Raw genomic sequence first — 59,523 nt, forward strand, 5'->3', positions numbered from 1 at the left:
CAAGTGCCGCAAGAAACAAACAGAATTTACTGAAACAGCTTTCCGAATCACTAATGTGGAGTTCCTTTGGAATCCTGCCCTACCCGTAAAAGGGACTTCAAGGCTTATAAAGCTCTTGAATTTGGTCCTTGAGAAACTCAAGATGTTGGCCTGTGCTGAAACACACAGGACACTATTACATAACTGAGCAACCGGGGGAGGGATCAGGATTAAAAATAAAATAGAAAACACAGTGAAGCCAGGCAGGGCTGTTTAATGAGGAGAAGGTGACTCAAAGGCAAACAGTGTTTGTGCAGGAGAAAAAAAAAGTCAGCTCACAGGCTCATCAAATAATGAGGGCTTTCTTTCTAGCTCTGAATCAAAAGGCATTGTTTATCCAAGGAACGTTTACATTAGAAACACTGTAAACAACAATCATGAGTACACATACAAAACACATATCTTAAAAGCCAAACCCCTGACTGACTGGTCATCCTCTGACTGACTGGTCATCCTTCCTCTCAGCCTGCTTTCTGATCCTAGCCAACAATCTAGATTCCTGAATACTGTATGCCTCACCCAGCTGCCACATTGCTGTGTGTGGTACATGTGTGCACATATGTGCATGGGACTGTGTGGAGCTGCATGTGTGTGAGCTCACAGGACAACTGGTAGGAGTCATCCTGTCCTTCCATCGGGCTTCTAAGACTGAGCCCTAGTGGCTCTGCCTGAACTGTGAGTGCACTTACACAATGAGCATCCTGTGACCCTGAATAAAACGTGGCCCGTGAGACATCATGTTCAGTCAGTCACTCGCACAGCAGTCACCTGCCTCCCATCATCCTCCTGCTTGAAGGGACCTCCATGAAATTCTTTACGTGCATGATTGCTTTGCCTGCATGTGCGCCACGGTGCCTGGGTCCCTCAGAGGTCAGAAGAGGCCATCGGATCACCTGTTACTAGGTAGGCATGGTTGTGGGAACAGAACACAGGTCCTCTATAAGGCAGCCCCAGGATCCTAATGTTTAAGAAATAATGTTTACTACACAGTGACGTTCACTATAAGAAGAAGCAGGTAAGTGGTCGTCTGCCCTCCTCCTGACCCCATCAGTCAATCCCCGGCCCCTGTGTGGCTCAAGGTCAGTCTTGTTATGGAAACTGGCAGTAGGCTAATGCTTTGTTCTACTTCAAGGAACTGTCTGCATAGTGTTTACAAGTCTGGGGATCTTCCTGGTCAAGTCATCAACTGGGGTAGTGTTTTTAAAGAAATTAAATTTGTACCAACTAAAACAGCTCGCATCCAAGGGCACCCAGAGGTTTGCTGGAATGGACAAGACAAATACCAGCTCTCTGATCTTAATTCCAAATATCTCATCAGGCCCGAGGGCGAGGACATTTGTATTCCCAAGGTTCCCTTTAGAAGTCGGCATACCTCTATTTACTTTTATTTTTTGACTTTTGAGACACGGTCTCACCTAGGCCAACTGGCTTTAAACTCACTAGAGGATGACCCTGAACCTCCTCCTCCTCCTCCTCCTTCTCCTCCACCACCGCCCAAGTGCCAGGATTACAGGTGTTCTTTGTCCTTCCTTCCTTCCTTCCTTCCTTCCTTCCTTCCTTCCTTCCTTCCTTCCTTCCTTCCTTCCTTCCTTCCTTCCTTCCTTCCTTCCTCTCTCCCTCCCTCCCTCCTTCCCTCCCTCCTTCCCTCCCTCCCTCCCTTCCTTCCTTCCTTCCTTCCTTCCTTCCTTCCTTCCTTCCTTCCTTCCTTCCTTCCTTCCTTCCTTCCTTCCTTTGGACTAAGGGAGTTCTTCATGCCAGGAAATTAACAAACTAAATGAGACCCCCATTTTAGCCTTGAGGTATCTTTAGCTCATCAAATCTGTAACATCAAATCAAAAGCATCTTAGAAAGTGTTCAAGTGTTTGCTGAGTCACTAAGGACCCAGTAACCCAACTGAGTGTCTCAGCTCTTTTTAAGACCCTTTGCCAGGAACTGAGATTTTTAGCAGTTGATTGTTGCCAAATTTATCTCCCAACACTGGCCACAGTACTAACAGAGACTCAGGAACTCTTCAACCCTGGCTCCTTCAGAATCTCAAGAAGAAGTGAGTCCCATTCCATGGACTTGCCTCTGAGGACCAGCTAGAAGACTCCCTGGATGCCTTCTAAGGACAGCTAAGATTCTGGTCCTTGCAGCACCAGAATCAACCGAAGACTTGCTGACACAGCACAATGGACACTCACTCACTCACTCACTCACTCACTCACTCACTCACTCACTCACCCATGCAATGACTCCCAGTTGCTGTCAATCAGAAGGCTTCCTAGGCGCTGGGAAGGCTAGGATGAGGCAAGCTGTATAGCCTTGTCCTCACAATGTTCTCATTTGGATTTTATTTGCAAAACGGTATCATTTTAAACTATTACTAATGCACAATTAAAGTAGACACCAATTCATAGCTAAAACAAAGACCTGCCAAGAACCACAGAAATGGGAGGGGGCAGTAAGAACCTGGGAAGAGCAGGAAGAAGGACGAGCCACAAACCTGTCACAGGACGGTCTCACTCACCGTCCTAATCTGCTAGAGAGCAGCTATGCAAATGCTTTTAATCTGTGCAACTAGTAAGTATTTTATAACCTAAACTTTAGTCACTCGACTCCTGGAACTTTGGAGGCAGAAGTAAGTGGACCTTTGAGTTCGAGGCCAGCCTGGTCTACAGAGCAAATTCTAAGACAGCTAAGGCTACACAGAGAAATGCCGTCTGGGTAATTTATAATTCTGTATTAGTAATTTATACTAATACAGAATTTTGCTAACACAGTTTTATTCATGACCATGTGAATGCTGACCAATGGAGGCTGTGGGCTCAGGTAGCTGGGGTTAGTAAGAAAGTGAAAGCTTCCAGACCACCCAGAACTGAAGTTAACTAAGGCTCCAACTGTGATGGGCAGCTGCTTAATCTCAGGATTTTTTTCATCACTATGGATAAATTTTTGGTTAGAAAGACTAGCATTAGGGTTAGACAGCCCTTAACAACTGCTTAGACCTAAAGTTCATTTTCATGCCCTAAAACTACATTTTGCAGCTCCACAGAGCATCTCAGCCTTGGCGGCCAGCGTGGCACACTGGGATCCTAAACCCTTTCCCTTGATCCCCAGGGATGAGACATGGGAAGGTGACTGTCTTTCCCTCACACCTGGCTCCCCCTGGGATCTCACTGGCACCCTGGTCCACAGAGGCTCTGCGGCCGCTCCGTGAGCTGCCAACCCCAGCATTAGTGTCTTCTCCTTAATTAAATGCCAGTTTCCAGGGCTGGGAAGCTGGCTTGGCGGCTAAGAGCTCTTATGGAGGCTCCCATATCCACACCCATCGCAGCCACCTGTGACCCCAGTTCCGTGGGATCTGACACCCTCTGGCCTCTGTGGACTACTGCACATAAATTAACAAAGGCACACACACACACACACACACACACACACACACACACACACAACGTTAGTTCTTAATGTTTCTAAAAAGAAACCCAGACCACACATTTTCTAAACCAATAAACTAAAAGTAAATCAGTATGAGCAACATAAAATCATTTTAGTATCTTTTTCTCCATGATTGAATATACAAAGATAATGGAAGTAATGTATTCTTCTGCTGTAAAGATGGATGGAATATATCAAAGTCTACTCGCTGGATTTTCTTTAAATAGTCTTCTAGAGAAACCTGGAGGAAGAGAACAGCGGTCACTAGATCATAAAGTGATGACATTTCCTAAGAAGAGAAGAGCATAACCTGGTACGATGGTCACGTCTGCAACCCCAACTCTCAGAAAACTGGAGCAGGTGAATTGCCATGAGTTTGAGCTGAGGCCAGCCTGTGCTAAATGGTGAAATGGAGGCAACCTGGGCTACAGAGTAAGAAAGACCTTGTTTCAAAGAAAAAGTCCAAGTATTAGAGCTAGGAACACTGGGCCTCCGCCGACTGTACGCTTAGTGTTTGCCCAGCCTAAGCGCTGGAGAAACTGCTTCTGCTTCTGCGCATTAGAGAAGACGGTGTCCAGCCAGGACGTCGGCTGGGAATGGAATGGCCTGCCTCTGTGAGAGCCTGAGCTTGATGCCAAAAAGTAATTGTTTTTGTTTTTGTAATAGTCTACTTAACTATCAGCAGGCATCCCAGACTGGCCTCAAATACCCTGTCACCTTCCCATAGTGTCTGGAGTACTGGAATGACAGTGTGTGCCATCACAAACTGAAAAACTAACCAAGGAACCTGAAACATCTCCGGATGCGGTGTGCTGGGAAGCTCAGGCAGACTATCTGTTGTAAAGATGTATTTATTTACGGGGACATCCACACAGCATCTGGCAGGAAGGGCATCAGGTCAGAGCTAGATCTGTGGCTGGCATTGAACCCAGGTCCTCTGCATGAGCAGCAAGTGCTCTGAACCACTGAGCATCTCTAGCCCCTCACCTTGACCTTTTAAAAAATTATTTTTTGAAGTTCAATTATCTCTTTGTTCTTGCTAGAAAACAAGATTTTCGGGCAAAAAGAATAATCACAGATCCCTATAAAAGTCTCCCTACCTATCACCTATCACACAAGGATTAAGGAAAGATGGGAACTCTTTAATTGTTTGTTGGTTGTTTTGGCTAATTTTGTAATTTCCTCCTCTCCCCGCCCAGGCACCGGCGCCCCTCCCGGGTGTGCAGGATCACACCAAACTGAGCTGCTCGCCTGCCCTGAAGAGCAGGGCAGAGAACCATTCAGTCAGCACTCCATGACTGAGGCCCCAGCCTTCTCAGACCACACCCACAGCGCCCCCTAGAGTCCCTTGGCATAGACCAGGGCGGTGTCAAACAAGAATAAGTGAGGCCTCCATCTTTCTCTTCTTCTAGATGGTTTTCATTGTGTATTATGCAGTGTGGAGATCAGAGCAGCCAGTTCTCTTCTTACACCATGAGCTCGGGATCAACACAGCAAAACACCTTCACTCCCCAGCTCCTCCCTGACCTCACAGCTAACAATTTTGTGGGGTCCCTTCCTTCCTACTTATGTGTGCCTTCTGGGGGTTGACCTCAGACTGACAGGCTTATATAAGAAACACCGTTCCCTGTTCCCTGCTGAGCCATCTCACAGGAAGGGAATTTGAGCCCAGGAAGCTACCTTTTAAACAATGTCTCCAAGTTATTTCAATACAGCCAGCTCAGCAATGACCTGTGAGCTGACTGCATGGTCAGGTTACCATGGAGACACTCCAACCAGGTGGCTTCTTTTGTAATTCTCATTTTATTGAGTATAATTAAGGAACACGGATGTTAAAGAAATTAAGGCCCCATGGCTAGAAAGAGACAGCGTGAAGACAAGGCGGCCTGGTGCAGAGCCTGTGCTGATGCCAGCACAGAAAGCACACGTGCCATCTAGACTAATCAAGCCACCATAAGGTAGGGAAAGAGAACCCACAGTAGCACTCTGGAGAGCTCACAGACATGAGAAATAGCCTCAGTCTCCCCTGAAGCACTCACCGTCTGAAGAAAAGCAGGAAACGCTTCCGCAGGAACGCTTTGGTGAAAGGACCTCGCCTTAAAGGAAGAAGGAAAGAAATTGGTTGGAATGCTTCAGAAACAGCCTCCCTGGAGACCACAAAGCAGCGTGGCTTGACAAAGGCCTCTCACAAAAGCGAGGAAACAGCTCACCCCTGCTGCGCAAGTCCAGCTTCAAAGCCTCACTGATTTAGCAAAACCCAGCTCTGTCCTATCGCAGCCCCTTCAGCTTGGCTTAGCTGTGGCATTGCCCCCTTACCACACCGCACACTGACTGTGGTAAGTGACGACTCAACACTTCCCAGCTCAGACAGTCTCCTGTTCAGATGCACGGACGACCCTCTCTAGTGGTCTGCCTCTGGCTGGCTCCTTCAAGTCTTTATTTCATTATTTCACTTTCATCTGATTAGATCCCTAGTGATCCGGCATTAGCTAGTCCTCCTGCAATGCAAATGTCCTTGTATTTAACTCCCAATCTCAAGTCAGCCTGACTCCTGCGCTGAACCCCTGGTCCACTCGGGCTGACGCCATCATCCTGTGTTGCCAGACCTAGCCTTTCCAGGTCTTTGTCTATAATAGAGACTCCACTTTGTCTGTTACACTAGGAAGCGCACATCCTGCCTCCACGTCCTGACTGCACTCTGGTTTTGCTCCCGACAGCATACTCAGATCCACTCCGCGGCCATCTGTGGTTCTCTATGCCACGGTCACCTTTCTGTCAGCCTCTCCTCGGCACAGGAACGCTGGCAATCGGTTCCTCTCTGCGCTCAGGATGGGGCCTCCCAGTTTTCCTGTTCTTCCTTTCAGCTTCTTCCTAATAAATGGCCCTGTCTCCTAGCTGAATGGGCGTGGCCTCACACCTCTGTCCCCCATCCTCATCTAGAAGCACTCTCCTTGAGCAACATCTAGACTTACAGCTTTGACCTCTTACTGGGTGACTCCAACTCTGACCTGCCAAAGTCACAATCCTGCACTCTCCAGTAGCCCATGTCCCTAAATGTTACCCACCCCAAAGGAATTATAACCAACGACAAGCACCATGCAAGCCACCCACTGTCCTGCACTGACTGGGACTACTGTGGTCTACTGTGAACACTGTGCAGCCTTTGACCTGCTCTCCTCACCATCTTGTCCCAGTCAGTCAACTATCACGTGCCATTGTGGCTGTTGGCATATACACACACATGCATTTCTTTCCAAACACTTTTACAGTTTTGGAAGTAAATCTTACTTGTAGGAAGCCCTGGGTGTCACTAACCTGAGCACAGCCATGCCAAGGCCTCCCACCAGCATCTCAGACCCACAGGAATGACTGTGGGAGTCACGCTCAGAGAAATGACAAAAACCTTTCCCTGGTCTGTGTCCGAATGTTGACACATGTGCAGATGTTTACGGGCCAAGCCTGCTCACCTACAGAAACCTACAGAGACCAGCTGACGCTTCCCCTGGGGCTGTGCAGAGCAAACACTGAGTTTCTAGGTAAGTAGGAATTGCTGTCTACCTGAGGGAGCACAGCCACCTGATTCTCATTCTCGCTCTTCTGTGTGTGTCTACTGTTTCCTCACTGTCTGTCCTTTCTTAGGTCCTGAGAAGCCCCGGTCAGGTGTCCAGGACCAAGCTGTGTGTGGCAGATGTGATGAGATTCCCCAAATGTTTACTGTCTCACACACGTCCAGGGCCAGACATGGCAGCACATACTTACTCATCGTCTCAGCACGAGGCCAGTGTAGACTCCAGTGACTCCAGGTTCCTAACGACTCTGAATAGCAAATCCCTGTCTCACAAACCCAAAAGCAACAGAAACAAAACCCCAGCTCTGCGAGCTTTCTACTGCACTACTAATGTCACAGCTCTACTTGCTGGTGACAAAAGCTAACTTGCTGGTGACAAAAGCTAATTTACATGCACTTACTGCGTTGATGGCAGGCACCATCATTAACTCTTTGTATGCTAGTGAGCCAGGAGGTAAGATGATCTATGTGGAGGCTGGGGCCTGGCAGCGGAGTTCCCATCACAATTAAAGCGGCAGGACTGGATTAAGTCAGGTTTTGCTTCTGGGCATACACCAGCACTCTCCATGTCCCTGTGCCTCTCAGAAGCCTCCAAAGCACCAAGTGGGGCTTCAAGCCACTGCCCTAAACCTGTTTGCTAGGAGAGCATTTTATGCGACCAATAAACCAGTAGCTTTCAGTCTGGCTACTTAAAATGACCTGGAGACTCTGAACGCTAGCTCAGTGGTAGCTTTCCTAGCATGTGCAAGACCCTGAGCTCAACCCCCAGCACTCAACAACAAATACATTTTTTAAATTATTATTTTCTTTTAAATTTTTTTTAGTTTTTTGAGGCAGGGTTTTTTTGGACTTCCTGCCTTCAGGATTAAAGGCATGTACCATTATGCCCAACCACAAGTAAATTAATAAAACACTTGGAAATTGCAATTCTCAGTTTATGTTACTCTATTAATCCAGGGGAAGGCAGACAAATGTCTTTGAATCTGAGGCTAGCTTGGTCTACACAGTAAGTTCCAGACTATTCAGGGCTATTCCATGGAACCCTGCTTCAAAAAAGATTTGTTCTTTCACAATTTCATACACAGGTGTGTGTGCATGACAGACACACATACACACAATGCACTTAGGTCATAGTCTTCCTCCCCCCCCCCCATTATCTTCTCTTACCCCCTTCTCCCACCAAAGCCATCCTGAGGAGTAAACTCTTTTTTTGTTTTTTTTTTTGTTTTTTGGATTTTGGTTTTTTCGAGACAAGGTTTCTCTGTATAGCCCTGGCTGTCCTGCAACTCACTCTGTAGACCAGCTGGCCTCGAACTCACAAATCCGCCTGCCGCTGCCTCCCAGAGTGCTGGGATTACAGGCCACCCAGCACCTGGCTAGGAGTAAACTCTTAAAGAACAAAAACAGATTTAGGAGAACACCAGTTCAGGAGTCATCAGAGAATCAAATGGAAAACTAAATTTCACAGTGGAAAGGTCAAAAAGAGTAAGAGAGTAAAATGACTTCAGTGTGGGTCAGCTGGGACCACCCCAGGAAGAACAAGGCCAGGTGACACGCCTTCCCTCTGAGGCAACAAAGAGCAGAGCATGCAGTCAGCAGGATAGAACTAGATAGACGTCTGGGGCAGCCATAAGCTGAGTGGACGGGCTGGTGTGTCAACTTGACACAGGCTGGAGTTATCACAGGAAAGGAGCTTCAGTTGGGGAAGTGCCTCCATGAGATCCAACTGTGGGGCATTTTCTCAATTAGTGATCAAGTGGGGAGGGCCCCTTGTGGGTGGGGCCATCCCTGGGCTGGTGGTCTTGGGTTCTATAAGAGAGCAAGCTGAGCAAGCCAGTGAGAAACATCCCTCCATGGGCTCTGCATCAGCTCCTGCTTCCTAACCTGAGTTCCAGTCCTGACTTCCTTTGGTGATAAACAGCAATGTAGAACTGTAAGCTGAATAAACCCTTTCCTCCCCAACCTGCTTCTTGGTCATGATCTTTGTGCAGGAATAGAAACCCTGACTAAGACACCCAGCCTGCAGCAGCAGCAGTCAGCAACAAACCAGGATAGGGTTCCGGCAACCGAGAATGCTGGCTGCAAATACGGCCCCAGGAGAGACAGGCAGGCGGTGTGGAAGGCAGACACTCTGTGGATGCACGGAGAGCCCACATGAGAAAGCTCACACTCACAAAAGACTGTGTGTCCATCAGCTGAGGGTAAAGGGGGTTTTCTAGAGTAGGAAAAGGTTTCCATAGTCCCTGATATAAATCCTGGGAATCCAACGAACAGTGGAATACAGACCATCAAGGTAAGAATCCACAGTATGCTACAGAAGTGCTACAGTATATGTAAGTCCACAGGAGGCCGTAGAAACAGCCCTGTCTGGAGGTGGTGACTTCCTGAGTGACTGGGCAGAGCCTACTTACATGCTTTAGGTGTAGGTGTGCCTGACTGGCAATGTCATATACTACATCTCTCATGTTTTTATCTTGGTTCCTCCGTAGAAAGTCCTCTTGTGAAACACCATGCTGTGAAGAAAATGTTAGGAATCTATAAGCACATTCAAAAATCAATATTACTCTAAAAGACAGACAGAAAGACAGCATATATAGGATAAAGGCTAAATTTTTTTAAAAACATATCTAAGTACACTGTAGCTGTCTCCAGACATACCAGAAAAGGACATCAGATCTCCTTACAGATGGTTGTGAGCCACCATGTGATTGCTGGGATTTGAACTCAGGACCTTCAGAAGAACAGTCAGTGCTCTTAACCACTGAGCCATCTCTCCAGCCCCTAAAGGCTAAATTTTAAATTGTGTATGTATACCTGTGAGGGGCAATCTTCCTTGTCGACTTGGTTGGCTCTATAACCAACTAAGAGACATGCTCGTAGATGGGTCTCTGAAGGTATTTCCTAGAAGGATTAACTAAGGGGCAAAGATGTCTCCCATATGTTTGAAATATACTGCTGTTTTTGCCTGTCACCTTTGCTCCTTGCTGGCATATGCATCTGCCACTGCTGCTAGTAGTCTACCATGCTGCCACCACTGCTGCCATGCTTCCCCGACATTGGAGCCAGCTTCTATGGACTTTAAATGTACAATAAAGACCTGCTGCTCTCCAGGAATGCCCCAGGCCTTTAATGCCAGGCTGGAACAGCAGCGGCAAGTAGCCACGGGGACTGACCAGGTCCTCAGTTTCTCCAGTGTGCGGGCAGCCACTATTGGGCATGAAGTGAGCCAATGTCATAACCTCCCCCCCCTTTTTTTTGTTTTTTTTTTTTTGTTTTTTTTGTTTTTGGATTTGGTTTTTTGGAGACAGGGTTTCTCTGTGTAACCCTGGCTGTCCTGGAACTAACTCTGTAGACCAGGCTGTCCTCGAACTCAGAAATCCGCTTGCCTCTGCCTCCCAAGCTGGGATTAAAGGTGTGCGCCACCACTGCCCAGCTCATAACCCCCTTTATGATACATGTTCGCTCTACTAGTTCTGTTTCCCTAGAAAACCCCAACTAGAAAGTACAGTGTGTGTAATGGAAGAGATACATGGAACAAAAGCATAACAAAATGCAAACGATTAAAAGGAGGGCAGGACCCAGCACTTAGGAGGACTTGCTGCTCTTGCAGAGAACTGTTCTCAGCAGAGGACGGACCAGGTTCCATTCCCAGCACCCACATCGGTGTCTCAGAAACTCCTGCACCAGAGGACCTGAGACTCTCTTTTGGCCTTCACAGGCACCCATATGCATATATACATTCACACATACATATACACACACACATCAATAAAATAAATCTTTTTAAAAGTTTAAAATGCCAGACAACGAGGAAGCCCACTCACACACACCCTGACCCCCACGACCACCACCTTTACGGTTTTTCAAGACAGGATCTCTGTGTAGACCTGGCTGTCCCAGAACTTGCTCTATAGACCATGTTGGCCTCAAATCCTGCCTGCCTCTGCCTCCTAAGTGCTGGAACTAAAGGCCCGTACCACCACTGCCTGGCTCTGATAAACATTTTTAAAATACACATTCCAATGACTGTAATGCCAACACTTAAGAGGTGGAGGCAGGGGGATCAGAAGTTCAAGGCCATCCTAAGCTACATAGTGATTCAGAGTTCAAGTTCAGCCTGAGCTACCAGAGACCTTGTCCTCCCTAAAACAAAATCAACAAAAAATTATCACCACCAATAAAATAGAATAATATAAAATATCAAACAGGCCCAGGTGAGGTTACAATAACTACCTGAACAGATGGTGCACACTATTCAGGCCTCTTACTACAGTACCACTCCAGACACCTACATGCTTGATATATGCGGTTCTCGCTCACTATCAGGGCAAAGCATGACAAACCAAACCAAAGCGCATCCCTCCTCCTGGTGCCCCAGGGGAATCAGCTGGCCAGCCTCACCTGAGCACAGACGTCCATGGGCAGGAACACTTGTCTCCGGCTACGGTGATAGGGTGTTGCTCTCAAGCACGTGACAATGCCTTGTGCCTTTCCAATGTGGCTCGCAGCATGATCTGCATGAAGATCCTTCACGCCTAGAATCACAGAAAGCAGACCGGGCTGCTCGATTGTCCTTGAAGCATAACAATTCAAGACACACGACACAAGACATCATCTAAACCCAGTAAAGGTATTCATCCTTTTTGACATCTGGAAAACAGGATTTATGACGGAAACTGGGTGACAGGGATCTTCCCGCTGGCAGGCATCCAGAAAACTCAGTTAACTCTGACTTTAGCACACCAAGAACACACTGAGAATTTACCCAACCTCTGTGGGAAACGCCAGTGCTTCTTTCTTCCCTCTAAGCAATTTCCCACATCCTTCCTGCTAGGGTGTACCAGGCCAGGCCTGGGACATTCACCAGGGACTGTACTGAGGGGTGACATCAAGACAGGTCACCCTCTTCAAATGAGAAACTACTGTCCTGGCCCCAGCAATCTCCTCCTTACAGTAAGACACCCTGGAGCAAGAGAACAGGAAAAAGCCCATTCAATACTCTTAAAGGAGAGGAGAAAAAAACTTGTAAAAATTTGTAAGTGTGCTTTTATTCTATTTTCCCCCATGGGGAAGAATTCCTGACAGGGAGGAACTGAAGGAGGTGCTGTAGGAAGGGCGAAGCCGTGGGCACCACCATTGGCCCAGAGTGCTCCCGGGGGCGCCTGCTGCTTCTGAGCGCCTGAGCGCCTGGACGCGTCTGCACTCTGGAAGAACTATAAATGCACAGAATACAGAGAGCTCTCTCACCGTTAAAGCTATGAGCTGGCTGGTAGAGCACACCTTTAAGCCCAGCACTCAAGAAGGAAGAGGTAGGTGGATTCCAATGAATTCAAGAAAACCTTGGTCTGCATACTGAGTTCCAGGCTGGCCAAGGCCATAGTGTGAGACCCTGTCTCAAAAATAACTAAGTAAAAGTTGTAGCATGATAGTGCATGCTTGTAATCACAGCACTTAGGGAGGCTGAGGCAGAAGGATTGCCTCTAGTTTGAGTCCAGCCTATGCCACATAGTGAAATCCTGTCTCAAAGGGGGAAACGTTACTGCAGGGACAACAGAGAGAGAAATTAAAAGTGTAATCTGAGATCGGAAGCGGGGAGGCTCACCCAGCACCTCCAGGGTCAGGTAGAGCAGGGAGCTCTGCGTGTTCTCAGCATAATCTTCAAGTTCCTGGATACTGCGGTACCCTCTGTCATCCAGATTTTTTTCCTGAAGTCAAAGAAAATGCAAATGAAGTTCAGTAAATTATTTTATAATACAAAGTGCTATTTTTATATTTTCATTTTATATTCATTGGGGTTTTGCCTACATGGATGTCAAAGTGCTTTTCATTGTTTTGCCTAAGATAAATAAAAATATCACTTAACAGATTTGTTTAGAGAACAATAAAGATTAAAATATAGCTAGGTGGGTTGGAAAGCTAGCCCATGGTTAAGAGCACATGCTGTTCTTCCAGAGGACCTGACTTCAGTCCCCAGAACCCACATCAGGCTGTCCAGGACACCTGTAACTCCAGATCCAAGGGATCTAACACCCTCTTCTGGCTTCCAAGAAGCACCTGTATGCATGTGGCACACACACACACACACACACACACACACACACACACACACACACGCTCAGTGCCTCAGTGCTGGCCTTCTGTCTGGGTGCTAGTATCTACCTGACTCCAGGGAGAGAGGCGGAGGAAGAGCAGGTAAGCAGGTGGGACATACTGTGGAGAATACCATTGTTCTCTAAGTTTCCTTCTTCCAGATGATTACTACACATACAAAACTTTTCCTCCATGAATAATTAAGCTAAGACTAGGAAGGGAGAAGAATGTAAGACTTGGATAACTCCCACTTACTCTTTCATCAATGATCCTCATGAGCCATCTTTTAGTTAGGTTATGTTTCTTGACAGCCTAAAACACAAGAGTGTTAGACATATTTAGAAGGTACTAGAAATGCCTCCTCTAGATATGAGCAAAGTACACTGAAAAGGTAGGTAAGGAACACTTGTTACAATTCATCAGATAGGCACTGATGCTGAAAGACATCAGGAGACAAGCAATCATTCCAGACAGACACGTCAGGTCACCTCCCGTAAAGTGACATGTAAGGCTTCCCACACCCTCTCCTCCTGCTGTGCTGGCACAGCACACACTTAATAGTCTACTTTCTTCCTTTTTCTTTTCTTTCTTTGAATGTTAGACTTTTTTTTACCTTTTTTATATTAAAATATAATTACAGCTGGGTGGTGATGGCACACGCCTTTGATCCCAGCACTTGGGAGGCAAAGGCAGGCAGATTTCTGAGTTCAAAGCCAGCCTGGTTCCAGAATAGCCAGGGCCACCCATAGAAACCTTCTCTCAAAAAACCAATATATAAATAAAATACATTTCTCTCATAGACAGATAGATAGATAGATAGATAGATAGATAGATAGATAGATAGATAGATGATGGATGATAGACACACAGACAGATAGACAGAAAAGTGTCCTTCTAGAAGTGACACATTGAGGACACATTTCCTATTAAACACTCCAGCCAAGAATCCATCACCAGGCTGGAGAGATGGCTCAGTGGTTAAGAGCACTGACTGCTTTCCTGAGTTCAATTCCCAGCAACCATATGGTGGCTCACAACCACCTCTAATGGGATCCGATGCCCTTTTCTAGTGTGTCTGAAGACAGCTACGGTGCACTTACATATAATAAATAAATCTTTTTAAAAAATCCATAACCTATATCTAATGAGAAATCAGACAAAATGAATGTCCAAAGAAGAAAAAACAAGTTAGGACCGATTTTACTCCTTAATAAAATGTCGCCAGGCGGTGCATGCGCACGCCTGTAATCCCAGCACTTGGGAGGCAGAGGCAGATGGATTTCTGAGTTCGAGGCTAGCCTGGTCTACAAAGTGAGTTCCAGGACAGCCAGGGCTACACAAAGAAACCCTGTCTCGAAAAAGCCAAAAAAAAAAAAAAAAAAAAAAAAAAAAAAAAAAAAAAAGAAAATGTCAGTGGGTGCTGGGCTGTACGTCCACTCCCAGGGTGCTTGCCTGGTGTGTGCAAAGCCCTAGCTTCAGTCCTCGGTGTCACAGAAAACAAAAAAGTCTATGCCACTGGGGACTTGAAGAGGCACATCTGTAGTTTCAGCATTTGAGATGCTGAGGCCACAAGTTCTAGGCCAGCCTGAGGATCCATGGTGAACGCCAAACCACCTTGCTATAGTGAGATGCGGAGTGGGGTTTTGGAGTAAATTTACTGAGTTTACAGTCTGTTCTAGCTATATGAGAGGCTTGTCTCTATTTTTGTGGGGGAGGGGTGCATATTTTCTTCTAAAAGGGGGTCTTGTCACACAGTCTGAGCTGTAACTTCTATCCTCCTGCCTCCACCTCCCAAACACTGGGATTAGAGTAAGTATTGAACAAATGAGTTAGAAAAAATTATTTGTGTGAATATACATATTACACACACACACACATATAAACACACGTGTGTACATATGAACACATTAAGAGGGAGGGAAAAGGAGAGACAAAGTGCAGAATACAAGAGAAGAGAGACACTTGTAAATGATTAATCAGGACTGGGGCTATAGCTCAATCGTTCTAGTTTGCTTTCTGTTGCTGTGATAATAAAATACTCTGACCAAAAGAAACTTAGGGAGGAAAGGTTTAGTTGGCTTACACCTCAGATCACAGTCCACCAGTAACACGTCAAGGCGGTAACAGAAGCTGGAACTTGAAGAGGAAACCGAATAGGTGTAATGGGTGTGGGTTTGCTCCCTGGCTTCTGCTCAGCTGGATTTCTTGGATTTCTTATACAGCTCAGGACCACCTGCCTAGCGATGGGACAGCCCTCAGGGAGCTGCCCTCTTAAATCAATTACCAATCAAGACAATGCTGCACAGATACACCCACAGCCCAACCTGCAGGAGGCAATTCAGCTGAGTTTGCAAGGACTACACTCAAGGTCAGGGCTTGACTGGGAAGCTTTTACCAGCTACTCTTTTTTTTTTTCCTTCTTTCTAAGACAGGGTTTCTCTGTGTTTACCAGCTACTCTTTTTTTTTTTCCTTCTTTCTAAGACAGGGTTTCTCTGTGTAGCCCTGGCTGTCCTGGAACTCCATCTGTAGACCAGGCTGGCCTTGAACGCAGAAATCTGCCTGCCTCTGCCTCCCAAATGCTGGGATTAAAGGTATGCACCACCCAGCTTAACCAGTTGCTCTTAAAGAGCACAGACACATTCTCTAGATATGCTGAGAGAAAATCTCCTTGCACAGAAGATTAATGAGGACTGGCAAAAAGAACTGCTCAGCAGAGAGAATGGAAATGTCCCTACCATGCCAGCAAACCTGCAGCTCCCACTCTCCAAACAGTTGTGCAGAAAACGCATGAGAAGTTATGATATATAGGCAGATTCCTCTTTCATTTAACACACCACAAGACAGCAAGATGTCTCAGAGGGGACCACTCCTGTCGAGCAAGCCTCCCTGAGTTCAACGCACAGAAGGGGACAGCTGATTGTCCTGAGTGACATGGGTGACATATCCTGTGCCATCCCCAAACCTGGCCTCCCCCTTCCCTCGCCCCCATACGAGAATACGAAATAAAATGTAAGTTACATCTAATTCCATTTAAAGAAGCACCACAGGGCATGGTGAGGTGGCTCAACCAGTAAAGCACTTACCATCTGAGCAGGACCTGAGTACCCCAGAGCCTACAAGAAAAGCTACAGCGGGCGGGACATGCTTATGACCCCAGCATTAGGAAGACGAGGACTAGCTGACCCTGGGACGCACTGGCCAGTCAGGTTACTTAGTGAGCGTAAGAGGTCCTGTCTCAAAAGACAAGCACACAACAACAAAAGGGGCTGGTGCCTGCAGAGTGATACTGAGGACATGAATACCCCCCCCACAGAAATGCGGAGCTCGGGAGGTAGGTGAGTGGGTAAAATACTTGCTTTGATAGTGTGAGGGTCTGAGTTTGAATCTCCAGCACCAATGCAGAGCCAGGTATGGTGGCCACATCTATAACCCCACGCTGGGTAGTTGAGGTAGGGTAAGATGCACATACAGGGAAATCCTGCGGCCTCACTGGCTAAATGGTTAATTCTAGACTCAGTGAGAAATCTGAACTCGAAAAAAGAAGATGGAGAACAGAGAAAAATACCCACACTCAATCTCTAGTCTCTGCACACACCCTAATGGCATGCGCACACGTATCCCCCACCCCCAAACACACACTAAGTGAGCAATTGCCTAAACTAAGTTAACTGAGGTAGAAAGGCCCACAGTAAATGTGAGCGGTGCCCTCCCACAGGCTACGGTGGCCGACTGAGTCAGAGAAGGAAGTGAGGGCCAACGAGACGGCTCAGCAGGTAAAGGTGCAGAGACAGCTGATTCCACAGCCTGTACTATGACTCCCACATGAACTTCGTGGCTCCTTCTTGTGCTTGTGCGTACACACACACACACACAATGTTTAAAATGGGGAGCCAGCCGAATACCAGCATGTATTGCTCCCTGCTTCCTGACTATGTCTGCAATGTGACCAACGGTCTCCTGCTCCTAAAGCTGCACTTGCCCTGCCAACATGGACTGTACCCCTGGACCGTAAGCCAAAATGAACCCCTCCTTCCTTAAGCTGCTTTCGCTGCAGCAAGGCATGCCACTAATACACCTGACAAAACAGCTCAGAACACTAAAGGAGCCCAAGGATATTCAGGGCAGATCCCCACTACCATCCGCACTTCTGAATCACATCCAACAAGCAGGCTCAATGGTATATAAGTAGTATACACACATGTGTACATAAGCATATATGCATATATATCTGTATATGTACATATATATTGTTTTTCCTTTTACCTTCCAGAGTTCAAAGGCCACAGGCTGGTGTGGTGGGTTGTCACAGTACATATCTTCCACAGCTTTTTTCCAGAACTGCATGCGCATCAGTCCAATTGTTTTCTCAGAGACTGAGTCCTTAACCTGTAAACAGAGTTTAAAACCTCTAGGTTGGAGACATAGCTCAGTAGCAGTATGCCTGTCCGTCCATGTATGGAAACCCCAGCAGAGAAACAAACAAAGACAGCTTATTGTTGAAAACCAAGTTATTATGAGGGGACCTCTCAGTTAATCCACTGTCCTAGACCACTACTATGGTGGTCAATACATGACTTCATTTTCTTTTAAAGATTTATTTATTATATGTAAGAACTCTGTAGCTGTTTTCAGACAACAAAAGAGGGCATGTGATCCCATTACAGATAGTTGTGAGCCACTGTGTGGTCACTGGGAATTGAACTCAGGACCTCTGGAAGAGCAGTCAGTGCTCTAACCACTGAGCCATCTCTCTCTCTAGCCTCACCTGGCTTCATTTTTCAGAGCCAACACAAAGTATAAACTGACTGCACATTTCCCTTGATGCTGCTAATTAATATCTTTTATTAGCATAATATATAGGCCAGGTGCCATGGCCCATGCGTATGATCCCAGTATTCAGGGGATAAACAACTGTTGTGAGCTCGAAGCCAACCAGGGCTATGTAGTGCGTTCCAGGCCAGCCTGGGCTACAGAATGAGGTCATGTCTAAGTTAATTGAGGAGGTCACAGGAGAGCTCTGGAGTCAGCTCGCTCCTCCCAGCCATACGTTGGTTTCAGGGATTGGCCTCAGGGTGCCAAGCCTATGAAGTGAGCACTACTCACTGAGATGCCTCACTGCTTTAAAGGCTGATTCTTGAGGCTGGAGATGCTTCGGCAGCTGAGAGCACTGCTGCTTTTCCTGAGCATCCCCCACCACAGCTCCCACTGCCCAGTTCAATTCCCAGCCCACATGGTGGCTCACAGCCACCTGTAACTGCAGTTCCAGGATCCAATAACCTCCTCTTGTGGCCTGCACAGGCACCAGCTGCACACATGATATACAGGTACACACACAGGCAAACACTTAGACACGTAAAATAATAGAATTAATGATAACAAAAAGGTCGTTTCTCCTTGAGCTGGGTAGTAGCACTACTTGTAACCTTGGCATGTGACAGGTGGACCTGAGAGGACCAAGGCACCCTCAGCTGCACAACAAGTTTAAAGCCCACCTGGGTTACAAGAAAGCCTATCTCAAAAAAATCCAAGCAAGCCACGCTCTTCAGCACTCAGGTCTCTCTGTCTCCAAATCTGCTTTATTTCCTGTGAGAACCACTACAGTATTTGGATTGCTGCGATACTTGTTTATGTGAAGTGTGAGTTCCCAAATCTGCAACCTGATTTTTGTGTGTGTGCGACCAACTTAAATTATTCAACGTCAGTTGTACGAGGGCAATCAGCCATACTCTTCCCCATCAGAACTGGCGAATCAACAGGCTGGAAGGGTGACTCAGAGGTTAAAAGTACTTGGTGGCCAGCAGAGGTGCCTCGGTCTAAGCACCCATGTGGCAGCTCACAACCATTTGTAACTCTAGTTCCAGTAGCTCCAACACCCTCTCCTGACCTCCATGGGCGCCAGGCACAAATGCAGGCAAAACACTCGTACACACAATTTTTTTGAATAAATCTTTTTTAAAAATTATATATCAAGGAAGATTTTCCTACTGTTATAGTGATAACTGCATGGAGGTTGGCATGGTGCACACCATTTATTCCCAGCACTTGGGAGGCAATGGCAGGAGGATCTCTGTGAGCTGTAGGGTAGCCTGGTCTACATAGTGAGTTCTGAGAAAGCCAGGGATACATAGTGAAACGCTGTATCAAAACAAGCAAACAAACAAACAAACATCAAACAAGAATGTAGGGGCAGTTCTGATGCTACGGTCCTGTTCCCAAATTGGTTCTTGATCTGTCAGTAAAGAAATCACAGACCAATTGCTGGGTAGAAGGGACAGGTGGGACTTCCAGGTCCTTGGGTGCAAGCAGACAGACACAAGGGAGGACAGGAGAATTTGCGATGCTTCTGATGGAGAAAAGTTGACCAGCCATGTGAGATCTCAAAACAGAGAGCCACACAGGCCACTCCTCCAGGGGTGGTCAGGGGTGTTAGCAGGTGCCAGACGCAACCCAGCAGCTGAAGTTTAGGGCAGGTGGGAGGTGCAGAGCTGAGCATGTTGACAAGGGCACACAGGCCAAGGGAGCATAACAATGCCCAGCAACTGTGCCAAGAAGGCAAGGTGAAACTGAGCCTGTGTGTCTGTGCCTCTATCCATGGGCTTAAGGGAAGTGGTGGGAGCTGGTCTTGTGGCCTGTTCCGGAGCTCTGGCAGGGTAGCAAAGCCATACACCACACGAGAATGATCGCATGGTGCGGGTGCCTCAGTGTCCCTGGGGAACTGCTGTGGCTTTGAGACTTTCCAGGCTGGAGGAAAGGTTTAGCTAAGGAAGAGAACAGAATCACTGGGACAGAGGGTGGTAGCCAAGGCTCCCGTGGAAATGTGAGCTATGAGGAGGTGCAGACTGCTAGGCACTAGCAGAGGCAGTAGCCAATTCTACACAAATTCAGCTAACTCTTGTGTGAGAGCTATGTTCTCCTACATGTGCCACTCGATCCAAGCCTCCAGCTTCCCCGTGCCTCACATCCAGTATCTGACCTATCTGCTGCTGTCCTGAGAAGACCAACCATATGACTAAAGTTCCTCCATTTCCACCCCCATTTCCAACTTGTCCTGTGTCTTCCTGCGCTCTATCCACTCAGGGAAAAAGAGGCTCTGCTCTTCCTCTATATTCCTGAGACAAAAGCAGTCAGGGTCTGCCAGAATCTCTTGCGCTCTACCTCTATCCAACTGCACAGTAAGTCTTCACACACAAAGTATGAAACTGTTAGAGAAAGCAGTAAGATTCTCATTACTTTATCCAATTGACAGGCAATGCCAAATGCAAATCCGAAACACTCAGAAAAACTTAAAAATCCAGAATATCATTTCCAGAGCCATTAAATTCACCAACTAGTTTTATTTCTTGATACTGATTAAGCCTGAGTAGCTAGCATGGGGGAGAAACCACTAGCAATGACGTTAAGTAAGGTACATGCACTGCTCTATTTCTTTACTGTTCAGTATCAAGCACACCCTTCAACCGCCTTGTCATATGTTAAGGTATTTTAATACCAGCCTGAGCCAGTTCCACATTGAAGGCCCGCAGTGCAGAAGCAGACCTTTGACACTCTGCAGGGAGCAGTAAGGAACACAAGTAACTTTCATAATCCCGTTTCCTACAACAAACAGAAACAAGGAAAAGAAGGTAGTTAGTCTTTACTTTCCAAGCTGCACACAAAATTCTGACAAAAACCAACCAAAAACAATGAAGCTTTGGATCACAGTAGGCCTCAGTTATTAAATTATATAACTATTTCTCTATAAAAAAAAAAAAGGTATCTGCTTCTCACTCCAAACACATTAAAAAAGAAAACTTTATTATTTTATTTTATTTTTATGTTTTGTTTGTTTGTTTCTTCAAGACAGGGTTTCTCTGTGTAGCCCTGGCTGTCCTGGAACTCACTCTGTAGACCAGGTTGGCCTCGAACTCAGAAATCCGCCTGCCTCTGCCTCCCAAGTGTTAGGATTAAAGGTGTGCGCCACCACTGCCCTGCTGATTATTTTATTTTTATTTACAAAGTACTTGTCTTGCTTCGGAACATTTTGCTCTTAGTAAGAACTGAAATGAGCTACAGAAGAGAAAAGCAGAGCTGGCATGTCGATGCAATAATCCAAGCATTTCAGAAGTGAGGGCAGGCGTGTCAGGAGTGGGGCTAGCCTGTGCTACATGAAACTGTCTCAAAATAACAACGAAGAAAGGCGGTGGGGGCAGGTAAAAAGAAAATAGTTTTAAGTACGTTTTTATTACATATACATAGAAAGACGCAGAAATAAGATATATAAACCACCAGGGTGGTGGAGCATGCCTGTAATCCCAGCACTCAGGAGGTAGGGGCAGACTACAAAGTGAGTTCTAGGACAGCTAGCACTGTTACACACACACACACACACACACACACACACACACAAAACTATCTCAAACAATCATCAAACAAAAATGATGTGTTTATGTATTTCAGCCTTTGCTTAAAGAGCCTAGAAGCACACATAATCCCCACATCCCCAGCATCAACAAATAATACCTATTACCTAACTACGGACATTGGTTCCTAAGACCTCCAGGTGTTCTTGAAAGAGTGATGTCCCAGAAAAATATAAAACAAGCTAAGGACATCTTGAACACAAAGCAAAGATTCGAAGAATGGAAAGACTGATTGGTTGTCAAAGGAATGTCAGAAACAAGTCTGGCAGAAGTCTACAGAAATCTGAGCATCCGGAGACCGGGTGTGGGGTACACTCGGGAGGCTACAGCCGGAGCCCGTGAGTCCACAAGGGCAGCTTTCGAAAACACGTGAGAAGCTGTCTAGGACTATAATGGCTAACATACAGCTCAGTGGGGCAGAGCTTGTGCAGCATCACCAGACTCTGAGTTCAGCCTCCAGCACCATAAAGAAACAGCAGCCAAACAACACGGCGGCGGCGACAGCCAAAGTTTGTAAACCCAGTATTTGCCGGAGTGGGGGGGGGAGGCCCTCAAAATTCTTGGCAAACACGGAAGCAATTGCATTTCTTAGATTTACTTCCCTAATCAAATCCAAGGTGATTTAGTTGTTTTAGTAACACTTTGAAGCCCTTGAAAGCAGGCATTTTAAAACCAGATACTGAGGCTGGAGAGATGGCTGAGTACTTGAGAGCGATTCTTCAGAGGGCCCCGGTTTAGCCGGGCAGTGGTGGCGCACGCCTGTAATCCCAGCACTCTCGGAGGCAGAGGCAGGTGAATTTCTGAGTTCGAGGCCAGCCTGGTCTACAAGAGTGAGTTCCAGGACAGCCGGGGCTATACAGAGAAACCCTGTCTCGGGGGGGGGGGGGGAACCAAATCCAGAGGGCCCCGGTTTGATTCCCATCATCACATTGGCTCACAGCTGTTCCAGGGAATCTGATCCGTGGCACCGGGCATGCATACAGTACATACATACAAGCAAAACAGCCATACGCGCAAAATAAAAACAACAAAACAAAAAAGATATGACACTTGGGTTCTTGAATTCTAGGCCACTGTGGTCTACAGGGCCAACCAGAGCTACATAAAACCCCTGTCTCAAAACAAACAAAAACCATACTGGATAACTGCTGTTAGCAAGGAAAGGCAAAATGCAGGGGTGGTGTGGGTGGATGTAATTAAGCCATGATTATTCATAGGGCTCAATTCCAAGGCAGGCCCAACCCATCCCTACACCACCACATATACCCATGGAGAAACTCCCTGATGTCTTTCCCGATACCAGGCAAATTGAACACAAGTCATGAAGATGTTCTCGTAAATCTCGGGCAAATTCCTTGTTCTCTTGAAATTGTTAAACTTCATTTTTAAAATTGCATTTATTTTTATGGGTATGGGTGTTTGCCTACACATATGTCTATGTACGGCATGCCTACCTAGTGCTCAAGAAGGCCAGCAGAGAGCATTAGATCTCTGAGTGTCAGGGCTGGGACTCAAACCCTGGTCCTCCAGAGCTGCCAGTGCTCTTACCGCTAAGCCATCTCTCCAGCCCCTAAATGCTCTAATTCTTACAATCCCTTGATGGGAATCACAACTTGTAAGGAGCGTTAAATAAGTTGCTTGGGAATTTATTTTTGTAAACAAAATTTTAGTTTTGAGGTTGATTTGTAGTCAAACCTGAACCTCCGGCCTAAGATGGGTCAAAGGAGAGTGTGCCAGGTTTTGCGCGATGTGTTTATCCAAAGCACGCTATTCAAGCACCCTACCAATGGACCTAAAAATCCACAGGCCATGAATTACTTTTAATAGTGCAGCACACAGAGCCCAAAGTCAGTTAACAAAGTCACTAGCTGTCCATGAATAAAAAGGGCTATGCATGCAAAGGTTGTAGAGTCCATTAAAATTAGGGTTCAGGCAGAGTGAGCCAGGATTTCGCGGCCACGTGAACAGGCCTGCGGCCTCCTTCTCCAAGCATCGGCACGGAGCCGAGCAGAACGCAGGACCCGGAGGCCGCAGCGCGGGGCTCGGGGTTCAGCAATCCTCGCTCCGCAGGCTCCGGGCTCTCGGGGATGTCCCCGGCGCGCGGCCGCTCACCTCAGCAGCTCCAGGCAGTAGAGGTGGGAACCGGGGATGCCCGGTCCGCTGGCCGCCGCCACGCTGCGCCGGACGGCCGAGGGCCCCGGCAGGCGCCGCACACGTTCCCACGCATCCCGAGGCGGCCGGCGCCGGAGCAAGCTAGCCAAACCGAATGGCCTTGGGCCGCGGACCGAACCCAGCATGGAGGTCGCCATGACACCAGCTTTGGGTGCCCTCCGACCCTGAGGCCACGCCCCCGGCAAGCGGCCACGCCCCGGCAAGCGGCCACGCCCCCGGCAGGTCGCTGCAACTCAGCAGAGGAAGGACCAGAGGCAGGTGTCGCTGTGGTCCCGCACATTGGTGACTTGGCTGTCCTCTCCAGCGTCCACCCTCACGAGACTCCAGAAGGCCAACGGGGATGGGTGCCTGCTTTTCAAAGAAGCAGCTGCCGTTACATCCTGCCACCCCAGAAATCCCCGTCCTCCTTTGGTCCTCTACAAGGGCGCTGTTGACACTTGTAACCGCACTGCCGGAAGCTGGCTGTACCTGAATGCCCACTGTTCACCCACACGCATTCCCAGAGACTTCCCAGCGTGGCCTTGAATGGGTACTACTGATAAGCTACTCTACCTCCAGAGAAAAACACAAAAGATGCTTGAGAGATGCAACAGGTTATGCCTCCATTATTAACCACTAAGGATAGGGGGAGTAGAGAGAGGAGGAAGGGAGAGACAGAGAGACAAAATTTAATTTCTTTCCTTTTTTTTTTTTTTTTTTTTTTTTTTTTTTGGTTTTTTTCGAGACAGGATTTCTCTGTGTGGCCCTGGCTGTCCTGGAACTCACTCTGTAGACCAGGCTGGCCTCAAACTCAGAAATCTGCCTGCCTCTGCCTCCCAAGTGCTGGGATTAAAGGTGCGCACCACCACCACCTGGCTTGGTACCAGTTCTCATTACAGATGGTTGAGTCATCATGTGGGTGCTGGGAATTGAACTCAGGACCTCTGGAAGAGCAGCCAGTGCTCTTAATCACTGAGCCATCTCTACAGTCCTGTTTTAGTTGGGTTTTGTTTTGTTTTTGTTTTTTAAATGTCAGCAGGAATTAACTTTCTCATAGTTTTCAGATCAGTATACTAGCATTTTTTTTTTAAGTTCTGATATTGGGTTCCTCATCAGAGAACCCTCTTTCCAGAAAAAAAAAAAAACAAAACTGTGTGTGTGTGTGTGTCCGTCCATGTCTGTGTGTCCGTGTCTGTTTCCACCATGTGGATAGAGTTCAAATTTTTAACCTTGGTAACCAGAGCCTTTACACACTGAGCCATCTTGACAACGCCTACCCCCTTTAAATATCGATTTCTTTTTCATGATTATATGATTATATGTCATGTGTGTGGAGGGTTTCCCACAGAGGCCAGAAGAGAGCATCAAATCACGAGGAGCTGAAGGTACCACCCAACGTGGGTACAGCAAACCAAACACGTCCAATAGACAGGCAGCAAGTGCTCTTAACCACTGAGCCATCCCTCCAGCCTCCTTGTTTTACACGTTGTTGTTGTTGTTGTTGTTGCTATATAAAGCCCAACAGAATGGATTTCCTCACTAAGGAAGCTGGGGTGGTTCTCACGTCTAATCACAGCATTTGTGCTGTAGAAGTGGGGATCAGGGTTCAAGGTCATTCTCGGCTGTCTGCTGAATCAGAGGCCTGCATCGGCTATGTAAGACCCTGGCTCAACTCTCTCCCTACCCTACACACCCCCTTCCCCCCAAAAAAGAAAAGAAAAACACAGGTAACTGCGTAAAAAAATGTCATACTACAACCTGTAATTCAAACAATTACTGTTTATAATTTGATATTTTCCTTCGTTGTGCATAGACTTGGTTTTATATATTGCCTGTTCAGTGTTACTTGACTACTCTAATGTCATCACATACATTCTTACACTATCATTTTGTTCCTGTCATGATATTTATCAAGCATCTACTATGTGCTTACACTAGCTCAACAGCTAGGATGCCAGGATATACACATGCTCTGTGTCCTTCTCCTCCTAGTTCACCGAGACAGAGTCTTACCACGTAGCCTGGACCTCAGTATGTAGACCAGGCTGACCTCAAACTCACAGATACCCGTGAGCTGCCTCTGCCTCCCGGGTATCCCTTTTTAATTAGCTTCAGTTGTTGCTGTGCCTGGACACAGAGGACATTTGCCATCTGTTAAAAACCAATATAAATACTAACACTAATAAAACAAAACTCAAAGCAAGTGGAAATTATCACACATATATAATTATAAAGCATGATAGCTGTTATTGTATTAATAATATATGGAATCTACTCAAACAGGATAGACTATGGAAGTGGCTCAAACAAGATTAACTCTCAAGCAGCAGGAGTTTGGGTGTGAGAAATTTAGGGTGGCTCACAAGGATTGTACCCCAAAGTCATCAAAGTTCTGCATCCTGGGAGCTACATCACACCTTTGGTTTGAACAGGAAATGTCTCCCATAGGTTCCTGTAGTGTATGTTGTTCTTGCACTATTGGCTAAGTTCTGGGAAAGTCCAGCATCCTTAAATAGTAGGGGATTTGGCTGGACAAGTAGCTCACTGTGGGCTAGACTTTGAAGGTTATACCTACTTCTGGTTGGGGGTGCACTCTCTGCTCTTTGGTCCATGCCGTGTGAGACGCCACGTGAGATGCCGTGTGAGACGCCATCACTGCATGCTCCTGCTGTCATGCCTTCTCACCACCGTGATGAACTCTTTTGTCTGAAACCATGAACCAGAATAACCTCGACATCTCTTAGGTTGTCTACGGTGGATATTTTGCCACAACGACGAGACAGGTGATCAGCACAGCCCCAGCCAGCCCTTCTGTGTGTCATGGCTAGCACGCTGCTGACACAACTCATCTTACATTTTTATTTATTTGTTTGCTTCTTAAGGCACAGTCTTACTACATAACCCCTTTGGGTTTGATACTGCCTGTGTGGCCTAGGCAACCCTCAAACACTACAGTGCACTGACTGGCTTTTAGATTGCTTTATTTTAATTTATTGTGATAGTGAACACTGAACTCAAAGCTTTCAGTTAGACAAGGGAATAACCAATAACTTCATCTCCGGTCATTTATTTGCTTATTTTATTTTGAGATAAGCGTAACTAAGTTGTGCAGGCTGGCCTTGGACTCCAGACAGGCTTCAGACTCGGGATATTCCTGTCTCAGCCTCCCAGACCCTTCTCACCCATGCTCCAGAAAAGGCAAGCAAGCCGTAGATTCTCTTGCTATCTTGCTTTCTCTTGCTCGTCCCTTTCCCTCTCTCCCCATTGCCTTCCCCTTCTCTCTCCACTTGCTCATGGCTGATCTCTCCTCCCCCTCCTCCCCTTCCTCCTCCTCCTCCCCTTCCTCCTCCTCCTCTCTCTCTCTCTCTCTGCCTTTCTCTGCCTCTATTTACCTCTTTACCCCTCCATGCCCTGAATAAACTCTATTCTATACTAAAAAAACAAAAACAACCAAGTTGTAGACAGGTTAAGTGATGCACTCAATATTATATGAGTGGCACAAATTGGTGGAGATAAACTTGATCCTGTACCACATCTCAACAATCTCCTGCATCTTTCTGTTTTGCCGCCAAAGACTGAGTGGAAAGGGTGTTCCATTAGAAGGAGCGGCACGTCCGAAGGACCTTGGTACCGGATTCAGTTCCTGTCAAGAACAGAGTGGTAGCCATGCCATCCGCACTCACAGAGCAAGGGAGGATGCAGCTGAGAAGAGGTTGCCAGGGAGCGAATGTTGGTGGCTTTCTAGGGAAAGCTGGGATTTAGGGATCTCTATTGAAATGTGTTAGGGACCCACCAGAGAAGTCAGATCACGTGCGTGATGTAATTTGTCTTAGACTTGAAAACGACAACTCTGAGCCGGAAGGTGGTGGCACATGCCTTTAATCCCAGCACTTGGGAGGCAGAGGCAGGCGGATTTCTGAGTTTGAGGCCAGCCTGGTCTACAGAGTGAGTTCTACAACAGCCAGAGCTACACAGAGAAACCCTGTCTCGAAAAAAACAAAAAACAAAACAAACAAACAAGAAGACAACTCTGGTTTACGTTAGAAGTAGGGAGACTCTATGGAAGCTTGCTGATAAAAGTCAAGCCAGAGGCACGAGTGACTTGGATGGGCGGTAACTACGGAGATAGGGAAAACGTGGGATTTCACGGAAAGGAGGCATCCCGAGCTCTCTGCCGCACAGCAGGGTTAGTTCAACACCACCTTTTCCAAGCCGGAGGGCTTTGTTCAGTCTCCAGAACACACATGGTAAAAGGAGACAGGACTCCCTCAAAGCTATCCCTGCCACACACAAAATAAATAAATAAACTTTAAAAAACGAATTAAAGGGCTAAGGGTACACCTCAATAGTAGTGTCTGATCAGTATAATAGCTCTGAGGAGGAAACATTCCCCCACTGTAAGTATTACAGCTCAGAGGAGAAAGGTGCCCCGGCGGTTAGGAGCCAAAGAATATCAGAGTCACAACAGAGTCACAACACACCTCACACAAGAGATTTACTGGAAGAGACACTAGGGGCAGCTGCCTCTGCTCCGGCCTGAAGCAGCAAAGAACTGAGAGAAGGCAGGTCCTTGGGGTCAGCTTTCCAGGGTGACCTGGGATTTTGTGGCCTTGGGCTTTTTTTTTTTTTCTTTTCTGTAGGGTGGGACCTGGCTACTTTCCTACTTCAAGGGGCTAGTGTGTGTGTGTGTGTGTGTGTGTGTGTGTGTGTGTGTGGTACTGAGGCTTGAACCCAAGGCTGAGCTCCTTCCCTAGCCTTCTCTCTATTCAGAGGGCTTTGTTTTTTTTTTGGTTTCATTTTTTCCCCTAGTGTCTGTATGAGGATATCAAATCACACGGGGTTGGATTACAGACAGTTGTGAGCCGCCATGTGGATGCTGGGAACTGAACTGTGGACCTCTGGGAGAGCAGCCAGGGCTCTTAACCACTGAGCTACCTGCCCCCAGCCTTTGATTTTCTTTTTCTTTTCTTTTCTTTTCTTTTTTTCTTTTCTTTTTTTTATAGACAGGGTTTCTCTGTGTAGCCTGAGCTTGGCTGTCCTGGAACTCACTCTGTAGACTAGGCTGGCCTTGAACTCAGAAATCTGCCTGCCTCTGTCTCCCAAGTGCTGGGATTAATGGCATGTGCCACCACTGCCTGGCTTTTTAGTTTTTTGGGGTTTTTTTGGGGGGGGGTTGGTTTTTTTGGTCAGCCTTTGATTTTTTAAGACAGGCTTTCACTCCATAGCTCAGGCTGACCTTAAATTTGAGACCTCCTTACCACTCAAATGCTGGGATTATATGCATGTACCACCATGACAGAATCCTAAAACTAATTTTAAAATTTACAAGAAAAATAAAAACAAGAGAAAAATAAACGACAAAAAAAATTTGAAAAAGAAAAAACAAAGTTGAGATTCACCCTCCCAAAGAAAACATGCAGCAGTGCTCCTGAGGTTAGGACTATAAAGAATCGTTCCCTCCCATTTTGAGATCATGACCCCGCTGCCTCCAGGTCCCCAGAATCTAGTCTGTAATCTGTGGGGAGTTAGATGTCCTCACTTGGGAGGACTAAAGGATATGAATCACTCTTCCTCATTTGTTTTTGTTTTTGTCTTTGCTTATGGGATTTTTTTTCCCATCGAGGAGTTTGTTATTCACGCTTTTATAATTAAACATACCAATATTTTCTTATTCTTCCCGCCTCACCCCAGGCAAGGTCTCACTGTGTAGTTTTGGCTTGGAACTCACAGGGATCCACGTGCCTCTGACTAAGTGCTGGGATTAAAGGCTAGCACCACACTATCCTGGCCCGTATATTTACTTGTATAACTTTTAGAGTTTGAAAGTTTGTGATTTGTGTTGTCTTTAGAAAGTTATTCAGTTCTGTTTCTTTGCTTTTTGGTTTATTGTTATTGTTGTTTTTTTTTAAAGATTTATTTATTTTATGTATATGAGTACACCATTTCTCTCTTCAGACACACCAGAAGGCATCAGATCCATTACAGATGGTTGTGAGCCACCATGTGGTTGGTGGGAATTGAACTCAGGACCTCTGGAAGAGCAGTCAGTGCTCTTAACCACTGAGCCATCTCTCCAGCCCCATTGTTGGTCTTTTGACACAGGATTCATTCTGTATTCAAAGCTAACTTGGAACTCTATGTAGCTCAGGCTGGCTTCAAACTCATGACAGTCACCTTTTCCCAGCCTGAGGTTGGGATCAGAGATGAAAATCACCATGCTGGGCTGGGTTATTTTTTAAAATATTTTTTAAAAATATAATTATATCATTTCACCCCCTTCCCTTTTCTCCCTTTAAACTGGCCCATGGACTCCCTTCCCTTTTTTCTCTTTCAAATTCATTGGTGGCCTTTTTTCTCTAAACATCATTGCATACATGCATTCGTGTATTCGGTGGTTGTTGAATGAGTAACTGATCTTTCTTCCTTGTCTTACCTGGCCTTACTCAGTAGCCTTCTTCTTCCTGGTTTGATCACAAGGTAGGTGAACTGCGTGTGCACCTTGTGTCCGTGTTATTGTGTCTGTCCGCTAAAGCTCCTCCGCCCACGCTCCTTTTAGTGAGAAGCTTGTTCAACGGCACTCCAGACCCTGTCTGTACAGACAGACACCTCTGGGGAATGACAGCAAAGTAGTTCCTGTTGCGACAGCACGGCCACACTGCCAGCGGCCATGGGTTATTAGATGTGGTTTCTGAGCTCTGAGCCGCGGCAGAACTGCCAAGGAAGCAGTGTTAAGTGGAATGGTTTAAACGACAATTTGTGAGCACAGAAAATATTCTTAAAGGGACCACCGCCAAAACCTGCTCGCACTCCCTCGACTGCTGAGCCCTGCAGTATTTCCTCATGTAGAGCTGGCCGAGGCCCAGTGAGTTGTTCTCTGGTTCTGAAGTTTTCCAGTCTGTTTTTCTTTATTTTTCCATTTGATTGGCCTTGTTTTGTTTTGTATTTGGCAGTGCCAGCTATTGGACCCAGTGCCTCTCACCCACTAGGCAAGAACTCTACCTCTAAGAAGGTCCCTATCTGACTTTAGGATCAGTTTTTTATTCAATTTTAGAGGCATTTGTATTAGAATTAAATTCTTAGGTCATACAACTTTTTAAAACGCTGAGACTTGTACTGACATGGTGCACATCTTTAATCCTAATACTTGGGAGGCAGAGGCATGTGGATCTCTATGAGTTCAAAGCCAGCCTGGTCTACATAGTGAGTACCAGGCTAACCAGAGCTATAAATTAGACCATGTCTCAAAATAAATAAAATATTTAACTTTATAAACATTCAATAACATCATAATTAATTTCATTGGCATGAGTCATTCTTCAATTATTCTCTAATTCAATCCTCATTATTAAAAAGGAAAACATTTATATTTTTCTATATTCACACAATATGTGTAACAGCAGATATGTGAATCTTTCATGTAAAATTATTATAACACTTAATACTGGGGGTTGGTTCAGATCCCACAGATTAAGAGGGATTAGTCTCTCAAGATTGACTTCATTCTGACACCAGTATCAAGAAGTGGATCCCTACACTACTATGTGTTTGTTTAACTTGGCTATAAAGCAAAGATTCCCTGACTTTCTTCCTTGAGTACAGTAATGGATGTAAGAGCTCACCTAACTCTGAGGTATGCACATCTACTGGTTTGTCATACTGGAAATAGGAAAGGACATGGATGAACACCTGGGTGAAGAGTTCCATTAGGTAAGACCTGTGGAGAGGGTGGAGTGTCATGGACCTCTAGGCAGCCTGCTCTCTCAGCGCCTGAGTGTGTTCACTGAGCTAGAGGATCTCTAGAACTCCCTAGCAGAGGATTCTAAGGAGGCTGAGTCATGAAGGTTGGACGGGTTATTACCTCATGGCTAGCTGCTGGGCTGTGAGAGTAAAACTGGAAGTTCCAAACTTCTAAGTGGCCGGTCTCTAATGAGAAGCTCTCCAGGAACCCATCAAGAAGTCGTGTTATCAGAACAAAAGATGCTCCTATGGCCTTGTAGGGTTCCATAGCTGCCTGCAGCTATTACGAAGTGGGTTTCTGGAACAGAAGCTGAGGGATAAATAGGGAAGGGGCGAAAAGAAGTATGGCTAAGACAATATTCACTGATCAAAGCCCAAAACTTTAATGGCGCCAGACCTTTTAACAGTTTGGGCAAACCCTTCCCCCCAGACTCTGGGCTGAATTCCGGTGGAAGTTGTCTAGCTTCCCTTGGAGGTCCTCGTCTTGACTGCTCTGGCAGCTGGGTGGGTCACCTGCTTAATTCAGAAATTCCTAGACTTGGAGGAACAATGAACTTAACCTTTACTTCGAGCACTCCACCCTAGGTTGAGCAGGATCCTGGCTTTCTGGGAGAAGTTAACCTTGACCTTAGTCAAGTAGACTCTTAGCACTCCACCCAAGGATAAAAATTCCTGCTTTAACCTACTTCCCTATTATGTCCTAAGGGCAGATTCCTGCCCGAAGCCAGGGATTGTCCTTAACCAAAGTCAAATTCTGACCATGTGCATGACTGCCCCAATATGGCTCTGTACATGGCCTGTGAAATTAAGAGAGTTAAAAAAAAAATTAAGAGGGTTGAGGATCTCTGTGTCAGGAACAAGAGTCTAACACAAATACAAAAAATGTCTGACAGATGCTCTCAAGGATGCTGAAAGTCAAATCTGTCCTTTTATTGAAACAAATTTTATTTACTTATTTTTTTAATGTATAACTGTTCTGTCTGCATGTATGTCTACATGTATGCCTGAATACCAGAAGAGGGCATCAGACCCCATTATAGATGGCTGTGAGCCACCAGTGAGTACTGGGATTCGAACTCAGGACCTCTGAAAGAGCTGCTGGTGTTCTTAACTGCTGAGCCATTTCTCCAGCCCCCAAATTCCTTATTTCTTTGTCACAGCTTATAGTTGAAGCCTTGCCTATGTCTGTGATTATTACCTTATAATTTCTGGCCAATCAAAACTGAGAATCTTTACTATACCTGACCTTGCCAAATTTCATACAAAGTAAATTATGTGTTCTCACAGACTGCGGGTATTAGATCTATTACACCGCAAGGAGGGTGTTGGGCGGCCGTTAGAGAGCTGCTCAGAGGCCAGCAGCCACAGGTCAGCTAACAGCCATCCTTAACTCTAGGGAATGTAACTCTCCCTTCCAACTCTGAGGGAGTCCACTCACGACACATACACACACATGCACACACACATATACCACACACCCACATACATACAGTTAAAAAATGAATAAAAAAAATCCTCTAAGTAAGAAAGCAGAGGCAGAGAGGATCCCTTCTGAATATGAACAAGGCAGTAGCTGGGAACAAGGTTGTCCAAGTGAGAGCAAGATCGCTGTGGCCTGGACTGAGAGGGCAGCAATGGAGATTTTAAAATGAACTGAGGGGCAGGGGAAGGCACAGATGGAATAGAGACGCCTGCCCCTAAGGCCTGGAATTTGATCTCCAGGACCCACAAAGGAGGAGAGAAACTTTTCTGAAAGTTGAATCACATATATATATATATATATATATATATGAATCATATATATGCCACAATAAATAAATAAATAAATAAATAAATAAATGGATAGATCAATACATAATTTGGAGGTTGACTTACTGATTTCCTTAATTGAAAATAGTAGATAAAAGAAATGATGGCTCTTAAGGGTTTGTTTGATTTGGGAGGGATGTGTTTGTTTTATTGGTTGATTGTTTTTTTTGAGACAAGGTTTCTCTGTGTAGCACTGGCTGTCCTAGAACTCGATTGGTAGACCAGGCTGGCCTCGAACTCACAGAGATCCACTGCCTGCCTCTGCCTCCTGAGTGCGTGTGTCATCACATCCCTTGCTTTGTTTTGCTTTTTAAATATTTACTTGTGTTTACTGGTGAACTATGTGTGGAGTGTACTACAGCGAGTCTCTCAAAGGACAACTTAACTTGTGGGAATCTGTTCATCACTTCCGTCATAGACTTGGTAGCCAGTTCCAGTTAGAGCTTGGTTTTGCTTTGGTTTGGATACAAGGTGCCCACTATGCAGTCCTGGCTGGCCCAGAACTTGTGACAATCCTCTTGCCTGCACTTCCTGAGTACTGGGATGATAGGAGCGAGCTAGCACACACTGGGGTTCTCAGGGGTTTTATCACATTTTTGAGATAGGGTCTCTCTCACTGGATGCCCCAAACTAACTTTTGGAACCCTTGATCCTCCTACCTCTGCTTCCTGAGTTCTGGAATCGCAGGTATACACCACTCCACCCAGCCTTGTTCATATGCCTCTATGTCTACCACCTCTACCTCTACCACCTCTACCTCTATTTCTACCTGTACTCTACCTGTACCTCTACCTGTACCTCTACCTGTACCTCTACCTGTACCTCTACCTCTATATATTAACGTAAGGAGCTGGGAGATGGAGTGTCTTTTCTTGATCTGAGGAGTGTGGAATTTCAAGGAATGCTTGAGGATATTTTTGGCACATGCTTCCTGGACAATGTTCATTGTCACATGATCATCCTTAGCAGAATCATGAACTACCTCCGGGCATACCCCTGGCTTCTCAGCTACAGCCCTGGCTTTTATTCTTTAACCTGCCCTGTTCTAGCACACTTCTTACTTTGTAGGAATGTTCTTTCAGTGTGTACACGGTGTTCCTGACTTTGTCTCTTCTTCGGTGATCGCTTCCTGGGTATGAATGTGGGCGGGGCTTGTGTCCCTAGTCAGTCTGGTGCTTCAGAATGACATCTGTGACACTGGAGGACCAGAGGCATTGGCAGGGACCCACTGCAGTCTGATAAGTGAGGACCCACTGCGAGCTCACGACCACCTTTTGTTCACGGAGTCACCAAAGGAGCAGCACCTGGCTCTGGAGCATGACACCTGCGTCGGCCAACTGGGGACTAATTAGGAACAACATAGCCAGTGAGGTTTCTGCTGATGCTGAGGTGGTGACTTGGCACAAACAGTGCCCACTGAAGCTTTTAGACTGCCTTAAACGGCACGAACAGGTTCAGAGGGCACAGTGATTTCAGAACAGCAAGCCAATATCAGAATGCCTACTAAAGAGGAAGATGTGAAAGATTATTGTTTTAAGCTGGTGAGATGGGCCAGCAGATACAAGGTGCTCATTGCCAAGACTAACCAGCTGAGTTCTGTGCCTGGCATCCGCATGGCGAAGATGACCTCTGATAGCTGTACTCTGAGCTCCACTTGGGCACTGTGGCATTCGTACACACATACATAAATAAATGCAGGCGGTAAAGATGTTTTAAAGATCATTGTCTCTCTTTCCCATCCTCCACCTCCAATATGATCAGTCTGATTGATGTCTGTATTTAACCACACTCTCTTAGTGACTCAGAGATTCCTCCAACTTCCTGCCCAAGGACACTCACTGAGTTGTTTGTCTGAGAGAGGGTGGCTCCCATGTAACTATTCTACACACAAGCACCCTCTGGATTTTTCTGGCAAGCAGCAGCACTGCACCAAGACAGGGAAAAGATCACTGGAATTGGAAATGTAATCTGTGGTCTTGGAATGGCTTCCGGGGGCAAAGCAAGTGATATTTCTTGGGCAATAAGCAGTCTGGGAGTTTCAAAATTCTACTTTAGCTGATCTTCAATGCTGTTTCGTAACCAGAGGTCACACCTGTTTATCACCAAGGATGTTCCATTTGGCCAACAAAACACTGTGGTATTTCGCTGTTCCCTCTTCCTGGAACATCCTATGTGCTGTGTCTTCAAGGAGACTTTTTAGCAATGATCCAAATCCCCAGCCTTTGACCAACCACCTGGGGGCACTGTGAATCCCAAAGGAGCCACACAGGGACAGTCCTGGAAAACAAAGGATGTTCATTACTCTCTTGTTTATAAACACTGACAGAGGGCTTGTCTGAATCATGCCAAGGGAAAAAGGAGGAGAAGGGAGGGGAGGGGGGATGAGGAGAGGGAAGGGGAGGGGAAGGAAGGGAGGGGAGAGAGAGGAGGGGAGGGGAAGGAAGGGGAGGGGGATTAGGAGAGGAGAGAGGAAGGAAGGGGAGGGGAGAAGGAAGGGGAGGGGAGGAGAGGGGAGAAGGAAGGGGAGGGGAGGGAGGAGAGGGGAGGGGAGGGAAGAAGGAAGGGGAGGGGAAGGGAGGGGAGGAGGAAGGGGAGGGGAGGGAAGAGGAGGAGAAACAAGGAAGGGAGGGACTAGGGGAAGAAAGGAGGGAGGAAGGGAGGGAAGGAGGGAAGGAGGGGGGGGGGAGAAAATAAAACCAAAGCAAGACAATTCCACCACAAATGGTGTGACCCAAGGCCGAAAGTGCTGAAGTTATAGTCTGCCTTCCTGAGGCTTGTGGGTACAGGAAAAGAGGCTTGAGTTTGCCCTGGTCACCCTGCCCTTTTGCCACCTCACGAATTTCTATTAATCTTTTTATCCTATTCAAATGCCTCATCCTTTCTGAATTTTTCTGGGTCATAGCCATGACCCAGAAAAATGAATCAGGCCTTCATTTGTGATCATAAACATTACGTATGCTTTTGGTCACTTTACCTGTTTTGATGGTGATCTGTTTACGCGGCCCTCTTCCCCAACTGCCAAAGGCCGGGCTCATTCTTCCTTCACTGCCAGGACGTGGCCGAATGCCCAGCGCTGTGCTGCGCTGAAAGACAAGTCTTTCTGGCACTGAAAACAAGGCACCTGGTTGTCCACTGATGCTCTGACACCCAGACACGCCCAGCTGATGGAGCAAACTGGGTTGCTGGTCTGGGGTGCATTGTCCCTACCCAGAGGAAGAGGGGGGCTGTTCTCATCATCATGGACTTGCAGGGTTACATCCTTCCTGGAGAAAGGAGGATTACTCAGTATATACCATGATACCAACTAGCCTTGCAATCCCACTGACTGACTGAGAAGTCAGATCTGGAGGCTTCAAGAACGGCAGGCTATGAAGAAAACAAACATGGCCTCATGACTCCAGGGAACCGGGTCCACTCGGAGCTGGGCTTGGAAGTGCCTCTGCCTCCCAAGTGCTGGGATTAAAGGCATGGGCCACCACTGCCCACCACCACTGCCCGGAAGTGCACATTTGTAATCCCAGCACTAGGGAGGTAGAGGAAGGAGGAGCATCTGGTGAAAGTTAGCCTCAGCTACGCAGCAAAGTTGAAGACAGCCTGTGCTACATGAGACCAGGTTCCCACTACTCAATAGTCAAACCTATAGTTATCTGATCCGAGGGAACTTACTGTCAATTATGAGTAAGAGGAACTTGAGTGCACAGTGTTTTTCCTATCATACTTACCCATAATTGCCACTTTTAAAAAATGTAGAATTACACGATTATAGCCAAGAGTTAGTCATCTAATGATTCAACAAACAATTTTTGAGCATTTGCACTGGTTACACGTTTACCAGGCACCTACAAACGGTAACAAAAATTCCTGATATCTAACACTTGTTTAGTGAAAGTATTTGCATTTTTCTCTCTGTCTTTTCCTTCCTTTTTTGAGACAGGAGGATATGTACCTCAGACTGGCTTTACTCACCACACGGCCAACGGTGGCCTTACACCCCTCTTCCTCTGCCTCCCACGTGTGGGGGTTTTAGGTATTGACCACCATGCCCGATTTATAGGTTTTTAATTTTGATTTGTTGTTACATTAATTTGATTTAATTTGTGTGTGTGTGTGTGTGTACATGTGCATGCACATATCAATCCCATGAAAGTCAGAAGTCAATGAGCAGAGGTTCTGTCTCTCCATCTACCATGTGGGGCCTGGGGAATTGAATCTAAAGCACCAGGCCTAGAGGCAAGGGTCATCCACTGAACCACCTGTCGGCCTTTTATATCTAGAGAGTGTCTCTACCATTCCATTCTTACAGAAACTGCAGTTGTACCTATATCCATTTTGTTCTTTGGTTTCCTTTAGCCATTCTGGAGAGGTGGTCACTAAATGTTTCATAGACTTGACACATAAAATTGTATATGTGAAGAAGGGAGATTATGTCATATGGTTATGGTAGATCATTTCTGTATTAATATTTCTCTAATCAGAATTGGGATCTAACATTTTTAAACAGTGGGTGTGCATACACATATTATATATGATATATCATTACTTTAAAATTTGATTCTAGCAGGTAGTGGTGCACACTGTTAATCCCAGTAGTTGGGAGGCTGAGGCAGGAAGATCTCTGAGTTTGAGGCCAGCCTTGTGTACACAGTTCCAGGACAGCCAGGGGTAACAGGGAGTGCCTGTTTCAAAAAACTGAAAAAGGAAAAATCCTGTATTTTTGTTTATATTGTATACATACATATGTTATACACACACACACAAAGGTGATGTTATACACACACACACACACACTCACACACACACTAAGGTGATGCTAGGCTATTCCTGTGATACGCCACTTCAGTGTGAGAAAAAGCAGAGGCACAGCTGTGCAGCAAACTCTGAGAACTTCATGTCTACTACAGGCTCTAGGACGGTGCCTAGGGGATGAGCCCAGCCTGTGCGCATCTCCCATCACCTAGGAGCTGTCACGTCATCTTTTTTGTCTTCTCTTCTTCCTCTTTCATCTAATTCCACCCTTTTGCTTTTCCTACCCCCCTTTTGCTGTCTACTGTACCAAGATAAGCGATAGTTTCTTTATTTATTAAGGCAAGGTCTCCGGTGGCCCAGGCTAGCCTAGAGCTTGGTAAGGATCCAAGGATGACCCATACTTCTGATTCTCCCACCTCCCTCACCTTGGGAGTTGTGGGATTATAGGCATGTGCCAGCATCCCTAATTCAGTCCATTTTTCATTTCCTCACAGTGTCTGCGGCGCCCAGCCTCTTCCTTGATGTATCGTGTGTCACCAGACTCCTGTTCCTTCTCTGGCTTTATAATAAAGAAACACTCAGTTCCTTACAGGAAACTTAAGGAACAGAAGGGAGAAAAGAACCCTTTGCCTTTATATTTCATTTATTTTTAAAAATTGAAACAATTAGCTGGGTGTGGTGGCACACTCCCATAATCCCAGCACTTGGAAAGCAGAGGCAGGCGGATTTCTGAATTTGAGGCCAGCTTGGTCTATAGAGTGAATTCCAGGACAGCCAGGACCACACAAAGAAACCCTGTCTAGAAAAACCAAAAACCAAAAACCAAAAGCAAAACGAAAAAATTGAAACAATTGATGGAAAGGCGGCTCTGTGGTTAAGAGCACTGGCTGCTCTTGTAGAGGACCCCAGGCTTTGTTCCCATTAACTACATGGTGATTCACAACTTTTTGGCCTGGGTAGGCATCAGTGATGAACCTGGTGCACATGCACACACACACAGGCAAAACTCACACACATTAAAAAACAAAACACTTAAAAGTTCTTTTGTTTGTTTGTTTAAGTTTTAAAAACCAACATGTCCAAAAAAAAAATCTTCATGGCATTCTCTATGATGCTTGACTATGTACAAATTCCCACTTTTTAAAAAAAAAAATGGTTTTGAGGGGCTGGGGAGATGGCTCAGTGGTTAGGAGCACTGACTACTCTTCCGAAGGTCCTGAGTTCAAATCCCAGCACTCACATGGTGGCTCACAACCATCCTTAACAAGATCTGACACCCTCTTCTGGTGTGTCTGAAGACAGCTACAGTGTACTTACATATAACGAATAAGTAAATCTTTTAAAACAAGGTTTTGAGAAGAGATCACACACAGCTCAAAGTGGCCTCAAACACTATACAGTCGAGGATAACCTTAAACTCCTGATATTCCCGCATCCACCTCCCAAGAGCTCCAATCATGGGCTTTTGCCACCATACCAAGCTTCAAGTTTCCAGTTTTTAAATGGTGGCTTCTAAATCAGCCCAGGCTACAGAGAGATCCTGTTTTGAAAACTGACCTAAAGAGCCAGAGAGATGCCTCAGAGGATACAGGGCACAGGCACTTGCTGCTAAGTCTGACTACACAAATTTGATCCCTTGAGTTCAATCTGGGGATGAATCTCAAAAACCCCATGGCAGAAGGAGAGAATCAACTCTGAGAAGTTGTCCTTTGTCCTCCAACTCGGGCACACGCACGCATGCATGCACGCACATGTATACACACACACACACACACACACACACACGGGGGAGAAAAGGAAAGGCTTCTTGGATATTTTGTGTGGATATTTGGAGTGTGAGGCTCACTTGAGTGGGCACTGAGGCTCACACGTGTTGTGTTTTGTTCGTTGGTTTGTCTACACACGTAAGAGGAAATGGCAGGTGTCAGACGTGTCTTGCTCTGGCTTTAACTGAAATGTAGCATCTGTAACTTACCAAACTGAAGTTCGTCTTTCATCCCATGCTCTCACTGGACTAGGGCCTGAGGAGCATGGGAGGACTCTTTGCTGGCTTACAGACAGTCAAAACGCTTGTGGTAAGTTGAAAGAGAACATTTGTGTGTAGCATGTTCGAGGAGAAAAGAATTAAGCTCTTTTATTTTCAAAAGGGGGGTTTTTAAAAAAGATTTATTTTTATTTATTTAATTGTGTTGTTGTTGTGTATATCTATGTGTGTACGTGGTTGTTGTGTATATCTGTGTGTGTACGTGGTGAGTGTCACAGGAATGGGTATCCACGGATAATAGAATAGAGTTGGCTCTGGTAGATGGGTAGTTTCGCGCTACCCAGTGTGCCTGGGGAACTGGACTTGAGACTCTGGAAGACCAGCTACCATGCTTAATCACTAAGTCACCTCTCAAGCCCTAGCAGTTTCCCCCTCCAGGAGTTTTTTCTTTCTTTGTTTGTTTTGTTTAAAAACCAAAAAATTACCAAAAGGATCAAAAGAAGAGCGCAGGTCATAGAAACACAGGTGTATTGATCTTGAGAGTAGCCCAAGAAATAAAATAGCAGTAACACGGTAATTTTGCCCATCTTTGTGACTGATGAGTGATTGCTTCCAGGGCAGTGAGGAATAGTCAGACATTTAGCCTTGACCTATAAAAATCCCATGTTTGGGAGCCTGATATGTTAATAAACAATACACATAACACCTAGGCTTTAGATTTTCATAGAAAAGACATAGAAGAGCACACTTGGTTTTAGACAAATAAACGATATGCTTTTTTAAAAAAATATTTCTGAATTTATAAATTCCTGCTCTCTGCAGAATTATTAATTACACATCATAGGAGCTGAAGGTGTCACCAGAGTGGGGCTTATGCATCATCTTTGATGATACCATGTTTGATGTCACAAAATTGAGAATTGAGGCAGACACGGAGAAGCAGTATCGGAAGTGTGGTTACCACAAGTTAACACACGAAGGTGAATTCCAGAGTGGAGGTGGGCTCAAGCAAGCACCCTCTTGTTTGGGGGGCCAAGGGGGTTTTAACTACAAAACAGAAATGGGAGGTTTCCTCGATCGTTCCTTGACTGGTGTAGATGGCAGACATCTTTAGCTTATATTTTGTAATACTTACTTATGTGCACTGTCCCATACTCCTGTGGTATGATCTTAGGATGAGACACAGTCCATCAGTCCTCAGGTGGTTTGCAGCGTCCATGGGCCGTCAGAGTCTCTTACCTACAATGCATGTGTCTTCAGGAGAATCTTCTGCTGGGCTCTTTCTCAGATGTGGTCAGATTTTTGTTTGTTTGTTTGTTTGTTTGTTTGTTTATTGGAGAGGGGTTGCAAAATCAGTTGACAACCTGGGCAGTTGTAAGGGGCAGAGGTGGAGGTTGCTGGATCCTGGAATTTACCTTGCTATGACTCACAGCAGGCAGGTCTGACCCTGCCTTCCTGCCTCAGGAGTGGAGTTAAGTGACGGAGCATTTACCTAACACACTCATGGTCTGGACTCTGATTCCCAGCACCATAAAAATGAATGAACAAATGCATGGAGATATACAACACTACTCCCTGTTGAATAGAAGCAGGCTGGTAGAACCTGATTTGCTAAGATTCTGAGTTAAAATTTAAGGTCATGGGAGGCTGGAGAGACGACGCAGCGGGTAGAAGGACCTGCTGCTCTTGCAGAGAATCGGGTTTGTCTCTAGTACCCACGTGGCAGCTCACACCCGTGTCTAACTCCAGTTCCAAGGGGCCTGATACTCTGTTCTGGCTTCCCCAGCACCGCACACACCACGTGCACGGTCAATCATCCATGCAGGCAAAACATCTGTAAGGATAAAATAAACATGTCTGATAAAAAACCTTAGGTCATGAATTTTAAATGAAGACAGGTACAGAACTATAAGATCCAGTCCATCAGGGGCAGCACAGGCAAGACCTCGTTTCAAACAAAATAAAACTTGGCATGGTGGTGTATACCTATACACCAACACTTGAAGGCTACGGCAGAAGGTGGCTCTTAGTTTCAGGCCAGAGTGAGCTACATAGTAAGATACTGTCCCAGGAAACCAAAGAGAGAGACAGAGACAAAGAGACACAGAGAGACAGAGACAAAGAGACACAGAGAGACAGAAAGAGACAGAGACACAGAGACAGAGACAAAGACAGAGAGACACAGAAAGACAGGCAAAAACAAAGAGACAAAGACAAACTGAATCCAGAGCCTTATCCAATGCTACTCATACCCTAAACCAACCAGCCTCAGACCTACACAAACCTTTAACCTGCCGGTTAAGTCTAGAAAGTGAACACTCATTGCAGCCCAGTGTCTCACACCCCCACTCCTAAGGTAACCAGAGTGGCTAGGTTAAGATCAGGGCTCTGTAGCTCTGAGAAGCGAGGCTCAGGATAGCCCCAATATTTCAATTAAAAAGACAGGTCAAGATGAAAAGTGGGGAGAAAATGTGCTCACTACAGACAGCCATAGTAGAAAGAGACAAAAAAAAAAAAAAAAAAAAAGTCTGACTTCAAGTACTGTGGGTAAGGGGTGTGCACGGCTAAGGAGTCCTGCCTAAGGTGTGGCCTCAGTTATCCCTGTGCCAGGCCCAGCCCTAGGAGAGCTGTGGAGACATCTTGATTGCTTAAAGGCATAAGGTGGTTCTCCCAAGATCACAATTTCTGTTGCAGGGTGTGGCCCCCAACCAGGATAATTACCCTAAACTGTTCTGCTCTGGAAAGTTCTGCAGTTCTGGGAATCTAAAATGGCTAGAAGAAAGATTAAGGAAAACAACTTATCTCTATGCCTTCAGCCAAAGAAAGGGAAGCCTGTGGAAAAAGATGAAGGCAGAGGGGGCAGGTTTTCAATAACGTTGTGGGTCCAAATGAAGAGAGAATGGCTTTTAGCAAATGTGGTTTCTAAGTACATGTCATATCAGCACAAGGGGGTGGGGGTGGGGGCTGAGGCAGGAGGATTACCGGCCTGGGTTACAAAGTGAGTTTCAGGCCAACCGGGAGGGGCTAGTGTGAGACCTAGCTCAAACAAACAAAAGGGAGTCTTATACAGAGATGTACGTATATGTGTTCCTAGCATTTGAGAGGTGGGCCGGGAGATCAGGGTTCAGGCTACAAAGAAGATTTAAAGACAGCTCAAGCTCCATGAAACCGAGTCTCAGGGAAATAAATTTTAAAAAGTGAACAGTCAAAAGGGCCTACGCTGATAGAAGGGTCTGCACCCATGGGCCTCTCTGTGCATTTAGGGTCACAAAAAAAGATCTGATTTTCACCCCGTAAGGCTGAGTCTTCTGTCAAGTTGACAGAACCGAGAGTAACAAAAGAAAAGGGAGTCTCAACTGAGAAAATTGTCTTTATTAATGATTGGGTGGGAGGAGCCAGGCAACTGTGGGCGGTACTATCCCTGAGTAGGAGGGGCCAGGCAACTGTGGGCGGTGCTATCCCCAAGTGGGAGGGGCCAGGTGACTGTGGGCGGTGCTATCCCTGAGTGGGAGGTCCTGTATTGTACAGAAAATCAAACTGAACATGCCACGGGGAGCAAGCTAGTAAGCAGTGCTCCTTCACTGCCTTTGCATCAAGTCCTGCGTCGAGGTTCCTGCCTGAGTTCCCTCAGTGATGGACTGGGAACTGTGAGCCCGGTCACGCATCCAGAGCCTATACTCCCAGGGTGTACTGAACATGTAAACAGGAGGGTCCTGGGCCTCACTGACCTATCAGCTGAGCTTTACCACGGGGGGTGGGGGGGGCACGGTAGCTCCGCAGTTAAGAGCACTTGCTGTTCCCGCAGGAGACCTAGGCTCCTAAAATCCACATGGTGCTTCACAGTCATTCATAACTCCAGTGCCAGGAGACCTGACACTTTCTTCTGACCTCCTCCGGCACAAGGCACATACATGATACACACATGTTAATGTAGGTGAAATAATTATGCACATAAAATAAATCTTAAAAAAAAACCCAGATGTGGTGGGCCTGGCCTTCAGTCCCATCACTAGGAAGGCAGAGACAGATATATCTATGTGAGTTTCATAGCTAGGGCTACATAGTGACACCCTGTCTCAAAAAATAAAGTAAAATAAAATAAAATAAAATGAGAGGAGGAGCTCCTTTATCTTAGACTACAATCATAAGTCAAAATTTACATCTTTACTTTGTGATTAAAAATAATTAAAAATGGCTTATTATATAAACGTTTTAGTATAGTCAGGAAGGAACTGACATACAAAATGAGTGTGCTTTAGCATGCATGTGCCTCTAGATCCAACCCCCAGCACCCTCTCACCCCCCAAAAGAGACAGAGGAACCCACCACACACAGAGTACCCCTTTTTTGGTAGAGGGGCAGTGAGATCAGGGCCTCAATTATTGAGCTACATCCTAGCCCGATCCACGGGTCTCACAGGGGCCTGTGTTTGCCAGTTCCTTCTATTGTCTAACTGCTTCTCTGTCCTCGTTGTGATCTCTGCTGAAATTCCATCTCCTTTGGCTCTTCTGTTTAACCTTCACTAGCCCACTTTCTGTCTCTGCCGGCAAGGGCAGGTGAGGTCATGGAGAGGTTTCTAGTCTCTTAGGATGACCCCAGCTCCTAAGCCTTTCTCTGTGACTGATTTGGGGACCCCTGCAGCACCACCCTCCCTCCCTCTCTCCTGGGCCCGATGACCCAGGTGCTCGTAGGAGACGATTGCTCATTACCTAAGTTCAACCTTATCTGGTTTGAACAAGGGCACAAACCAGAACAAGCAAACTACCTACAGAAAAGGCTGGTTTCAACCACAAGTTATGCACAGATGCCTGAGGACCCCTCCGGTACCACTGAAATAAGGAGAAGGTGGGTCCAATCCAAAGGCAATCGTTTGAGTGAATTGCATTTTATGACTGTGAGTATACGCTTGTACTCTGCTCTGGCTAACTGGTAGGGTTTGGATTTATGCACATGGAGTTCAGATGGCTCTGCATCTCTACATCTACAAATAGGACCATGCAAACGTCAGTGTAGCCATATGAGGGTGGTTGAACTGGGCATAGGATAAGAGGACAGACTGCATGGCAGTGAGAGGCTACCACACTCGACAGCAGAGCATCATGTAATGTCTCAAACAAGAGCACTCCAGATCCTCTGGGGCTAACACAGCTGAACAAGAGAGTCCCCATTCTCCTCTGCTTCATCAGTCCTGAACACTGCCTGCTCCAACACTGTGCTGCCATAACACCCAACACCCCAAGGAAGGACAGGGCTGGGAGAAAACCTAATGGGAGCTGATCTCCATGTACTTCTGGGGTCCCCACCCTGTCTCCACCTAGCTCTTTAGTTATCTTGGTTCCAGTGCCTCTAAGACACAAAAGACCCAGGCCAACTGGCTGCTTTTCTGATCTCTGTCCCCTCCCCTTCCTTCCCCTCCCCCATCTTTCTTCCCTTTCTCCCTCTCCCCCTTTCCCCGCCCCCACTCACTCTTAGAACGGGAACTTCACCCAGCAGTAAAATGTCCTCCCAACTCCTGACTTCCTGGCCTCCAAATTGTTTCTCTGACTGTAATAAGAGCCTGGAAATGTGAGAGGAGTTGTAGTTCAGTCATAGAATACTTGGAAGCACGTGTACAGGCCTGGGTTCAATCCCCAGCAAACAGAAAACACTGGGTACAGTTTCAATCCTACCTCTCCAAGACCTACCTCTCCCGGCTTCTTCAGTGGCAACAATGTCATAACTGACTGATTGTTCTCGGGTTAAATAGGGAACAGTTTACGAGGACATTAACCAGCAACATCAACCACTGTTTCCACTACTAGTCTGTCCAGTTCCTGAAAGTGCTTTGCCTCATGGAGAAGCATTCCTAGTTATCTCAGCAAACCCAGTAGGGTGCTAGTGATCTGTGATCTGGGCCTCTTATGGCTAAGGGCACAATGAAGCCACTGAACTGGACCACTCTGTGGGTAGAAAGAAAGATTTATTAGAAATCAAACTGCCAAGGCTATATGGGGGCAAGGAATGGGGTAAAGTGTCAGAAAACAAGTGGATTTTATATGACAGTCATGTGGTGGGGTCTTTGAGTGAGTCAGGCTGTTTGGATTGATCAGTAACTAAACCCCCTGTTAGTAGCTGACCTTGCAGGTGGATTAAGGGAGGTTCCTGGCAAACAGAAACCCACCCTTGGCTTCCGTTTACCCAGTCAAAGTCCTATTTAGGACATTGTCACCAGCAGTGCTGGAGTTTTGTTTCTTATTGTTGCGGGGGTGGGGGATGGGGGGTGAGGGGGCGGGGGTGGGGTGGAGAGGTTGGACCTATTGGACTTTACATTAACCAGCTGAAATGCCTGTGAACACAGAGGTCCGGTGTGAAATGAACAGGAAATGGTCTGCCTTAGGGCATTTAAGGACAGAGAAGCTAAGCTGGTGCCTCACACTGGCTATTTCAACAGCCAGGAGGCCAAGGCAGAACTGAGGTGATTCTAGATCAGCCAGAACACCAGAGAAAAATCCTTCTCAAACTCCCCCTCCTGCCAATATAATAACAACAGTAATAATAATGGGAAAGCTAGACTTAGTGGCTCAACCTGTAATCCCAGAACACAAGAAGGTAAGACAGGATGACTATGTCAAAATCTCAATGTCAGCCTGGGCTATAGAGTGAGACCCTGTCTCAATCCCTCAGGGAGGAGCTGCCTTAGTCAGGGTTCTTATTGTTGTGAAAAGATGCCACGACCACAGAAACTTTTTTTTTACTTTTTTTTATTGTTTCTTTGTGAATTTCCCATCATGTACCCCAAATCTACTTCATCTCTTCCTCCCCTTGTTCCTGCCCTCCATCCCCCAGCCTCCCTCCCAGCAAAGGAAAAGAATCTCGATGTGGAAGTTGTGATGTGTCACAGGGCTCCACAATATTCCGTTTTGTCCACACTTCTTTGTTTGCAAATGTTCACTGCAGTAACTCCTTCATCTGGTAGGAGGAAGGAGTCCTCCGATGAGGTATCAATACTGGAACTTTACTGGGACACCTCTCACATAATCTGTTGTTGCTCTATGTCATGGAGATCCTGTAGTTTGGGATGTTTAGAACCCACCTCTTCATGAATTTCACAACCAATTTAAAGCCCTAGGTCTGGGACTGAGAGGTGTCTGACCTGGTCAGCCCACTGGCTCACTGACACCCCATCACTCTCCACCACAGCAACCAGGGCCAGCTCTGCCTAGTGTTACAGCCATTGAGGGACAGACAGCTCTCCTGCCCTCATGACCCAGGGCGAGGCATCCTGCCTGTCAGAGGTTTAGGTAAGGGACAGAGAAGGGCATCTCTCCCTTGCTCACACTAGTACACTGCACAGCAGACAAGTCGTGGGGCCAGTTCTCTAGCGTTCACACCCTCAGGGCCAGCTCACTAATGTTCCCAACATCAGGGAAGCTCTACCATATGCTCCGGATGAGGTGCAGAGTCTGCTCTCCTAAGTGCTGCTGGTGAGGGGAAGGGCCAGCTCTCCTGCTCTCACGACCCCAGGGCCAGGTCTTTCACCTGCTGCAGGTGACAAGGCATGAGCAGGGGAGATGAGTGACCAGCTCTCCCATGCTCATACCCTTGGGGGGGCTCACCTGAGACTCCTGCAATGTGCGGGGCTCTCTCGAGAGTACTGCAGCTTGGTTGGGGAAGGGCCAATTCTTCTGCCCTCATGCCTTCAGGGCCAGCTCTCCCACGACATCCAGGTGAAGGGTGGGGCCAGTTCTGCATAGCCCTCAACATCAGCATGCAGCCAGAACACGGATGACCACCTGACCTTGGTGGTAACAGACCCCTGCTGCTCCAGGGTCACAAACTCAGACGTGGTCTCCATTGGCAGCACAGGCCAGGACTTGATTGTGTTCCCAGATGGCATCCTGGTTACTCACATTGGGCTGTTCCTCACTACCCTCAAGTCTCCAGTTCTGCCTCTCTTCACTGTGCCCACATCCTCCTCCTCCTCCTCCTTCTTTTTCTTCTTCTTCTCTTTCTCTTCCATCTCTCCACCACTGACTTGTTCCTCGTAGTGTCACCTGGGATCTCTGATCTCCTGGGGTTGTCTTAGGAGTGGCCTCAGGAGTGCTGTGCTCCATTTGCGTTCTATGGCATTGGGTAGAGGTCATTACAGTTCAGAGGTTTAGACCTCCATTACCATGGTGGGGAGCCTGGTAGCACTCAGGCAGGCAAGGTGCCGCGGGAGGAGTAGCTGAGAGTCCTACAGCCAGAGCCTCAGGCAGCAGGAAGAGAGGGACACTGGGTTTGGCTTGAGCTTCTGAAATCTCAAAGCCCACTCCCAGTGACATACTTCCTCCAACAAGGCCACACTTCCTAATAGTGCCACTCCCTGAGGGCCTGTGGTCAAATCTGAATTAATCCCCATTTCCTGGGCTAATTTAGTCTAATGGTCTCATAGTACAGGGATGTGCAGTAAGACGGGGTAGGCTTCTGCCCCCAGAGCTGCCTCAAGCCACCAGAGGTTTCCTTTCCTCCTCCTTTTGCTTTTTAATATTTGTTTGACTATTTGAGGGCACACAGACCGTGACTCACATGTGGAGGTCAGGGGACAACGCGAGGGATTGGGTTATAGCCTTCCTCCACGCGGAGTCTGGAGACAGGACTCAGCCCATCAGACCCTGCTGCTGCCAAGTGTTCTTACCTGCTGAGCCAGCTGCACGGACCTGAGGTTTCCTGTGGTTATTGCCGACCGCGGTGGCAGGGTATACACATCGGGTATACACATCGGTGTGCACATGTGCACGGGAGGAGGCCAGAGGTTGGTGCCTTTCTCTGTTGCTCTTTGCCTCAGGCCCTTGAAACAGGATTTCTCACTGAACTTGGAGTTTGCCTATTCTTAGACGACGATGGCAGCAAATAAGTCCTAGTCATCCCCCTGTCTGCGCCCTCTCCCCAGTGTGGGGTTACATGTGGTTATACACTGGGGTGCATGTGGTTATATACTGGGCCGCATGTGGCTGGCTATACATTGGGGTGCATGTGGCTATACATTGGGCCGCATGTGGTTATACCTGTTTTTTTTTCTTTTTTACATAGGTGCCAGGGATCCAAACTTAGGTCCTCACACTTGCGTGGCGAGTTCTCTCACCTACTGAGCCTTCTTCCCAGGAAGATTTTCGAAGACTCTGCAGAGCTATCAGCAACCACGGGCGACAGACAATGGTTTGTTCATGGCGGCTGGAAATGGTACTTCAATAGAAGAATGGTTTATGCCTGCTCAGGCCTCTCGTCAAGTGCCGGGAGAACGAGGCACAATGATTACTGTGAGTCTGAGGCCAGCTTGGGTTGTATAGGTATTCCAGGCCATCAGGCCATCTCATGGGGAGGGGAGAGAAAGAGAGAGAGAGAGAGAATTACAAAGAATGATCCTTTCCTCAAACACAGGATCTCAGGTTATAGTTAGTCCTGGCTTAGAACTTTGTATATGGGCTCACAGAGATCTACCTGTCTCTCCCTCCCAAGTGCTAGGATCGAAGGCTTGAGCCAACATGCCCAGCTTAACAACAAATAATGTTGAAATGTTGAGAGACTTGGATGGAAAATTGCAACAGTTGGATGCCACAACCACGTCTAGGACCAAAGTCTCCTGGGAACCCGTGGCTGAAGTGTCGCAATGGCCAGTCTCACGGAGAGCTGACTGGGAAGCACACTTCTGTCTCCTGACTTGCTGGCCCCTCCTTCTGCTGGAGCTTAGCCAGAGGCCGGCCAGCCAAGCAGCCGTGTCTCACAGGGGCCAGGCTCCCTGTGCAGAGACATGAGCAATGACGGGAGAAATGGACAGTGACTGCCCTCAGCTTGTTCATGTCACTGTAAATATGTGGGGGGGGGGGCACGTTGTCTAATATAAGAGCTGGCAGTTTGAAAGAGGCCATCAAGAAAAAAGAAACAAGTAAGATGCCAATGAACCAAAAGTCCACACATTTTATGATGGGTACTTTTATCATGTTAAAATAAAAACTATAACTAGGGACTTTAAAAGAAATTAAGAGAGCTGGGTGTCACAGCACACACCTGTAATCACAGTACTCTGGAGGTGAAGCCACGAGTTCAAAGTCAACCTTGGCTCAAGAGTGAGTTTGAGGCCAGCGGGTTGCAGTGACCACAGACTCGGAGGGAGTTGAGTATGTCTACATGAGTGAGTCTACGATGAAGGAGAGGAAGGAGGAGGAAGAGGAGGAGGAAGGAGGAGAAAAAATGATGAGAAGGAAAGAAAGAGCCTGGATATAGAAGTGTGGAGGCAAAGGAGAAGGAATGTTTGCTGAAGGGAAAAGCACTCAGAATGTTTTTCATTCTTTCCTTAATTAATTCTTTTTTATTCACATTACATCCCAATCGAACCCTCCCTCCTCCCAGTCCTACCCTTACAAGTCCCTCCCCTTTACCTCCTCCCTTCTCTGAACTCCCTTGGGTCCCACCCCACCCTGGGAATCTAGTCCCAGCAGGACAAGCACCTCCTCTCCCTGAGAGGCCCAACCAGGCAGTCCAGGAGAGCCAATGGCAGGCAACAGAGTCAGAGACAGCCCCCACTACAATTGGTAGGGGCCCACATGAAGACCCAGCTGCACATCTGCCACAGATGTAAGAATTCAACAAGGAAAAGGAGGTGGGACCAAGTCTTGCTGCAAAGAGGACGAGGTTTTGAAATGCTAGAGAAGTGGCTGGGGTTTTCTGGAAAAGAACTTTAGGTTTACACAGGAAGGACGGGGAGGAGTAAGAGGGTGCATCGTTCAACGGTCCTGGTCCAGGTATGGGCTCTCTGATCACTGTTCAGATCAGGTTCTGCAAATGAGTCCCCAGAAGCCCTAATTCCAGTCACTGCTAGAGGAATCTCTGTGGCTCTGGGAAGAGAGGTGCAAGAGAAGATTATGCTTATCTGGGAATGGTCTGTCCAGGAAGGGCCTGCGGTTCCTGGAATCCCAAATGACTGCAGGTTGAGAACAGTGACTTCAGTGACTTATCTCTGAGCCTTAAAGGTGGATAAGGTCACTGGGTAGACAGATGCTGTGAATACAGAGTCAAGAATTTGAGGCAAAGTAAAAAAGACAGACACAAAATGTAGGCTTTTGTCTGGCCTTTAGTTACCTTGTGGACCAAGCAAGGATTCACGGCTTCTTAGCAAGAACGCTTTCCAATTGCCTGTCATGCAGAAAGCTAAACCCGCTAGGAGGTGCAGGTATATGGAGGGAAAACACAAGGGTACGATGCCTAAGGCGGGGCAGCGGGGGATAGGGTTAGCCAGAGACAGCAGGACGAACTGGTACCCAAAGCAACAGGGAGAGGTGGGAGGTGAGCCCCCTTCGAGGGGGAAGGGCAGTGGAGGAGAGATTTAAACTTGTGGAAAGGTTTAAAGCTATCATCTGGGAAAACACACAGATTTGAAGGTGGGCTGCGGAGGGGCTGAAGGCCCCTTGCGGGTCGAGTCCCTTGCGTGTACTATATAACAGCTCGATCTGAAACGCAGCGTTCTCCGGTATTGCTAAGCAACTGAAGTCCACCAGGAGAGACCGGAAAGGCGGCTCCGTTGGTGCCCAAGTTCAGTTTCCAGAACCTCACATAAAACAAGCCAGGTATGATGGCAAGAACTTACTGTCTCAGTGCTGAAGGAGGTAGAGATGGGGGAGGGGGACTCCCTTGTCTGACTGACAAGTCCCAGTGCACGGAGAGACCCGTCCCCCCAAAACCAAGGTGGACAGTGAGGTCATTGTAGGCTGTCAGTCCTCTGCCTATTCACACAGTACACTGCACACACACACACACACACATCCCAAGAGCTTAGGGTCTCAGTGGAAGGAGTCGTCACAGGACACAACATGAGGCACTTGAACTATACCTCAAACCCTTTCCCACCAACATGTCCTTCGGGGATACTTGTTTGTAACCAAGACAAACTAGATCAGAAATTGCAGTACTAATATCGTGTCATTACCTGGGATTTCCTTCCTCAGGGATGTCCTTTCCAAGACCCACCTGGTCCCATCACTGTTCTTTATTTCTGTCTCCTGAGATCTGGTCCCATATGCCTACGTAGCATCATCGCTCAGGGGCACACGAGGGAAGCAGCGCTTTCTTTGGGTCTGATGAAAGCTAACAGGTGCCCATGGATAATTTCAACAAGGTGACTTTCAAGCACTGTCTTGTGAAGGAAGGCCAGGGATAAAGCAGAGATGAGAGCAGGAACCACCTTCTTTGAGTCCCCAGATCCCCTGAAGCCGGTTACTACCACCCCTCCTGGACCTGTCGGCGGCAGAAGCCAGCCCCACGCTTCTCTTGTTTGAGTGGCCATGAACTGGTTTGCCTACTTGCTCCGGAGGGTTTGGATGAGTACACACGTACACGCGTCTTCTACTAGACATGAGACTCAGTCCCAGCACCCAGCATGAGCGCTCGATCACATCCAAGGATGGCCGGACTCCTGACAGTCATTCTAGACCCAGCATAAGACTGATTTACCAGAAAACTTACTGAGCCTACAAGGTTAAACTCAACTGTCAACCTGAGATCTAGGATAATGTGGGAGATGGGCCTCTGAGCGTGAGTGCCTGAGTGCTAATCTTCTGAGGTAGGAAGACACAGCCACTGTACGTAGCACCATTCTCTGGTCTAGAATCTTGGATTGTGTGAAAAGGAGACCAGGTCTCCCGTATTCTTCTCTCCACTTCCTTTTTGTTGGTTTTGTTTGTTTTGTTTTGTTTTGTTTTGTTTGTATTTCAAGACAGGGTTTCTCTGTGTAGCCCTGCAACTCATTTTCTAGACAAGACTGGATTTGAATTCACAGAATTCCACCTGCCTTTGCCTCCCCAGTGAGTATTGGGATTAAAGGCATGTGCCACCACTGCCTGGCTTGTCTCTTGACTTCTTGAGTGTTGATGCAAGTGACCAGCTGCTTCAAGCTTCCGCCACCGTGATTTCCCCAGGATGATGGGCTGGACCTAGAACTGGGCACCAAAATGACCCTCCTCCTTAAGGTGTTTGTTTGTTAGCTTGTTTGTTTTTGTCAGAGTTTTTAAAATCCCAGCATCAGAAAAAGTAACCAATACAGCACCCCCCCACCTCCCCACCCCCCACCCCACCCCCCGAACCAATTAAGAAGAGCACACCCAAAATATAGCAGGAAACACCTGGCCTGAGAGTCTTTGTGGTACTTTATTTTGATTTATTTATTTATGTATATGAGTATTTTACTCAAATGATTATGTCTGTGCCACCATACCTTAGAGTCGGGAAGTGGGCACTGGATCCCTGAAACTGGAGTTATATAGATGGTTGTGAGCTACTATGTGGGTGCTGGGAACTTCAGGTCCTCTGCCGAACAAGAGCTCTTCCGCCAGTTCCTGTGACACTTTACATAGCCTGTTTCATGTGTGTCTTCTACTGCTGTCATGAAATAACTAACCAAAGCATCTTGGGGAGGAAAAGGTTTATCTCACTTACTTTTCCATATCACAGTTTGCAGTTGCAGGATGTCAGGACAGGAACTCCAACAAGGAAGGGACTGGAGGCAGGGGCTTATGCAGAGGCCATGGAGGGTGCTGCTTACTGGCTTGCTTCCTCTGCCTTGTTCAGCCTGCTTGCTTATAGAACTTAGGACCACCAGCCCAGGGATGGCACCACCCACAATGGCCTGGACCCTCCCCCACCAATCACCAAGTAAGAAAATGCATACTAGGGATTTTCCCAGTTGAGGGTCCTTCCTTTCAGATGACTCTAGTTTGTGACAAGTCATCACTGTGTGTGCGCATGCACGTGTGTGTGTGTGTGTGTGTGTGTGTGTGTCTGTGTCTCTGTGTGTGTGTGTGTGTGTGTGTATGTCTGTGTGTGTGTGTGTATCTGTGTGTGTGTGTCTGTGTGTCTGTGTGTGTGTGTGTAGTACTAACAGCCTTCTACATGCTGGGTGTGTATTCTACCACCGGGCTACATTCCCAGGCCCCTGCTTCTTATTCGCCTGCTGTGTTTGCGTTCTTGGCCTTCCCCCAACCTGACAATGGTCAGAGCAGGCTAACATCCGCAGGAAGGAGCTCAGTAAGTTAACCGGTATAAACCCGACTCCTGCTACGCAGAAGAAAGGGAAAACTCTTTGTTTTTCCTGAAGTGAGACAGCACATGTCTAATACATGATTGCGGTTTTGGTCTAAAAAGAAAATGAACAATAAAGAAGAAATTAAGCTAGGCAGTGGTGGTACACGCCTTTAATCCCAGCACTTGGGAGGCAGAGGCAGGTGGATTTCTGAGTTTGCGGCCAGCCTGGTCTACAGAGTAAGTTTCAGGACAGCCAGAGCTACACAGAGAAACCCTGTCTTAAATAAATAAATAAATACATACATACATACATACATACATACATACAAATAAATTATGCTCTTTACAAAGAAAGTTGCAGAACAAGAAAAAGGATGTTTATTTATTTAAAATCAAAATTACTAAAAGATGCACAACAGGATTTTTTGTTTGTCTGTCTTGAGACAGGATCTCACTAAGTAACACCAGCTAGCCTGGAAATCATACAGACCAGGCTGGTCTCCAGGTCAGAGAGATCTGCCTGCCTGTGAGTCCTGGGGTTAAAGGCACTCATGCCCATGCCCTCACACAGAGAACGAACTTAGAGATGTTTTATAAACAAGTTGGGAAGTAAATATACTAGAAATATGAAACAGTTCATGGGCTGGGCGTGTGGCTCTGCCTGTAGAATGTTCACCCAGCACGCACTAAGGCCCAGGTTCAGTCGCTAGCACTGCAGGCGTAATCGCAGCAGTCGGAAGGTGGAGGCAGAAGGATCACGAGTTCAGGGTCAACTTTGGTTATTGAGTGAGTGCAAGGCCAGCCTGGAAATCTCAAAACACGAAACAAAACTACTCATAAAACCAGATACAATAACTCACTGACTACAATTGGAGAACCGTCAAAGTAATTGAACCTCCTTTTCCTTGGTTCAATTATTTTTCAAAATAAACACGGGCAAGTCAATTTGACCTGGGTATGCATTCTGCGCAGGGCGAGTGCAAACCTCTTCTCTGGGGTCACCTGAAGGGACTGGGGCCAGCTCGGGTGTGGTGGGCGTGGTGGGCATGGCTCTGGCAGGCCCGGCTCTGGCCCTTCTCCCCATCCCCTCCCCTTGCTAAAAAACAATATTACACTCCTAAAGCTAGTCACCAAGGTCTGTCCCCTTACTTGGCTACTTCCTCCTCCTGAGGCTGACCACCAAGGTCCAGCGACCAAATATTAAAGTCCAGCGATTGAAAGCCCCCTTTGGCTCCCTATTAAACCTGTGCAGTTAAGATGAAATGCCGCATCTAACTCGGGTTCCCCATTACCTTTACAAACGGCCATTGGCTTATGTGCCACAGCGCCTCCTCTCTAGCCAGAGGCAGTCCTCGACCCCTGTCCCTTGTTCCCTTCCGCCTGTCCCTCTGTCCCTCTGGGTCAAATAAATCTTCCTTTGAGCTAAGAACTTGGTCTTGGAGTATCTTGGGTCCAAACTTTTCCTTTCAGTATCTGCTCCAACTCTGCGTCAAACTTGACAGCCGGATCCCCTCCGAAGTTGTAGCTCAGCTGGTAAACTGTTTGACTTGTTTGTGCGCACGAAGCCTGGATTCCCACCATCTCACAAAACTGAGTATTATGGTATGCCTGTGCAAGACCTCAGAAGCAAAGGCAAGCAAGCCACACATTCAAGGCCATCTTCAGCTGGCCAGCCTAGGCTACATGAGACCTTTGTCAACAAGGGTGGGGGTGAGGGCCTTCGTTCCTTACACAGGTGCCCTACAAATACCGGTTGAATAATAAATGTCTCAAATCTTGTCCCTGAATGTGTGACTATATCCAGTCCCTCACACTGCTTCCTCTTCAGTCCATCTCAGGTTTAAAGGTCAGTCTCAGATTGAAGCAGAAGTTTACACCAACACCCGCGTCTAATCTAACCTTGGGGGAAACAGGCAAAAGCACTGGGCAGACAGGCGGAGCAGCAGTGCACTGCTGAGTGTCTTGAGTCACCTGGAAACTTCTGTTGCAGGAAGACCAGCACAGGCCAGCTGTTTGGCTTCTAGGTCTGGGGACACCTGAGCTGGAGCATTACCATGAGGAGGCACTCGGGGGTCAGGGCCGGCACTCAGTTCTGTTGATCATAGGCTTGACCAGGCTAGCTCTCCAAAGCTCAGATGGCCAATTTCGGGGAAACTGAGTCACACCCAACAATGACAGCAACAAAATGTTCCAAAGGGTCAGACACTGAACCGCTGTCCTCCTGGCCCAACGAAATAAGGACAGAAGTTCTATGCACAAAAAGCTGATTGGCTCCCCCCTACCCCCACCCCGTTTTCTATTTCCTTTGTTTTGTTTTGAGAGTCTCCTTACATCATCCAGACTGACCTGAAACTCACTGTCTAGCCTATGATTGAGAAATCTTTCTGCCTCTAATCCTAGCACTCAGGTGTATCTCAAAGCCAGCCTGGTCTACATAGTGAATTCTAGGACAGTTGGAACTACATTATAGAGAGATCCTGTCTAAAAACAGTTATGGAAGGAAGGAAGGAAGGAAGGAAGGAAGGAAGGAAGGAAGGAAGGAAGGAAGGAAGGATGGAAGGAAGGAAGGGAGGGAGGGAGGGAGGGAGGGAGAAAGGGAGGGAGGGAGGGAAGGAGGGAGGGAGGGAGGGAGGGAGGAAGAGAGGGAAAGAAGGACAGACAGACAGAAGGAAATCTTCCTGTTGCAGGCTCCTCGGTGCTAGGAGCGCAGGCACTCACTGTCCCTCTGATCATCTTGAATAATGACTGTCCAAATAAGCCCACTGACTCTTGGTGACATATTTCTGTGGTGATCAGAGAACAGCCTGCAGGAATTAATTATCTCCTTCAACCATGTGAGCTCTCAGGATCAACCCTGGTTCATCGGGCTTGAGAGCCAGCGCCCTCACCCACTGAGCTACCTCGCTGGCCTGGGTCTCAGTCTTCAGACCAAACACAGCCCCGAGTTCTCCGACTCCAAGAGAGTGCCTATTAGTGGTTTTCAAAACCAACTCAGAGAGTCACAACTAGCATTTCGGAAACAAGTAAACGGAATTGAGCAGGAAAACACCCGAGTGCAAGTAGCAGGGGTATTGTTTGATTTTCTTTCTACTTTACTTACATGTGCAAACACGCATGCATACCAGCGCATACACACCATGTGGTTATGTGAAGTGTTTAGCTGTGAGTTGTGGTCAAAGGCTTGAGAACCACTGATCTTGTCTAATTAACGCTCTTCTCCCCACCCTAGCATTTCTCTCCAACTATAACGAGGCACTCTCAGTTCCTTAAAACATTACACGGTGCCTAACTATAGGAAGTTGGCACTTACGGCTGCCCCAGTGCAGAATGATTTTGCTCTCCCTGTCTTCCCGGAGGCGGATGGTTTTTTGCCCAGCTGCTCAACGCTGTGCCCTTTGATGACACATCTGAGTCAGTCTAGACTCCCCTGTGTGCACATCTGTTTCCCCTTCCTCCTGATTTAATTGCAGCATCGTGCACCTGAAATGAATATGGTTTAAAGTGATGTGTTTACGTGTCAAGTCGACAAGGGGTAAGATGTCCTCGTTAGCTTTAACTGTCAACTAGAAGTGTCTGCTTCTGGGGATGTCGAATTGTGTAGTCTTCACCTTGTCATTGCCAGAAACTCGCACGATACCTTCCAGTTCACAGTATGTCACCAATAAATAAGTAGATGGTGGGCATTTTGTAGAGTGAGATAAAAATGGTATCCATACATGGCAGAAAAGAGATGGGTGGTCTATACAAAACACACTCCCATTATGCGTTCATCTATGAGTGTGTGTGTGTGTGTGTGTGTGTGTGTGTGTGTGTGCATCTGACCACGAGGAACATCTTTGAAAAATACAATACATGCCATACTTAACCTGGGAGGTAGAAGCGGGAGTTCAAGCTGGTACCAGGCAGTCTGAGGCCAGCTTGAGCTATCAGAGCCTGCCTCAAAGGAACCCAAAAGTAAACCGGGGAGAAACAAATGAAAATTGGTAACAATGGTGTCCATCTGTAACTAGGGGAAGAAAAAAGGACTTCTGTTTCACTGGGTACTTCTTGATTTTTTTGTGTGTGTTGTATTCAAGGGTTATCTTGCTCTAAAATTAATTAATAACTATTCCACCAAAATGTTTTATAGGAAATGTATGCTTTTTAAAAAAGAAGTAAGATTTATGACTTCCAAAAATCCCATAATACAAAAAGGCATAATTGCTCTTACTGATTAAAAAGAGAGCCTTTATTGTCTATAACGCTTAAGTTCCCTGATTGACAGCACCTCAGGAGGAGCTGGCGCATAATTCCAATCCCACCCATTGAGAGCCTGAGGCAGGAGGATTGCTAATGACGCTAAGGCCAGTCTATGTTATATAGTAAGATCTCAAACAAACAAACAAACAAACAAAAAAAAAACCAACAACAAAAAACAGTAGGGCCAGTGTGCAATATTCAAGTCCAGCCTTGACACGGGGAGATCAAAACCAAACAAATAAAAACAGAAGACAGCAACAAACAAACTAAATCAACCAACCAAACAAAAGCCAATTAAGAGAGGCTACAGAGATGGCTGAGTGCTTCAGAAACGGTCCAGCTCTTCAGTAGGACCTGAGTTCGATTCCTAGCACCCACATCAGGTGTCTCACAACCCCTTAGAATTCCACCTTTAGGGTCTCTATGGGCACCTGCACTCACATGCACAGACCCATACACATGCACAATTAAAAAGAATAAAAATAAGGCCAGGCAGTGGTGGTGCACGCCTGTGATCCCAGCACTCTGGGAGGCAAAGGCAGGCAGATTTCTGAGTTCAAGGCCAGCCTGGTCTACAGAGTGAGTTATAGGACAGCCAGGGCTATACAGAGAAACCCTGTGTTGGAAAAACCATAAAAAAAAAAAAAGAATAAAAATAACCGGCTGGAGAGTTGGCTCAGCAATGAAATGCATTTGTTGCTCTTGGAGAGAACCAGGGTTCAGCTCCCAGCACCTGTATGGTGGTTCACACACGTCCGTAACTCCAGGTATGGGCGATCTGATGGCCTCTTCTGACCTCTGCAGGCACCAGGCATAAATGTGGCACAGACACACATACGTGTGAGTAGAACATTCACATACATGAAATAAAAGAAATAAATCCCCCAAAATTAATGATAAAATCAAAACTAGATTTTTTTGTTTGTTTGTTTTTTGTTTTTTTTTTTTCCGAGACAGGGTTTCTCTGTGTAGCCCTGGCTGTCCTGGAACTCACTCTGTAGACCAGGCTGGCCTTGAACTCAGAAATCCGCCTGCTAGCCGGGTGGTAGTGGCGGTGCACCCCTGTAATCCCAGCACTCTGGGAGGCAGAGGCAGGTGGATTTCTGACTTTGAGGCCAGCCTGGTCTACAGAGTGAGTTCTAGGACAACCAGGGCTACACAGAAAAACCCTGTCTTGAACAAACCAAATCGAAAAAACCAAAAGAAAGAAAGAAAGAAAGAAAGAAAGAAAGAAAGAAAGAAAGAAAGAAAGAAAGAAAGAAAGAAAGAAAGAAAGAAATCTGCCTGCCTCTGCCTCCCAGAGTGCTGGGAT

General features: G+C 46.8%; 1 protein-coding gene across 4 annotated transcripts; it reads right to left on the reverse strand.

Moving 5' to 3' along the window:
- Window positions 1-3,549: 3,549 nt before the first annotated feature.
- On the reverse strand, window positions 3,550-23,855 carry Ndufaf6 (NADH:ubiquinone oxidoreductase complex assembly factor 6). Of its 4 annotated transcripts, none has more exons than XM_052176063.1 (9): window positions 23,627-23,855; window positions 20,609-20,708; window positions 17,379-17,501; window positions 13,370-13,426; window positions 12,627-12,729; window positions 11,426-11,559; window positions 9,436-9,537; window positions 5,496-5,552; window positions 3,550-3,697 (listed from the first exon to the last, which is right to left on the reverse strand). In XM_052176063.1, the coding sequence occupies exons 1-9, from the start codon at window positions 23,821-23,823 to the stop codon at window positions 3,569-3,571; spliced, it is 1,002 nt and encodes a 333-aa protein (XP_052032023.1). In that variant the 5' UTR covers window positions 23,824-23,855; the 3' UTR covers window positions 3,550-3,568. The 4 variants fall into 4 exon arrangements, with proteins under 4 accessions (XP_052032023.1, XP_052032024.1, XP_052032026.1 ...); XM_052176064.1 differs by having other exon boundaries at window positions 20,605-20,708; window positions 23,627-23,715; XM_052176066.1 differs by lacking the exon at window positions 20,609-20,708 and having other exon boundaries at window positions 23,627-23,676.
- Between the last annotated feature and the right edge of the window lie 35,668 nt (window positions 23,856-59,523).

This window comes from Apodemus sylvaticus, chromosome 3 (genome assembly GCF_947179515.1).
Source record: "Apodemus sylvaticus chromosome 3, mApoSyl1.1, whole genome shotgun sequence".
Classification (NCBI taxonomy): Eukaryota; Metazoa; Chordata; class Mammalia; order Rodentia; family Muridae; genus Apodemus; species Apodemus sylvaticus.

Coding starts and splice junctions, on each gene's coding strand:
- Ndufaf6 (XM_052176063.1), bottom strand. CDS start 23,823: ATGGCGACCTCCATGCTGGGTTCGGTCCGCGGCCCAAGGCCATTCGGT. Junction 20,709..23,626: donor TACTGCCTGGAGCTGCTGAG/GTGAGCGGCCGC, acceptor TGTTTGTTGTAG/GAAACGGGATTATGAAAGTT. Junction 13,427..17,378: donor TGGCCTTTGAACTCTGGAAG/GTAAAAGGAAAA, acceptor CTTGTGTTTTAG/GCTGTCAAGAAACATAACCT.